At 29.1% G+C, this 63,597-nt stretch overlaps 4 protein-coding genes across 6 annotated transcripts; 3 read left to right on the top strand and 1 right to left on the bottom strand.

Annotated features, from left to right (window-relative positions):
• Positions 1-3,682: 3,682 nt before the first annotated feature.
• LOC111614635 (pre-mRNA-splicing factor ISY1 homolog) lies at positions 3,683-9,303 on the top strand. Its single transcript, XM_023356003.1, has 4 exons — positions 3,683-3,692; positions 5,392-5,627; positions 7,542-7,628; positions 9,170-9,303. Exons 1-4 carry the CDS (start codon positions 3,683-3,685, stop codon positions 9,275-9,277), a joined length of 441 nt encoding a protein of 146 aa, XP_023211771.1. The 3' UTR covers positions 9,278-9,303.
• Positions 9,304-19,084: 9,781 nt separating this feature from the next.
• Positions 19,085-28,504, bottom strand: LOC111614633 (coiled-coil domain-containing protein 51-like). Its single transcript, XM_023356001.1, has 3 exons — positions 28,194-28,504; positions 24,616-24,762; positions 19,085-19,858 (listed from the first exon to the last, which is right to left on the bottom strand). The coding sequence occupies exons 1-3, from the start codon at positions 28,413-28,415 to the stop codon at positions 19,115-19,117; spliced, it is 1,113 nt and encodes a 370-aa protein (XP_023211769.1). The 5' UTR covers positions 28,416-28,504; the 3' UTR covers positions 19,085-19,114.
• An 84-nt stretch (positions 28,505-28,588) lies between these two features.
• On the top strand, positions 28,589-45,565 carry LOC111614632 (dol-P-Man:Man(7)GlcNAc(2)-PP-Dol alpha-1,6-mannosyltransferase-like). Of its 3 annotated transcripts, none has more exons than XM_023355998.1 (8): positions 28,589-28,687; positions 31,166-31,315; positions 31,775-31,907; positions 33,380-33,553; positions 35,212-35,406; positions 38,513-38,616; positions 41,004-41,230; positions 45,313-45,564. In XM_023355998.1, the coding sequence occupies exons 2-8, from the start codon at positions 31,190-31,192 to the stop codon at positions 45,491-45,493; spliced, it is 1,140 nt and encodes a 379-aa protein (XP_023211766.1). In that variant the 5' UTR covers positions 28,589-28,687; positions 31,166-31,189; the 3' UTR covers positions 45,494-45,564. The 3 variants fall into 3 exon arrangements, with proteins under 3 accessions (XP_023211766.1, XP_023211768.1, XP_023211767.1); XM_023355999.1 differs by lacking the exon at positions 28,589-28,687 and adding an exon at positions 28,736-28,991 and having other exon boundaries at positions 45,313-45,565; XM_023356000.1 differs by lacking the exon at positions 31,166-31,315 and having other exon boundaries at positions 28,594-28,687.
• A 5,777-nt stretch (positions 45,566-51,342) lies between these two features.
• On the top strand, positions 51,343-59,753 carry LOC111614634 (fibrous sheath CABYR-binding protein-like). Its single transcript, XM_023356002.1, has 2 exons — positions 51,343-51,581; positions 58,556-59,753. The coding sequence occupies exons 1-2, from the start codon at positions 51,343-51,345 to the stop codon at positions 59,751-59,753; spliced, it is 1,437 nt and encodes a 478-aa protein (XP_023211770.1).
• Positions 59,754-63,597: the final 3,844 nt, after the last annotated feature.

The raw sequence follows: 63,597 nt of genomic DNA, 5'->3' as shown, positions 1-63,597 counted from the left end.
TTTGTTTGTAAGCTTAAAATAGATTCTTATTAATCATATATTATTAAAAATGCATTTCTAGATAAAATACAGAACTGGGAATGGTATTTGTGGTTTAGCCTAGTGACAAGTAAATTCAACTTACGTCGTTTTTTGACTTAAGTTGCTTCTCCTGGAACCAATTACTGACGTAAGGCGAGGCATACCTGTATTATACCAAGAATTAGCAAAAAAAATACTCAAATATTTTAATGAAAACAAACATTTTCTTCCATTTTCAAACAGACATCTTCAGGTTATAAAGATTGAATACAGTTGCTGGTTTTTGGTATAATAGTGTGTTTATTTGTACATAAAGCCAGTTTTCTAGTAATCACTATTTAATTCAACTTGATGATTAGAAGATTGTCAATTTATTTATAGAAAGTTGGACCAAAAATGCTGGATCATGAAGGCAAAGAGGTTCCAGGAAATAAAGGATATAAGTATGTATACTTACATTAAAATTAAAAAATTGATTTTAATATGTAAAATAGCTATTATTTAAAACATTCTAAAAAATTTTAATTTTTTAAAATTATTTCAATTAAATTCTTTATTAATTAATTAAAAGTAATAATACATTGAATTAAAATTTGACTGAATGTAAAGTATTCATCAACTACTTTAATAATATTTTTATATATATTTTAAATCTTCTGAAACCGTGTTGTCTTATTTCTTTGATTCACTAACACAAAGATTTCAGAAGATTTAAAACGAATTATTACATTGAAACAGCGAATTTCATCAAAGCAAAGATCACCAAAAGAGGCCAAAAGATCAAAGGAATCCATCAAGAAAAGTTACCAAGAACAACTCTCACATTGACTGAGGAGGGGCAGTGCCCGAAACGTGTTATTGTACTCATAACCGTATCAACTGAATAAAGATGGAATATTGCCAAGTGTTGAAATAGAAACACATTTTGTGTTAGTGAATCAAAAAAATCACCAAAAAAATATATTTTTTATTTGAATATAATTTTTATGTTTACCAAGAAGAAAATTAATTTTATGTCTTAAACCAGTGTTTTTCAACCTGTGGGTCGCGACCCCCCTGGGGGTCGCGAAGCCTTACACGGGGGGTCGCGGGTAGAAGAAAAAGACAAGTGTTTGTAGGTCCTACACTACATTAAAAAAACTACAATTTCAGCGAGAATTACGGCCCACCCCAGAAAATGATAGCGAAAAAAGTGTTGAGCTGATTTGCAAAAAGAAATAAAAAGTAGAAAAGTAGAAGCTGAAATTTGAGATCCTAAAAAAAAAGTCAACAGTTCACTGTGCCTAATGTTATAATTAAAGGAAGTTTCATACTTCATGTGTGTTAAATTATTGTCGATTCTTCTGAAATTTTCATTTTAATCAAGAATAATTTGTCTCAACAGAAAGAAAATTAAATACATAGTTTTTAAAATCACTGATATAGTTTTAATATGGACCTAGGGGGTCGCCAGAATTTTTTAACTTGTAAAGGGGTCGCGTATTCAAGAAGGTTGAAAAACACTGTCTTAAACAATATGATTAATTAAGTCCTGTGAAGTCAAACTTAGTTTTCTTTGTTCAATTTTTGCACTTTCTTCTTCCAAAAATACATTTTTATTATCAGTTGTACCCTGTTGAATAATAAATACATATTATACATCCCGACAATATAAAGTGATTAAAAGTCTCATCAGACTTGTGTTGCTTAATTCTTTAAACACAAAATTAGCTTAATCCGTTCAAGATGAAATTAGCTGATAGAAAAATTGTTTGATTGGTTTTCCTATATAAGTTCTTCTTGTAACTTCAAGGGTAAAAACAATTTAGTCTCCATGAACATAGAAAGAAATTTCAGAGCTTAGAATTAATAGTATTTGTCAATTTTTTGCATTCTATACCTGTACATACAAACTTTAAAGAATTTGAAAATAATTTTAATATGTATAAACTTTGTAGATTCTTTTTACTTAACATTTTTAAAAAAATCTGAGTAATAATGATTAATATATTTTTTCAAGAAATAACTGCATGAATAGTTATGGAGTTCTTCAGCAAATGTTTTATATTATTATTATATTGTTATAATAATAATGTTATTTTTTCTGAATTTCTTATGTGACCTGGATGTAAAATCCAACTGTTGACATCAGTGTGACCGGAGGGTTGGCACCTCTTTGTTGCCCTTGTCAGGATGACACCAGTGTGCCCTGTTCTACAGACACAGAAGCTGCAGTGGCTGTTTATTTTTGTTGAAACTGAATAATGCAGATGGTCACATGTGTGTCAGCTCATGGAGAAGGCAGATGAGACAGCATTATGGAAGAAGAGCACTCTGAGACAAGTTAACAAATACCTGTTTATTATATGTTATATGATCTACATACTGTCAGTAGTGAGACAGTTAGCTATTAGATACTAGCGACACTGAAGCATTTCTGAGAGAGGGAGAGTTTACATTAGATTATCCGCATTGTCATAAAAACCTGGAATTAGAAAAGAGCAGTTTGTAGATGAGTTGATCATTCTGATCATTAATACTTGAGAGTTTAAGCTAGGTTCACTAGGACAGTTCAAAGATAGGCATGGAATTTTCTATTCAGTACTGGAACAGGAATTTTCTCAATTTGGAGCCTAGGAAATGGTTTTGGTAGGAGTCAATGATATTTTGTTCAGAGGAGATGATATCCCTCTCTCTATTGGAGGAGACGGTGATTCATTATCAGCAGAGATGGAGCGAACTAATACTGTAATAAATATAATATATAATATAACTATAATAGTCAATCAATTAATGTGATGCAAGCATCATATTAATTGATTGACAAAACAAAAATCACATATATCATAAACATATCCATTCCAACTGCTCATAACATACAAAATACATACATGAGGAAAAGGTAAATATTCAGAACTCCCCACAAAATAAAGTGCTTTTGGAGGATGGATAAGGTACTGTACTTATCATGCTTAGTAATTTTTTCTTGCATAGGTGTCATACTATATAAACTATGCATAAGTCTGAAAATATTAGATCTTAACAGCACATATGTCACATTACAGAAAACACATAATAGATATTTCAATAGCTGTACCTTGATCTAGGTCTTAAATATAGTAGACACCAGTATCAACTGAGTATTGGACTTAAATTACCAAAACAATAATGATAGTAATAATAATAATAATTTGAAGTTGTACATTAAACATTAAATAACTGACAATAACAAACCTTTGTAAATCATCTCCTTATTTCCACTAAAAGGATGGTTTACTAAGATCAGTTATTGTCTTTTGTGAAATTATTTGAATGTTAGAAATTGGGATAAAAAGAAACTTTGATCAGCATTTAACTGATATTAAAAAAGCTCTATAAATAATAACCCTATAAAAACCTGACTTATTAAAGATAGCATCATTCAGGTATAAGTAAATATTTTAATTTTATTTATTATTTTATCACAGTAATAATTAATAACCTAAATAATTTTATAAGTGGTGAAACTGACTAGTTCAAATATACTCTAAATAAAAATGAAAAAATTACTTTTATGGGTAATCAAGAGTGAAAGAAACTATAAATACTTTTTATTTGTTCTTCACAAATAAAAGTTTTCTCACAAATGTAATTCAATATTGAATCTTATATGTTAGATATCACTTAAATTTTGACTATAGTAATGGGAAAAGGTAAATTAGTTTCAGAAGCATATTTGTAATGTCTTCATAAAGTTATAAGTTGTTTTGAACTTAAAAATAAATAATTGTTTTAAGATATGAAGTTAAAAACAAAACATTGATACAGGATGTATTTTCATTCATACTTAAGTTAATTTCTTAAAGGATTATTTATAATGACTTTTTTTAATTGTTAATTTAAATCAGGTAATTTTATGAATGGTCTTTTAATAAATAAACAACATACATATATATGAAGTCACTTTAATCGAAAAACTTTTTGGTTGACAGTCTCACAGCACTTCTGGTTAGAAAATTAAGACTTTATTGCACAAATTTAATGGGTGTTATACAATTGCATTTCAGGTTGTTGTAAATTTACAACCACTCCTCAGTGATGTTTCATAGAGAAATAACATAAAGTTTTCCACTTTCACATCTTTGTTTATATATATATATATACATATACATATGTTGCATTTGTGAAAACTTGAATATTGTACTTTGTGAAATATCATTGTGTGAATATATATGTATATATGTATGTATATATATACACTTATCACACAATGATATTTTCACAAAGTACAATATTTGAGTTTTCACAAATGCAACATATGTATATATATACAGTAGAGCATCGATTATCCGACCCCCGATTAACCGTCACCTCAGTTAACCGACCACGTTCTAGTCGGCAAATTCAAATGCCCGCTAGTGATGTGGCACTACAACATTTGTCTATGTCTTGGCTACTTTAATATTATTTTTACATGTTTTAGCTGGCAACACTGGCTTGACCATAAAGGGAGCCAGTATTTAAACGAGGTTTAATTTTCTAATTTTTAATGATACAATAGCAACGATTATTATTTTAAAAAATTTTTGTTAGTCGATGAAAATTCAATGCAAAGTAGGTTAATAGTGATATACTAATATACTAATTACATGGGATATAATAATATACTACACTAATAATGGATTTTTTCATACTTTTCGGTTATCTGACTTTTCAATTATCCGACCAATCCCAGTCCCCAATTGAGTCGGATAATTGATGCTCTACTGTATANTTATTTCATTTAAATTAAAAAAAATGAAATAAGTAAATAGAAATAATAAAATAACTAAATTCAAACTCAACTGAGATGATTTGAGATGCTAGTCATAGTCATTAGCAGTGAGAAGATTTAAGAAATCAATGTTTCATCATTAGTCTCATGACTAATAAAAATTGTAATTAACTTCAATAACCTCAATAGAAACATCTTCAATTATATACATAAAAGTATAAATAGTTACACTAATCTTAGAAACTTCATCCATAATACAAACAAAATTTATATATGCGTGAGCCCACGGATTTTTACGGGACTCTTAAAAAAATCCAAATTTTATTTCAAGTGTAAAGATCTTCGGAAAAAACCCAAAGAATTTGAACTAGATCAGATGCCACCGATTGTAATAGCAATTAGATGTGAAAGTTGACACTTAGGTGTGAAGAATGCACTGTCATTGTCAACAAAAATCAATCACATGTCAGTTTTCCCACGTGAATGATATAAAAGCTCGAATCCCCGGAAGCTCAAGGCAATCTCTCGGAAGTTATACTTGTAACTGTGTGTTTTGTCTTCACACGCTGGATCGACAGGACATACGACAGAACTTCTATATATTTTTTAATGAAAAATAATAACATTTTATAAACTAGCTCCACCACCCCCAAGGAAAACTCGAGCAGAATTAATGAAAGATGTTGATTATTCTTATTATGGAAGAAGAGATGATGATGATGGTATTCTCATACCATTGGAATATGAAGAAGAAAAGAAAGCAATTGCTGAAGCTGTTGAAGAATGGAAAAAACAAAAAAAGAACAAATTAGAAAATGATGTTAATGTTGAAAAACAGTTAGAAGATATTTATATAGTGGAACCAGAAGCAATGGTAACTTTTAAAGTATCTTAAAATATAAAATATTCATATTGTATTTTCTAGAGTATTTAACAGTTAGTTATGTAGCTTGTTACACACACACANTCATTGTCAACAAAAATCAATCACATGTCAGTTTTCCCACGTGAATGATATAAAAGCTCGAATCCCCGGAAGCTCAAGGCAATCTCTCGGAAGTTATACTTGTAACTGTGTGTTTTGTCTTCACACGCTGGATCGACAGGACATACGACAGAACTTCTATTGCCATTAAGGAACATATTCATCAAACGCATGATGGTTATATCCGCATTGAGGTATTTGCATTGTTTTAGAGCTTGAGAACTCTCTCTCTCTCAGACTAGCCATTAAAGCTATTAGTGCGTCCCTTTGGGGTATAATGAACTTATGTTATCCGCATTTATTCTTAGTTGTAGCTAACCGCATTTAACCTATATATTGTTATCGCCTTACGTATCCTAGCTTAGCCATTCAATAAATGTTTGTTATTTTGTTGAACCTGTTTCCTGTCATTTAAGGACACCTGCCAGCTTCCTCACCCCCTCCCCACTCGATTTGCCTTCCTAGCCATCCAACAGACTCCAAGATCGGGTTTTATCAACCTGTTGCAGAGTAAGTGGTCAATTGGGACATCTATTCAAATAAAATAAAAATAATAAAAATTAGCTAAGTAAAGGAAAACAAAATAAGAAACCTTTTAAACTAGTATGAATTCAATAAAATGTTATTGAGTATAAATTCTAAATAATGATACTTGATTAAAGTAAAAAACTACTCTGCAATCAAGTATCAATAGCAATAACAATTTGTTGTTTTCTACTCAATACTTCTGGCGAGTATTTGAATAATGAATATGGGTGTCTTTGTACAACACAGTACTTCTACATCATGGTTTCTCTCTAACACAGTTTTGGAAATCCTCTGTACAAAATTTCACAATTTTTAAGTATAAACTTTGTTATTTGATATTTTTTTTATTTGAGTAAGCACACATGTTGTCTCAAATTTCCCCAAGGATTTTAGAATATTGAAATTTTCAAGTTATTTTGTGCTTATTGTCAGGTTTACTTTAAATGAAAACTGCAATTTTTTTCTTCCTTGTCTCAACTTTCCTATCAATCAAGTGTCATCGTCATTGCTTTCAAACTTTAGCCCTGAAGACTGTCACTGAGTTTTCTTTTTATAGATTAACCTTTGTATTTAGTAAAATTTATTTAAACATTTTTAGGTAAGTGTTGTTAAACATTTTTTTAACCATAGATATTACCTATGAATGATTATTTCATTTATAAAAATGACAAATGAAATATAGTGGTATCTCAGTACTTGAACAATTTGGTATTCAAACACAAATTCTGGAAAAAGTAGCTTGGTACTTGAATGAACAAACATGACCCACTAGAACAAATTTTTGATTAATAACATATTTTTATGATAAAAATAAACAATATGAAAATATTGCTGATACTTTTGATCAAGATCAACAAAAAAGCTGAGATGACCAACAATACTTTTTAAAAAGAAAATGCCCTCGTTTCACTAAAATTAATATTAACATGTAATACAGTACTTTTAATTGTGATTGTTAATCAATTACTGATTGCTTTAATAAACATAAAAGAATACTATACTTCTGCAACATAACTCTATGTTTTGTATTAGTCTTTTGTTTTGTATAGCACAGATTCCCATAACATTGCACTTTTTTGGAATGTAACTGCTGTGTTATATGAGGGATATCTGTACTCAGTTATAAAATATTGAACACATGAATACTATCTGTTGATTTTTCAAAAAGTTTGCACATCATTAATTTTTGTTCAATTTCAGGAATATTAACTTTCAAATTTTAATTTCATATTATTTATAATTGAAGTTAAAAGATGATTAATTATGTATTTTTAGAGTGATGAAGATGATGACCAGTCTCTAAGTGAAATTGAATCTCAGTCTCGTTTCATTGCTCATGTTCCTATCCCATCACAGAAAGAGGTAAAATTATTAATAATAATAATTTTAATAGTATATTTCTTAGTTTGTTGAAAGTTTTTAATACATAGGACTTTGATCAGAATTCAAGTTAGTTCAGTTGCTATATTTAAAAAAATAATTTGAAATGGTTGTTATAATAACCATTTCAAATTGATCTTTAAATCTATCCTTTTTGAATTCAAAGTCTATGATTTGATACAGAATTTGAAAGTGAAATGAAGTTCAGTTTTTATTCTTCACAAATGTGTATGAAACTAAGTTCATAATTTATTAATTACATTCACTTAATATAACCCAACATACTATTAATATCAGGATATAACTTCTCATGGTCTTGTGTAATGGAATTTTTTGACTACAGATTTAATCATTTTGATCTAAAATTTATAACTTTGATATAAAAATTATTTGCTTAAAATTATATTAATTTTAAATTTTATTATAAAATAATGTGAGATGTTATAGTTACTGTCAGTTTTCTATTGATATTTTATTTTTCAAATTTTTATTTAATATTTTGTTCTCAGCAAAATTTTGCTGGGGATAACAATACTAATTATTAATTTAAAGTATTCTATATATATATTTAAAACTTACTGGTTATAGGACAAGGTTTTTATTCATTTTTCACTGCTTCAAAAACTTAGGTTGTCCTATATGCATGAGCAAAGGATTCTTAGTATTTTTGCAATAATTTTTGTGAATCATGTACAGTATTCGCATTTTTGACCAGATGTTTAAAAACAAATGTATTTTGTCTGGGTCATTTGAATCGTTCTTGTGTATTGTCAGGAGTAAAGATGAATAGCAATATGAAAAGCAAAGCTTTTGAACTGAATTCCAAATTTAAATTTCAAAGTCATACTGGAGCCTGATATAAGTTTTAATCCAGTCCACCATGAAAAAATGATTATTTGGAAATTAGAATTCAGAGAAACTCATAAGTATAATCATCAGAGAGTGGATTCAACTGTTAAGAATTGGCAAAAAAGGTTCCCAATTGTCCAGCTTTATATCAACAAATTATGTTGTTGATTTTACAAGAGTTTTCCTTAAAGTTTAAAATGCCAGTAATTTTACAGAACAATTTGTGCATTTACATGCATTTGATATTTTATTTGTGATTAATTAAACAAAATAAAATTAAAATTGTATTAATAAATCTAATTTTCTTTTATTTTGATCTTTAAAGTCTCACCTCGTCCTAATATGCGAGGTCATCTTATACGCGAGTAAATATGGTATGTCCAGCTTTATATCAACAAATTATGTTGTTGATTTTACAAGAGTTTTCCTTAAAGTTTAAAATGCCAGTAATTTTACAGAACAATTTGTGCATTTACATGCATTTGATATTTTATTTGTGATTAATTAAACAAAATAAAATTAAAATTGTATTAATAAATCTAATTTTCTTTTATTTTGATCTTTAAAGTCTCACCTCGTCCTAATATGCGAGGTCATCTTATACGCGAGTAAATATGGTATATTTAAATATTTTAATATGCTTACGTATAACTTAATTTATATTTAAATTTCAGATTGAGGCAGCACTTGTTTTAAGGAAAAAGACAGAATTGCTCCAGAAATATACTAGTGAAACATTACAAGAAGAAGCTGAAGAAGTGAAACAGTTACTTGGTATTTGATAGATATATTAGCATACAAAACATTATGAATAATTTTTAAAATGCATTGTAAATATACCTCATCAAGATAACATTGACCAAGACATTTTATATGAAATACATAATGAAAGCTGAAACTGATTCATTTTTATTAATGGAAAAAATATATTTTAAAATTTAAGAAGAAATAAAAAATTTAAAATGTGTCAAATGGTATTTTTTCATAATTTATTTTCTTATTTTCAAAATACAATTAATTAAAATTAAAATAATATAATGTTTTAGTATTTTATTTATCTCTGAAACTGAGTATCATGATAAAAATCCTTGATGAGTAATTTCTGAAATTCTCAGAAACCTGGGAAATTGCATAATTTTTCTGAGAATTCTCATGATGAAGGAATCTTCATACAGATAGTCAAGTTACAAATACCTGTTGTTATTTTTGGCAGTCAGATCTGGAGTTGAGTTCAAGAATGTGCTGTTAAAAGATATAATGACATTTAAATGTATTTACAAAACATATACCAATAATAAAATAAACAATGTGGATTAACAACAAGAGCAGAAGTTCATTATTTACTATTTTAAGATGGTGGAAGAAATTTAGCTCATTCAATATCAAGGATAAACATATAAGTAAAAAATTAAAACTTGGCTGATGGTATTTACATTTTTTAAAATATTACAAAAACAAGGATTTTTATATATTTGTGATATTTTTATATTTTTTAAAATGTAAATACTGTCAGCCAAGTTTTAATTTTTTACTTAAATGTATTATATCAGTAAAAACTACTAGAGGATGCCATTTCTAATTTGCATTTTAGTGTAGAGACAGACCCTCCAATAAAAGATTGTCTCCGTATATGAAAATTGTTTTGGACTATCACTGATGTGTTGAAACAATAGAAGAGGAAAACAAAACAAGCATATTTTTATATTTTTTAGGATAAACATAGATTCAGAATAAGTCAATTATCCCGTCTATCCATTGATATTGTTATAGTTTTTAAACTCATTAGTTGTAATTGATTATCAAAAGGAGTAATTTTTAATTTAATTACAAGTACTGTACATAAAATGTACTATGAGAACATATACCATTCTAGTGGATACTCACATTCTGTTAAAACTTTTTGTAGTGGCAGTTTTAATTCATTGTAGGAGATATTAATCAAGTCACATCATCTAGAATAATTATATATTTACGTGATATTATACTTTACATAAAAGTGGACTAAATTATAATACTTTCTTATTGTGATAAACATCAATTACACTATTTTTGAATTTTTCAACATGTTTATAAACGACATAATCAAATTATTAGATATATGTTAAGTCAGTGTATTTTATGAATCCAATATTTCATTAAAATAGATATGTAATATGTATACAATTTTTTAATGTAAAGTAAATTTTATTGTAAGTTTACAATGAAATATTCTAAACATATCTGATAGTAATAGACTACAGAATATATTCTCTATTTAAAGTTGTTATGATTCTGCATATTATGAACTGATTCAAAAATATATATAAAATTTCTTTAACATTTATATCATAGTCTTTTCATGTTTATGACTACTTTTATGTTTACTCAGCAAGTTCAAAAATTTTTAATCTGTAATTTTAATCTGTAAATTTTTATTGGCTGTAGTCAACAGAAGTGATAACATTTCCACATTCTTGGTACAAGACACTAGTTACTTTATCTGTCCAATACATTATGATAGCTTTTGTGAATTGCCGCTATGGCAAATTGTTAAACTGGTAGTAACAGTATTATATGCTAACAATATCATTAAAAATTACTTTTGAGTACTCTCACTTATAATGCCATAATGTCATAATTAAATTTTAAATGTAATAGTGTCATTGGCAATAAACATATTCTGTACAGGCATTTCAAAACTATATATCGAAATGTAAAGGCAGGTAGAGGAGATCTAAATAAGCAGATTTCATATAGGAATGTGGGTGCAGAAATGCAGTGAGAGGGCACTGTTGAGTTTGGCGGATGTAAGTGCTTTGCTGGCTAGAATTGTCATTCCCCACACAGATTTTGAGCAACATGCATCATTACACCTATGCAGAGCTTGCTGACATGCATTTCATGTATGAGGTTGTGTAAGGAAATGGAGCTGCTGCTCAAAGGATGTACATTTCCATGCACAACTCCTGATGAAGACGCTTGAATGTTCGATGATCTGGCAGATTTCTATTCAGAAATCGCTCCATGTATTGTACATCCTTTGAGCAGCAGATACCATTTCCTTGACCAGCCCCATACATGAAATGCATGTCAGCAAGCTCTGCATTGTTGTAACAATGCATTTTGCTCAAAATCCATGCAGGGAATGACAATTCAAACCAGCAAAGTGCTTTTATCTGCCGAACTCAACAGTGCCCTCTCGCTGCATTTCCTCATCCACATTCCTATACGAAATCTGCTTATTTAGGTCCCTTCTACCTGCCTTTACATTTCTGACATATAGTTTTGAAACGCCCTGTATAATAACTGATAACAAATCCAATTTATATTTAAATATGAATAAATTTATCTCATTAATTAATCATTAGCATCCAAAATCGAAAACAAAATTTACTAATTATAGAGATGCTTGGTTTGAGATTATCATTTTATTTTAAAATTAATAATAAATTAAATAAATTAAAATTAACAATAAAAAATAAAAGTAATTCCACGTGAGATTGGAATACTCCTTCAAAATTATTTTTAATTCTTCGAACATGGTTGACTGCTTGCATGCATCTTTGTTTATAAATTGGTTTGAAGTGCAATATGACTAAACAGTGTCATTGTATAGTATTAGAGTACAGTACATATGTATATATGTATATGTACTAAAATATCTAACCCAAATACACATTTCATTAAAAAATAATGCAGCTTTTGCAGTTTGTTTATTTATGTAGTAAATAAACAAACTGCAATTATTAATAAAAAGGCTCTTTATAATAAAAAAGCTACATTATTATTAGCAATAATAATAATGCAGCTTTTTATTTATGTAGCAAACTTAAGATATGGTACAGTACATAAAACTGTAAATACTACTAAACTAATTAGGAATTGCCAATTTACTAAATAAATTCTAAGCAGGATTAATAATGCATATCTCATGCTGTAGCTATAGCTTTTTTTCTCCAATAGTTCAATAGCTGAAAGATGAGCTTGAAGCTGTAGTCTAGTCAGGGAGGTCAAGGCAAATGCTTCATCATAAATTTTGTCCTCCTTATAAGCAGTAAGTAGGACAAAATTGTGTCTATTTTATGATATTCAAATATAAACATCTATTTTATCCCTTTGCTTCTCGAACTTCAAAACCTGGCTATCCCAATGTTTTTACATAATAGTTTGGACTACACATTAACTTGCGACATTTTCAATAAGATTGTGGGATCTTTTCTTCTTATAATCAAATTCATGTGACAACGAACATGGAGGAAGTTGATGTCAGTACAACTCTTCTAGACCAGGGATGAGCAACCCTCATCCCTTGTAAAATATGAATAAATATATATCAATTTCCCAGGTTAAGGAAGTGTGCAGCAAAAATTCAAATGTTATTTTCTACAACTTATGTATGTAAATAGTTTTTCCACGATAAATTTAGTAAAAATTAAAACAATAAACTGGCTAACAGACACATTGAAACTAATTTAAAGCTAGCAGTGCCTAATAGTTAACCAAATATTTCCGATATATTACATTTACATCAGTTCCAGAAGCTAAATAAGTATACCTATGCAAATTTATAATTATATATGAATAAATAATTGTGATTTACTGACATTTTTTTCCTCTTTTCTCTTGTATGCGGCCCACGTCAGTTCAAACGTTTTGAAATGTGGCCCTTACATAGAAAAAAGGTTGCCCATCCCCGTTCTAGACAATACATTTTGTATGCATATAGCTTTTTATTTCTTTATTTTTGACTCTGTCCTGTGGGTACTAAGAGAGCCTTTTTGCCATGTTCATAATGAGTTCTGCAAGCCAGATGTTCAGGGAATGAGTCCAATCTCAGAATGGACCACTCAAAAAATTTATGGGGTTTACACTGGATTTGATGCCTGATCCTGTAGAGCAGTATTTCTCAACCTGCATGGCATGAGAATGCCTCAGGTGTGTTGCAGAAATAGTAAATATTTTTTTAGAATTTTGAATGAGTTCTTTACAATTTCATTTATCTTTCATCTTTTTACAGCTGGGAGAAGGTATTCACTTAAATGCTGATTGTTGCAAAATTTTCAGCATTAGCATATACCTCACAAAAGTTGAGAACATCTATACATATGCCAGCATGCCAACTGTTTGGAGCTTCTAGAAATGATGCATCTTACCAGCTTAAAGACAAATACTAGCTCTTTACACATTGATTCAAATAGTTCTTTTTATTTTTATAGTATATTTGTAAGATTGTGAGTTTTTGTCTTGGTAACTTCTGTATTATCAAAAATTTTTTTTAAAATCAACTATGATGTATTTTAAATTTTAACATTTTTATTTTAAAAATTATGGGGTGTTGCAGGAATCTGATTAAATTCAAGATGTGTCACTAATCCAAAAAGGTTGAGAACCACTACTCTATAGCAGTAGTTTTTACCATCTCAGTCATATGGCTAGCATATGCATATGCTAGCCATATGACTGAGCCTATAGCCTACTTGCATATGGCTAGCATATGCAAATAGTATAACTAAAAAGTTATGGAATGCATTCTGGTTCCAATACATCATTGCATCTGTGATATTATATAGTGTTATTTTCAGCCTTGGAAACCATATTACACTCTCATTATTTATGGACTACAATTTGAAAAAATTGTAGACCTATAAATTCCTACTGTCGTTCGTCTATCTGTCCTTCCATAATCTCAAGAACTGAGTTAGATAGATGAAAGCCAAGACCAGATATGGAAAGATTAGGGGAGGAGACCCCGATTAACTATATACAAATTTCTGATGCAAACAAGAAGTCATGTTATTTCAATTCAAAAATTTTCCCCTGAAAGGAGTTAGATAGATGACTGGCATTATTCCATTGCTAATGGAAAAGTATGATGTACAGGGGCAAGACTACTAATTTAAGGTAGAGAGCATATATTTTAAATTAAATAAATTTAAAAAATGATTAAAAATTGCAGCCTGGCATTGTGACAATGTCACAATAAGTAATTGCTCAGTTTTTCATTTTGTTTATAAAACTACAATTTCTCAATTATATTTGGTTTACAATCAATTTGACATATGTTGGGTCTGGAATAGAAATACAGTGAAAACTGCTTAGGCGACCACCTGCATTTGACGGGCACCTGTCAAAACGAGCAAAAATTTCTGGCACGGAATAGTTTATACATAGTCTTCGTATAAGTATTAAACGACCATCCGTGTAACATGACCGCGGGCATCGATTTTTGGTCCGAAACAACATACAACACCTGTAATAAGCGACCACTTTCGCGAATGTATCTGGTCTAAACTATTGTAAGAACCCATCTCAACAACGTTTCCACCTCCTAATATAATGAATTAGTCTAAACTCTCGTTCGAACCCATCCCGGGCACTTCTCCCACCCTCGAAATTAGGTGCAGGTGTTAATAAATTAGTCTAGCAACAAAGGAAATTCATTTCAGTTTGTTGGAAAATGTCCGAAATGCAAAGTGCTGTCGTTAGAAGATCGTATTAAAGTTATCACAACAGCAATTAGCGGCGAAGTTTAACTGTGGGAAAACAAAATTTATTTTACCCTAGACCTACAGTATTTTCCTTGGGGGTGTAAAATATTGTACACGATACAATTAATCGGCTGATCTCATCGTTTGATAAAATCTATTTTTATTTATTTATTTTGAAGCTCATATACAGTACACGTGCGATAAATAGTTTCTGTATCAACCTACCTTATTTCCACGATATTTTTAGAAAAATAATATCCAAGTAATTTTCGCAGGCAAAATATTCAAAAAACAATAAACGCATTAATGCAAAAATCAGTTTTACAGGCAACCTTCCTTTTTCAATTCCGCAATGACAATCGCGGAATGTAATGAAATCGTATAATGAGAAAAAATAACAAAATCATTTTATTATTAATTAATAATTTTTCTTATTGTACTTAAGAAAATATTAAATATTAAAAAATACAGTATTTTTAAAGTTAAAATAAGATTAATGAATACCAAAACCAAAGTGATGTAGAGATACGACGCGCTTGTATATAGATGACATAATACTCGTAACTGTGGAGCAAACGAAAACAAGTTGAATTAATTAAGTCAGAAAAAAGAAAGTGTGCATTATAATCGAGAAAATGTGAGTACAGTACAGTATTGTATTAATCTTTAAAATATTGGCATTAAATCTCTTATAAAATCACGACAAACTCCTGTAAATCGAGTTATCCGATAAGAATAAAATACAATACCAATATAGTCCTATCGTTAAAAAAAATTCGCTTATTTTTACTCACCTTGAGTTTAGCTTTGTAGAAATGGCTAAAAAGTATGCAAAATACATATGGAAATACTGTATTACAGCACCACCTGTCTAAAAGACCACTTTTTGAAGGAACTGTGGGTGGTCGCCATAGAGAGGTTTTACTGTATTTTCTAAGTCATGAAATACTTATTTAAGAAAACTTAATGCAAGCCCATAGAGCAAAGCACACCACATGTATCTTATCCATGATGTATGTAATTGCATAGTTTGATCATTAGAGGAATAAATTTAATTATTACCTATACCAATTTTCTCTCATCTAGCTTCTACATCTAATAAACAAACGTTAAATGAAAAATAATGCTAGATAATAAAGTTCAGTTACATTTCTGGTTTTAAAGTTTGTCTTAACTTCATTTATCGTTTTGCTGTATTAATTTTAAATATATTATTTCCTGATAAGTTATAATGACTGAATAAGTAATATATTGGCCACCAAATCCTAGAAAATTAGCCAACTCTTCCAGATCATTTGATTGGTGAATTCATTTAAAAAAATCATTTAAGTCACTGATTCTTTACAAATCCCCAATTGTTTTCATTCATAAATTTTTTGATCTTGTATGATTTGAGTCAGTCACCAAAACAATAAGCCAAATCAAATGATTGAATGAATCAAACCATTGAAAAGAATCATTTTGCCCCCTACAGTTTATGAAAAAATACAAATTGGAAGTTGACCATCAGTTTATTTATTTGAATTCTTTACAAATAGGAACTGAACAAACAATTCTGAAATTGGTATTACTGGATATATTAGCCACATCAAAGTTTGTTTTAGCGTATAAGTGTTTTATTTTATTTGGTAAATAAAACAGAAATGTAGAAAAATTATAAATAGCTTCTAAACCACAGAATTTATCTCAGTCCAACTACTCATCATAACAATCAAATCCATGTAATAATCGGAAGTACACTAACACTAAAACAGGTTCAAGGAGTCCAACAAATTGTTTTTTGAAACATTTTAAAACAAAATCAATTCAAAGTATTGGAATCATGTCAGATTTGACCCTCCAAGTGTTTTGTTAAACTCCACGTTTTAAACCCCCTGAACCAAAGTAACAAACAGTAGAAAAATTTTGTGCATATTGGCATCTATTTCATTTAATATCTCAAGATGGGGTAAAGATTAAGAAACAAAATTTAGCATGATAGTTTGTATATAAGAGGCATCGATGCTATTAAATTTTGGTTGTGAAGAGATAGAGGGTAATCATGTGTCATATCTGGAGTGGGGTCAAACTTAATGAAGATTTTATTTGTTAGCATTTACAATTTTTTTTCTTTTATAAAACTCATCTGTATCCTCAAAATTAAGCCTTTTGCTATTTTATAACAATTAAAAAATATAAAACATTTTCATAACAAAATTTCATAATAGATGGCACCACACACAATTTAATTTATTTTTAAAATAAAATCTCATGACAGCCAAGAAAGTTAAGCAACTTGTTGCTAAACCTTTTGTAATTATAGTTACAATGAACTGTTAATGGATGAAACAGACAAAAAAACAATGTTTGAGATGATCCCTTGAAATTTAACATTGGTAAATGTCACATTTTCAACAGCCACTTTGCAGTTATGTAATGTATGCTGGTGTCAGTTATACAGTCTCTTTATTTCAGTTTTAGTAATTTATAGATATATGCTGGTATATGTTATCTGAAAAGATAACATATACCAGCATGTATCTATAAATTACTCAGCAATTAAAATGTATTTTAATTACAAACTGAAAAAACTCTGAAATATCCTAACAAATATTTTCTTCTTATTCAGTATTAAAGATAACAAGTTAGAAAGTCTAATGGTTGTGTTATCTCTTGAAAAGTTAAGCCCCTTTATATATAGAAGTTTTTCAGTGTTTGGACTGGTAAAAAAATTTATTAAATTCTCTAGCTTGCATATTGCTTTAAAAATTGATACCAGCATACATCATTAGATAGTAGTGTCTATTATCAATTTCCTTAATTATCTCTTTTAAACATATTATGTAAAAAGTTTAACATTTTATTTTGAAACAAAATGTTCATAAAGGTATATAAACTTTAAAGTAAATTTTTGATAAAACAGTAAAATCTACATTTGATAATTTAAAAAAATACAGTAGACCCCTATAAAATGGGTTCATATAATTTGGATTCGTATATAACGGCGAAAAAATTGTGACCATATTTGTATAAACATGCTAAAAGAGACTCCTATATAATGGTAAAACGTCATCGCCGACTTGTGTTACGACAGGATTGGTCGAATCTAGACCAATAGCGGATATTGCACAAACCGTTGAGTTTAAATGAGCATGGAAATACTGTATTATAGCACCACCTGTCTAAAAGACCACTTTTTGAAGGAACTGTGGGTGGTCGCCATAGAGAGGTTTTACTGTATTTTGTAAGTCATGAAATACTTATTTAAGAAAACTTAATGCAAGCCCATAGAGCAAAGCACACCACATGTATCTTATCCATGATGTATGTAATTGCATAGTTTGATCATTAGAGGAATAAATTTAATTATTACCTATACCAATTTTCTCTCATCTAGCTTCTACATCTAATAAACAAACGTTAAATGAAAAATAATGCTAGATAATAAAGTTCAGTTACATTTCTGGTTTTAAAGTTTGTCTTAACTTCATTTATCGTTTTGCTGTATTAATTTTAAATATATTATTTCCTGATAAGTTATAATGACTGAATAANTTAGTCTAGAATCGATTAATTTTATGGAAGAAAACCTTTCAAACAGCCGTAGTCCGTAAACTGCATACGTGTTAGGCTGCGATTAGCTCATGTATTTAAGGACTCGTAGAACATCAATTTCATAAAGAACGGAACTTATCTACCGTGTTATAGGGGTCGACTGTAATTCTTTCTGAAAAATGTGAATAATAATAACCATGAAATTGCTTTCTGAAGATTAAATCTAGGTTACTAAATTTCAAATTAAAATTAATCACAAAAATTGATTTCTATGTATCAAGCTTATTTATTTAATTATTAATCAGCTGTTTTATACAAAATTACAAATGTCTACGTCCTAACATAATAATAATAAACAATTCTTTTAATTAGTTTTTTTTTTAATAATTTGCAAATAAAAATTTTTATAATTTTCAAAACACATCATTTTGTCATAATATGATTAATTTTTCTAAATAATAATTCTGAATTATTGAAAATTAATAACAAAACTATTAATTATTTTAGTTAACACTTTTTTAAAAATATAATGATTTTAATAATACTAATTTTACAATTTTAATAAAATTTTAAAATATTTACAAAAATATTTATATTTATTTATTTACATAGTTTTATCTATGGATTTTTAAAATATTGAAAAATTATAGGTAGAGTTATTGCAAAGGCACCATATATAAATGCAACTGTTGCTAAAGAATTAATTTTCATTTTAAATTCCAAATTTTTTTCGGCATCTTTCAACAACCTCTCTACATCATTTCCAACATATATTGCTGGTATATCATTACTTTCATTATCTGTCTCAGGTTTTGAAGCTCTTAGTGAGTTCACTAAAACTTTTACTTCTTTCATTTCTTGTGCCATCATTTTTTCTTGTTTCTGAATCAGTGAAAGAATTTCATCAGTCTGTGTTTCCAACTTCTCATAAGGTAATTCTACATCTGTCATCATGGAAGAATTATTTATTTTTCCTTTCAGTTCGTGCAAATTTCCTTGCAAAATTAAAGATTTTTTCAAATCGCTAACAAAATCCACAACTTGGCGATGCTGTGTTTTCATAACATTAGTTAAATCATTAACTAGGAGATGTAACTTATTCTGATCAGATGCTTCGGAAACAAGTCCTCTCAATTCTTTCATTCTCATTCTGTTGTTAATGCTAGTTCCAATAATACCAATTACGGCACCACAAATAGAACCAATTATGGACCAATATTTTGTTCTTTCTGCTTGAGCTCTTTCTTTCTCATGACTGCTTCTAACAGCTAAAGAAAGAGCTGAAAAATATTCTCTTTCTGCTTTTTCTAAATTTTTAAATTCTTCCAAAAGGCCTTTTTCTTCTCTAATTATAGCATGTTCCTATTTAAAATGAAACATCAATATATTAATAAACAAACAATTTATCCTGTCATCACTAAATAACTTAATACTATTAGGCATTTCAAAATTATGTATATACACTTTAAAAATTTATATTTCATTAACAACATGTATAATTTTGTTTTCTTTATCACATATCACAAAGAATTTTTGTGAGAAATTTAAAAACTCTGAAGATAAGAGATAGACAATTTTTTACAATAGCATAAATTTGTGTAAATGTTTAAATGTCACCATCAGCACAAATACAAGTACAACATCTCTCACCAAAATGCATAAGATAATAGACAAAATTGTTTCTGCTTCCTGTCATATCATCCAATCCTGCTGTATTTCCTGCAACAGGATTGTTCAATAATACACTTCTTGCTTAATGTTGGATTAAATTTATAAGCACTATATCGGCTTTTCTTTGTTGCTAGGCTTATTACACTATCATTCAGTACAAGACCAGCTTTAGAAAATTACATTTTATTTCCAAGAGAATGCATTTCAGACATTTAGTCCCTCATCAACTCTTTATGATGTAAATATTTATGAAACATACAATACAGTAAGGACACCAATCGGTACAAAATCTGAGTACAAATTATTGATTTTTTGGTATTTGATTAAACAAAACATAAAGTAATATAAATAAGATAAGCAGTGAAAGGCAACGACGAAAAAGGTTTTTATTTCATTGTTTTAATGGTAAAACTGTTAGCTATGTTGTGTTTTTAAGTGTCCTTCATTGTGTATACTGTTTGCCTTTCACTGCTTATCTTATTTATATTACTTTATATATTGTACTGACATGTTTAATCAAATACTGGGAAATCAATAACCTGTACTCAGGTTTTGTACCAATTGTCGTCCTTATTGTACGTTTCATCATAGAGTTGTCGAGGGATTAAATGTCCAAAATGCGTTCTCTTGGAAATGAAATGTGATTTTCTACAGCTGGTCTTGTAATGAATGATAGTGTAATAAGCCTAGCAAAAAAGAAAAACCAATATAGCGCTTATAAATTTCATTTGTGACTAAATCACAACCATTGGCATAAACATAATCACAGACTACTTTATGATGCTTGAGGTGCAAAATCTTGTTGAAAAAAGTTAAATATATTGCTGGACTTCATTGGCATTGTCATACTTCCATCATCATTTTATAATTGTCTTTCTTACTTCAAAACTTAATTGAGAATTAAAAATAAAACAAAGACAATTACTTTATTGTGAAAATTATATTTTAAAATGTGATAAAATGTTGCAACACTTTTGACAAAATTAAATATAAACTTTGTCAATGAAATGCTTTAATCTTTAAACTATGAGCATTTCAGATCATTTAGTTGAAGTGTTTTAAAAAATGTTGAATATAATATAATATAATAATTTTTTTGTACTGCCTGTAGTGTGAATTTTGAAAATGCAGAAATTACGAATAACAATGACACAAATTTTAAATTACCAATTGCCACTGAATTTCTTTTTGCAACAAAATATAGTATTTCATTCTTACCATTGTCCACTGCAGGTGAAACAATAAATTCCTCAAGATCTAAATAAGCAAAACAAGTTAATATCTAAATAAGCAGATCAATTATCATTTATGTTTCCTTTTGATATTAAAAGTTGTTTATTTATTAGTTTAAGTACTGTTTCCTCATTTACAAGTTTCTGTAAATTTGAAATTTCACATCTTTATGTCAATTGACAGTATTGCATATGTGAGGTAGCAAAAATCCCTATAATCAAACTAGACTTTAATATTAATATTGTTCGAGTTACGCAACAATTGTTGTTCGTAGCTACCTGAGAAAGTCTCCCGTTACATTTTCTCGAAGGCAACATGATGCTTTCTCATGATCTTTTAACCTCTGGACGGCCGATATCGTCCGTGAATATCGCCAAAGACAGCCAAAAAAAAGTCAGTCGTCATCTGTCCCTCCGAAAAAAAGTCATAACCAATTACTCCTGGAATATCGTCCAGAAAAGTCATAACCAATTACTCCTGGAATATCGTCGACTAGTGCCATTTTGGATAACTTCTGCCATCATTGTGCTAGTGGATATTATAGTGGAACTAATCACCATCGCAACTATTATCACCCAACAAGAGCTCCATCGGGAAACCACCTTTTATCACCAGGTATTTATGCAACTTGTGCTCATTATGTGAACTCTCTCTCTCCGCGACCAACTTTAGAACCTCTGTATCTTATCCAAGTTATTTTAAATTAAATCCTAGTTAATTGTTAAGTGTAGTTCGAGTCTCTTCCACATGCTGTCTCTCGATCGGCTGACATTACGAATCCGTCTGTCCACTTACAGGACCGCTCGCGTGATGGTGTGACATAGTAATTGCTATCTCGGCTTCCGTGTTCTGATAAACATGGTGGTGTCAATCCTGACAGGGCACTAAAGAGGTGCCGACCCGAAAGGTCACACATAAATTCACATAAAGATGTGGAATTTCCAATTCACCCATAATGTGCTTTATTTCTGAACAGAAAGTTCTAAAATTTTTATACAGTAGTAACTTTATTTTGCTTTTTAGAGAATTTTTTACTCTGTAATTTTATAAGTTTTGATGTTCTATTATATGTTCAATATTTAATTTTTAAATTTTCAATTATTGTATGTAAAATTTTATTGAAAAATATAAATTACACAAATTTGAAAAAATGAAATACAGTATTGTATAATAAAGTCACAACTGATATTTTGTTTTTATATCAATAGTATTTGTCTTTAAATGTCATTGTTAAAGAAACAATAATGCTAAAAGGGCATTCATGGTATCAATGTTTATGTAAACGTCATTTAATATGGTATAACAATGAATATAATTCAGTATTGCAAAACTAAGCTTATTTTATATCAGAGACACTTGCTGATGAAAAATTAGAGGATAGAGATTCCATCACATGTAAAATTTGTTTAGTATAACCCAGAATTTTTAGTACTCAGTTATATCATGCTACTGGATATATCGCACTTTTACTTTGTCTCCCAACAAGTAACGAGGGCTACTGTAATATAATTACAATTTGATGGTCTTTTGAACTACAGCAAGCTGAGTGAATAATGTCCAATAGATGGGTCTACTATGAAGTTAAGCTTAAGCAGTTATCAGCTATGCTGAAGAACATGTATACAGATATTTCATGTATACTGGTATATGTATCTGGAAAACTTCATGTTTACCTGAGCATGTGAAATCTCTTAAAAAATTGATTTTAAGTAATTTTGATTGTGATTTTGTGTTAGCTATCAGATCCTCTACACTTGATAATGGAGTCATAAATACAGTCAAACCTGTCTAAAACATAACCTGTATAGTGAAAGCCTGTCACTAACAGAAAATTTCTTCAGTCCCTTGAATTTTTTTGAAAAAAGTAAATGTCAATTAACCTATATATAGCAGAACCTGTCCAACATGGAAACAGAAAGAAAAATTGGGTTCTATAACAGAAAAATTGGTATCTTTATTTGATTTAACACAAATTTAACAAGAAGTTTACAAACCTAGCATGTATAAATTGTAAAAAAGTCAAAAATACACATGCCCAATACAGAAAATATGACTACTGTATTACAGTAATTTTATTGGGATTTGAATGGAAAGTTTTTGCATATTTTTATTAACAGCTATTTTTACTTATAATTATATCACACATTAATTTGTGAAATTTAACATATTATTCATGATGTGAGATTGTATTCTTTGTTTTGAAGCATATTTTAAATTTTTTTACATCACATTTCATTTGAATAAAATCAAGTTGAAATGTCTGCAGATAAAATGCACGTTGGGCATATTATGCATTATTTTTAAGTTTCATAAAGCATATCACACTATACAAACAATAAAAAATACTCATACTGTGTATGGAGAAGATGCTTCTAAACTCCAAATGTTTCAAATGTGATTTTGAAAGTTTCGTTCAGGAAATTTTGAACTAAAGGATACAAAACATGTGGGAAAAATTGTTAAAGATTGATGAATAAATAACTTGTGAATTTGCAACAAATTGTAGTGTATTACAGACATGTATTGTTGAAACACTGTCCACTTGAAATGGTTGTAAAATATGATGATTGTGTTTTGCAAAAAACGCAGTTTGTTTTTTTTCCACTTATGAAAAATACGAACTGAATCGAGTATAATTTTGTCTGATGAAGGTAGGCAGCTGTAAGGTTTCATTTTATTTTTAAATTGGTTACTCATTTGTATCTTTAATTTTTTCATTCATTCATAAAAAAGTTAAGTTAAAATAAAAATATTTGTTATTAACTGAAAATTTGTTCTAGTGGGTGGTGACTGTTTGGTTGAGTACCAAGATACCACTGTATTTGATTAATGCCATTTTGATATACATGCTAACATCAAGAAATTTATTAATTGCAAGAATCAAGAGATACCTATAGTAGGTAACCTGTATATAGTGGAAACCTGTCTACTATAACTGAACTATATACTGAAACTATGGAAGAGTTGTCTCCTTGGGGTTCTATTATAGACAGGTTTGACTGTAAATACATTTAGAGTTGTAAACACCATGAAGCAGTATGAATTTGACAATGATTTTCAAAAATGCACTTATGTTATTTGAATATATTAACTTCAAAAAACTGTATGCTTGGTGTTAGTGTATGCATTACATTTTCAAGCTAACTTTTTCAGGTTTCAATGTCTTAAAAATCAGGTTATATTAAAATCAAGAAAGCATAGTAAAATAAACAAACCTGCGTTATAAGGTTTAAATAATTATCTTCTCCTCTAGAAGTTTTGTTTAATTCATTATGTATATCTTTTAATTTCAGCTGAATTTGTTGAATAAATTGTTGTTTTTCTCTTCTTTTCTCTTGTGTTTCCATAAATTTTTCTTCTGCCTATATTAAAATGTTATGATAATATAAATTTTTTATATCAACTACAATACATATTTTTAAATATTTAACTTTTTATTTCTTTTAATCAATAATAAAATTTATTTAATTCAGCAATAAAAGATAATTTGTTTGAATGTATTAACTTCAAAAATTATTGACAGAGGAAATGGTGGTAAATGGGAACAAACTGACTTTGCTTCAGAGTAATAAGGAAAACAGATATATTCAATATGTTACAAAACAAAATAAATTTTTATTGATGAAATTTTCTCATAGATCATATCCAATAATTTTACAATATACNTTCCCAATTTTCAAACCGTGTTAGAGCGAATCCGTGCTATAGAAGTGCCGTGTTATACGGGGGTTACCTGTACTAAGTATATTATGTTCCAAAAATAGAATCTCTATTTAAAAACCTGACAAAGGCTTATCAGTCAGGCTGAATACATTTAGTTTAATTAAAATTAATTGCTGGAAAAGTATATAAGGTGCGTTCAGTGTTTTTATATTATTTGGTTGTCAGACTTAGCAAGTAAACATATAAATTAAAATACACTTATATAACTTTGTTTAATGCTTGTTATCATCAAAGTTTTATCATCATTATCTTTAAGTAATAGCATCTTTAAGCTTTTCATATATTCAGCCTCAACACGTAATTGACAATGTACAACTATTATCAATCTTAATTAGCACTTTAAATGTTGCTCATTTTTAATTATTTGCTCAAAGTGCAAAATCAAGTGTTTTTCTCTCATTTTTGTTCATGCACTTTTCAATCATATCCATTGTGGATTTGGCCAGGTCCATGATGGGGATGATCAGGTGGTGAGGACAAGAATTGATGTATTTGGAACAGACCACCACCCAAAATATTCCTGGGATTGCTCAGCCAGATTTCATCTTGAAACCCAGAGCAATAGGCTGATGCCTTAACTGCCCCAGCCATCTGTTATTTATCATCAATATAAGTCATGTTCTATGATTATAACACTTACGTGTTGTGGCGTTACAGGAGTGGAGTCTTGGAGAATGAACGAGTTCATTCTCCAAGACTCCACTCCTGTAACGCTACAACACCTAAGTGTTATAATCATAGAATAACTTCGTTGGCGTGAAGTGTCATTGTATACTATATCATGGATAAGTCATGTTTGATCAAGTTATCATCAGCATAAGCAATAACAGAACTTTGATTATATTAAGCCAGAATGACACTATTACTACCAAGTAGTCTTACCACCCATCCAGTTTTCACCCGGACAGTCCGGGAATTGACTCACTGTCCGGGTGAACTGTTAATTTTGTCTGAGAATTTCGTAGAAATTGTGAAATTATGAGGAAACAAAGTTCTTGCAAATATTTTTACAAATTTACACTATTTTAATAGCAAAAGAACTCACACTCACTGAAACTCATCTGTTTGTTCATCTGCTTACGCCAACGTGTGGCACACAACCTGTTGACTTTTTTTCTTTTTGCATGTATGATCGTACACGTCTACGGGCTAAGTTACCTGTACCTGTTCTTTCTTAATTTAGATTACTTACGTTACTCCTATGCAAGTCCCTAGACCCTAACTGTAACTGATTTAGAACCGGCAAGCATGTTATTCTTTGCATTGTAAAATGACATTGTGCATGTGTCAGGAACTTCTGTTCGAACTAACCTGACCTGCCATCCAGATCAGCAATTTTGAAAAGGTGACAACACTACTACCAAGTGGATCATCAGCCTACTTTTTAAGAATTTTTTGGAAATCATCAGGCATTTTTATTGAAACTGAAAGTATTTATATTTTTTTCATAATTTTTCATTATCACCACCACACAAGTTTTCCATCCAAGGTTATAGAAAAGTATTCACAAACACTAGATTTAACCCAAGAGATAGGATGTTAACATTAATGCTTCTATTAAGAGCTTAATATAAAGTAAATAATAAAAAACAGAAGTCAGAGATGGAGTTGGTCCTGACTCTGACTCCTCTAGCAATAAGTTTTCTTCTGACTCAGACTCCACAGCCTTGGTTCTTACCTACAACATTCTATCTAAAAGGTAACATGAGAACTCTGAATGAAGGATTTGCCACTCCCTAGAATTGTAGACTTCCCTGTTTGAGCAAAAAAGTCAACAAAACCATATCTACATGCAACATTTTGTGAGATATTCACCTCCAAAGGTCAGTTTTTAGTATGAACCTGTACTATTGCCTATTGCAGTGGTCACTGTCGCTCACACCTCAGCACCTTCATGGGTGCTGAGGTGTGAGAGACAGTGCAAACAACCTTCATTAGTGTTGCCACCTTTTGAAAATCACTGACCCGGACGGCATGTCAGATTTGTTCGAACAGAAGTTCCTGATGCATACACAATGTCATTTTACAATGCGAAGAATAACGTGCATAACGGTTCTAAATCAGTTACAGTTAGGGACTAGGGCAGGGGTGGCCAACAGTTTTTTCCCCCGGGCCGAATTGGAAAGAAAACTTTTTCCACGGGCTGAACCAGAGGCTGCCCTAGGAAGATTTTGAAGTGGTGCAAGATCTCCTTGTGGTATCACCCCGTAGAGATTAAATTGTAGATAGAGATTACAGATACATTTTTCACATTATCATGCTTTATCAACATTCTACGCTGTACTTACGAGATTTGTAATGGAGGGTTAACTCTAAATGCGCAGTGAGTTGTTGACCTAAATTCATTAGACAGGCCTTATGTTGGCCATGCCTGGACTAGGGACTTGCGTAGGAGTAACGTAAGTAGCCTAAATTAAGAATGAATGGGTACAGATAAGTTAGCTATATTTGAGACGTACAAGCAAAATAAAAAGCAGATCATACAATCAAGAAAAAAAAGGTGTTGTGCGCCATACGTTGGCGTAAACAGACTAACATGGCAGAATTGCAGATGAGTTTCAGTGAGTGTGAGTTCTTTTGCTGTTAAAATAATGTAAATTTGTAAAAATATTTGCAAGAACTTCATTTCATTGTAATTTCACAATTTCTACGAAATTCCCAGACAAAATTAATAGTTCACCCGGACAATGAGTCAATCCCCAGACTGCCCGGGTGAAAACCGGACGGGTGGTAACACTAGACTTCACACCTTCCAAAAACTATATAACATCAAATATTTCATGAACAGCAAGTGAGCTACTCAAAGCTGGCAAAGTTACTTGGGCTAAATAGTTACATGCGATAGTCTTAGCAGAGCGACATGACTCCCCATCACATACGTCCAGAAAGTAGTCTGATTTTGGGGGTTTTATCTTTCGAAGTGTCACATATAGAGATATGATACTTTTGACTTTTTTGCTCCTTTAAGTACAGTCTACAGCTCTGGTAAGATCCCAACCGTCTCATTCAGAGATGTAATTGTGCTTGCTTCATACACAATCAATCCAGAAGAATATATTAAAAACCAAACCTGAATAACTTTCAATTGCGTTTCTTTCATTTCACTCAGTCCAATAAAATCTTCGTAACTTTTCATCCATTTGTTAATTTTCTCTTTTATTAAAGATTCATTGAAAAGTCCAACACTTGTACTGGACGTCGTCTGAAATTTGAATCGAGAATTTTCCCAAGAATTAATACATTTTCTTATTTTGATACCATCCACATGCCCACGCTTCCACAAAGTCGCCATTTTTGTTTATCAGCTGTTTGATATATTCCGTTTCGTAATTATTAAATAATTATTTAGCGTAAAAATAAATCGGAAATCGTTTTCCGTTTTAACGATCAACTCATTATTTAATTTATATTTGAAAGCAAAATAATGAAAATAAAATTACATTATAGACACATCTGTTTTTATATATAACATTTCGTCTATGCGTATGCTTAGTGACGAGGAAGATGTCACAAAAATCATATTTTAATGCCAGTTTATTCGGCCAATACTTTTAGGATATTTCGGTACAAGTGTATATTTTTATATTTAGTAATTATTATATTCTAACGTGGCAAATAATTTATATTAAATGCTGAATCCTATTAAATTATATAGTAAAATATAACCGAAAATAAATCGCTAGTGATGCAAGTTTAACACGTGGCTTCGTGATTTGAAATTGACACGATTTCGATGTATATTTCAACACGTTAGAGCATCAAAAGACTTAAATTTAAATGTTATATTATTACAAATTGTATAAAGTATCAGCTGATGATTAATTCATGCTTGTTCCTTTAATTTATACAGTATATTACTATGATTCGGGTATTAAATACTAACGAAATTGATAATTCTAGTAAAAAAAATTATTTTATCAATCTTGAATTAGATTAACAAATTTCTTAATCCCTTTTGTTGTTGAAAGACAGAAAATATATGTTTAGATTATTGAATGTTCCGGTTTTGTTAATTAATATATGCACATAAGAATAACATCAATATATTTATCACTTCATAATATTGATTAATATAGGAAATTTGCAATGATATACTTGATTTGAGGCAGAATTTTTGATTGATTCTATCAATTGAGATGAACGAATTTCTTCATAAAAATACAATTTTTTGAGTGATTTAAATACTGTATATATTATAACATCTCTATCTTTTGTAGTTGACCAGAAAAAATCTCAGAATCTGCATTCGGTATAACATTGCATCAGATAATACTGATGATTGATAACAAAATTGATAGAATTATTTTCGAAACATGAAAAGTGTTGTGATTATTTCTAAAGAAGAAAAATCAGATTTGTTTTGATATTTCTGTTTATTTCAGTTTTAATAATAAAATTAGTTACATATAACACCAAATCTGATATTTGTCAGATGGGCGTTAAGGGGGTTTAATAATTAATAATTAAATGATATGGCTGAATTCTTTATCGGATTATAGTATTGCTTGATTGGTTTGGAAGCAAAGATTGGATGGAGGACCAAGTATCATAACTACTAATGTGTTTGCATGGTATACAAAAGTTGAGGATTGGTTTGAATCATGCTTTGGGCTGATCTTTTCTTCCAGAATGTTCTAAATTAAATTTATTCATTTGTAATGATTAAATTTAACAAGATATCTATTTTTATTAAGTTTTAGCTACCTATTTCTATTTCAAATTACTTAGTATTTTAATAATTAATTAGCCATATTAGAGCTTGATAAAGAATCTGGCTGTATCATTTTAAAATTAGTTTAACATTATCTGATTTTATTATTAAAGACTGACTTTGAATATTTACTTATATAGATGACAATATTTTTTGGAAATTTTATTTATATATTTGTGCTTGTGTGCAGACAAATACTGCATAGTTACCAAAAGCAAATGTTAAGCTTTAAGCCATATTTTATCTGCCTAAAATTTTTGTGAGATAAAAAGTATTTTCATACATAATTATAAAGTGTATTTTTTATATGACAATATATTAATACTAAAATAAAAGACTATTATAAGATTTATTACTTGAAATAATAATTTTATAATAATTAATTTTAATATTAATATAAATATTTTATACTGTAAAAATGTGCAGGTTATTTTAGAACAGTGATTTTCAACCAGTGTGAAAATTTTTGTAGGTTGTTAAATAAATCTTTTTTGAAAGAAGCTCAAGGAACAATAACTGTACATGTCAAAATTCAAATTGATTATACAAGTTCTACTTGTCAAATTTTATGAGTTTTTTATTGTTACAATAAATAAATGTAAACATAATGTAGTAAAAAATATATATTCATAAGCTAAATTATGTGTGCATAATGCTGGGTTATTTCATTTAAAATGAAATTTTCTTTAAATAAAAAATGTAACTGTAATTGTCCATATTTAGTTCAAATTATTTTAACTTTGAAATAGTGGAACATTGGGCAGGTTTCTAATGGCAATTATCATGCCACTGTTAAATGCAAATTAAGATTTAATGTTAATTTCTTTTCTTATGTAAATGAAAATTATTAATTTAAATAACTATTGTTGTAGCCTGCTGCTATTTTAAGGAACAACAGTACTGTTTTATTTAATTTGCAAAAAATATAGGCATAAAGAATTAGGTTAATTGGCAAATAATATGGTAATAGAATGATTGCAAACATACTTTTTAAATTACATCATTTTTTCTCTGCATATTGTAATTTAAGTGTGCCGCAGAAATTTAATTATAGGTTCAAGTGTACCTTGAGATAAAAAAGGTTGAAAACCACTGATTTAGAATACCAGTTAAATTCTTAACTAAATTTTTTTATGTTACTAAAAATTTATCATTATATTAGATAAGACAATGTATTTTGACAACAAAATTCATTAAAAAATTGCTTAAGTTATTGCCATACTCTCCTACTCAAGTAATTTTTCAGAAAACATTTTGAATTTAATATACTTTGATTATTGTCTGAATATAATTTTCAAGACTTATTTTTTAAATATAACAAATGTTTTTAGGACATTCTATAAATATAATCCATAATGGAATGGATTTTGATAATTGCTGCTGCAATTCATCTTATTATTTGCCCATATACAAAAGTTGAAGAAAGTTTTAACTTACAAGCAATACATGATTTACTCTATCATGGTTCAAATATTTCTCAGGTAAGAAATATTTTTTAAACAGAGAAAACAAATAGAATCCTTGTCTTAAGTTTTATTCATTAGAAACTGAATACATTACATTTTCCTTAATTATATTTAATAGAAAAGAACACTGCTAAATTTATTTATAATCTTAAATGTATCAGTGCTTTTTCTCTTTTAAGTATGGCAATGCCAAGATTTGTGTATTGTGTCTAATTACATTTTATTTATTAGTCTTAATAAAAAGTTTACCAAAAAATTATATTTACTGAGATTATAACAGTTAACAATTAATATAAACAAGAAAATTATAAATATTGTCACTTTAATTATTCTGATAATGTAGATATAAGTAAATACATATTTTTATATGTAATCAAATATCATTTTGTAATATATATTGATCATTTTTAATTTTAAGTATGGAAAAATAAATGGCTAAATATTTTATTAATCAATTTTTTATTTTTAAAACAGTATGATCATTTGGAATTTCCAGGAGTAGTTCCAAGAACATTTTTAGGACCTATAGTCATTTCTATGTTCTCTGTGCCATTTGTAACTATTGTCAATACTTTTGGTTTAAGTAAATTCATAATTCAATATATAGGTAAGATTTAAATTCAGTTTACAATTGAAAATAAGAAATACAGATTATCCATAATTAAATAATATTTATTGAAATATTTCTGGATAAAACTATTACAATGTTTTTAGAATCATTAATTTTATAAATCTGACTATGATAAAAAAATTAACATTAACTTCAAAAATTACCAGTTAATGAAGAAAAATATTATATTCAATAAAATCACAAAAAAAATTACAGAAATACGTTATATATTATGGAATAAAATTATTAATGTGAAAGTTTAATCACATATTATGACAAGTATTGATCTTAATATTGACATACACTTCATGAGTAAATTATTAAAAAATTATATTACACAATTTTTTATTAATTATTAACTGTTTTTGCTAACTGTATGATGATAAAATTATATTCTCCTAATAATTTATTTCATGTTTAAAGACAATAAAATAACAAATATAAAATTTACAATGAAAATTAAATAAATTTTCTGATAAGTTGTGCTAAGAAAGTATAATTTACTGTAAGATAAAAAAACAGTCTTATAGTTGTGATATATGTAATGAGAGCAATAAAAAGGATTAAGTTTTTAAAAATAGTAAAAATTAGAGTAAAATAGTAAATTTAAAACTAAGATTTTTGTCTTTGTTGGTTTTTTTTTAATTACTTTCTTCTGATGAAATTAAAATTATTGTGAAAGAATTAAAGTGAATAGTTGACTGATTTCTAACTGAGAAAACTGGTATATAATTTTAAATGAAAACTGAATAACTGCATTAGAAATATAATTTAGATATTATGTATGAAATTGTTAGTTAATTTTCACTTTTAAGTATAAATAATTATTATAAATGTTTTAAATTTATTGTTAACTGTTAAAAGACAAATATATGTAATTTCAAATCAACTTATTTTTTATTCTGAAAATGTTTTTGGGATTATAGCATTTTATTGGTCAGAAATGATTACATCAATCATCTGTAAAAGAAATTTTAAAAATATGATGAGAAAATTTTTAGTTTTTGAATTTAAATGTTCAAATAAAAGAGTATTGGAAAAGATTTACAAAAGAAAAGTTTATTGCAAATAAAGTATTTACAGAAAACAGTGAAAAAATTAAATGAGAAGAAGAAAAAATATTGTGAAAAATATAAAATACAGCAGTTACATAAAATGCGAAAAGTTATGTTATCTGTAAAGATATTAAAAATGATATTATTTAGGTGAAATAACTGTTTTTAATTCAAGACCAACAATTGAAAGATATTTGCTTAAGTATTATATATAACATATTATGAAGGAAATTNTATAATGATAAATATATATATATATATATATATATATATATATATTGTATATAATTCTGAAAATATTTACAGAATGATAAGTTGACTCAAAATAACTGATTTCTATAGATATAAATTTTTAACATTAATGATCAATAAATATCATTGTTATATTTTAATATTAAATGTTGTTTCTTTTAGTTCGTGCTATTTTGGGATCTTTTGTGATATTTGCATTTTACCTGTATCGATGTTCTTTAGAAAAACAGTTTGGAAATGTCTTAACAACATGGTTGGTGCTTATTACTGCTTCACAATTTCATTTTATGTTTTATTTATCAAGAACTCTTCCAAATACATTTGCACTAATTTTAGGTAATTATTTCATTTTTACTTTGTTTCATAAATACAATAGACTATGCTTATTGTATACACAGATATTGTTGTCTGTCATTTAATGTTCTGTTTTGGGACATGTTGATTCTGATAAGTTAAAATATACTTCAAAAGCTTCATTTATTGTAATCAGATTTCAGTTTATTATTATTATAAATAAGCATTTTAAGCTGTTGTCTGTAATCAGCTTCAAAATGTGACTGATAACATACATAGTATAATCATTATCAGTTTTAACCAGGGCTTTAATTTTTATTTGTTCCCAATACAGAAGCTTAAATTGCTGGCATTTCTTACTTAATTATATGCTAGCTGTGTTTAAGGGCAGAAACAGACAAACTACACTGGATGAATTACAGGTTAATTAATAATAATAACTATAATTAACAAAATTTTAACTTTTCAATTGTTTTAACATGTATTTTTAACTTCAGAGCCAATAAACCCAAATTGTATTAATTCATCAGCATTTTTTAATAATTAAATTTGAATTCTATCATAATCAGTGCTTCAGCATATGACATATATTAAAGTGTTGTCTCAAGTTTATCTTTCTTGATTAGAATTGCTTCTGCTAATGTTGTGCTGTAGAAGTCATAATTAGCTTATGTTTTTAAAAACTAGAAATGAATTCTTACCATCTACATAATTTTTGGTTTTAATGTCTGTAATTTGATTACTTCTATTGTCTTTCAGTAGTTCAATGTACAGATGCTAAAAGTCTCTTTCTATAAAATGTAGAGACTTTCATAATCACCTCTTTCTAAAAGATAACTGTTTGATCTTTTTATATTCAAGGTTACTTCTTTCTATTTTAATCAATGACAGTTTCATAATAATGAGTATTTATCTTTTGTTCATAAGCCTTTTTTCACTCCTTGTCTATTGCATATTTAAAGGTCTTAAATTTGAGTTTATCTTCTTGGCTTTTGATATTTTTCAATTTGCATCTTTTTTTCTACTTTATATAATATTTCATTATTAATCCATGTTTTTTTTATGAATTTAGGTTTTTCTCTGCTGCCAAATTATATTTTTGATTTTCTTCATTTGTCATATGTTGAGTCATGGGTATGCAGTTGTCTTAATAAGGAAAGTTTTGGTGTTCATTTGGTGGAAAATTAGCATTTCTTTAGACTTTAATGACACTAACATCAAACTTGTTTTGCTGATTTTACCTGCTTCTTCCACTTTAATATGCTTTTTGTTATTACTATATTCTGAATGGAGCTTACATCTGCTCCTGAGTACATCAGAGCTTTCTTTATTTGGTTCTTATATTTCTAGCATACCAAAACATAGTCTAGTTGATATTTTTTAGATTCAGTATTTTTGAGCTAAAGTAAGGTATGATTAAAAGGATTAAATTGAAAACAAAATATATGTTTAATAATAACATTTATTCAAAATTATCCTTTACTCTTTAGAACATATTTCCTTAAAAATGTCCTAAAGAATAATGAAAACATGACTTCTGACAGAAAGTTTGTATGAAAAATTTATTGTTTAACAGATCTTAATTTCAAATTGTTCATGTACTTAGCTAATTTATATATTTTTGTGCTTTAGTTTTCATGAATCAAAATATTTTTGTATATTAAATTAATTATTTTATTCTCTTATTTGTTTAATTTCAGTTTTATTAGCATATCATTTTTGGTTAAGACAAAAACATCAACAACTAATTTTTACAACAGCTGTGGTTGTAATAGTCTTCCGTGCTGAGTTAGCCATATTATTGGGATTTATTATTCTCATTGAGTTAATCTCAAAAAGACTTGTCATAATAGATGTTTTAAAATGGGGCATTCCAAGTGGATTACTTATTTTAGGTATGTAATTGAAAAATTTTAAATAAGTTTAATATTTAACAATATAGATAAATAAATTTTATTTGAAAGAGAATTTTATTTTATTAAATTATGTAAATTTAAAAATTTAGAACTTTTTTACTAAAATATATTTGCAATCATAGCCAAATCAATACCTCTGGAGGAAAAAATTTTAACATAGATATATGTTAATATTTGACTTTGAACCCTGTAAAAGATTAAAATATATAAACACTCTTTTGTTTATTATTGTTTTAAACGTATCTACTTGTATTTCTAACAAATATAAACTGTTTGTTGAATAATATATTGTCTAACAGTCTATACTTGTTGGACCTTGTTAACAAGATTAAAAATTGAAAATATTTTATTTTAATTGATTTTTTTTTTTTCACAACAAATAATGCACCCAAAATTTTTTCACAGTTATTACTATTATTATTAAATAATTTAATGTTTAGTTCTTTTCAAATATAAATGCAACTAAACAAAAACATCACAATTACTGTAGTTTAATGCATTTTTTATGGAATGCTAATTTGCATATATTCTTGGATGCCATACAAACAAAACCAAAAAACTAAAATTCTGTTTCACCCATTGTCATAATCTTTATCAGATGGTAGAAAATAATCAATAGAATGAAAATAAACCATTACCAAGCCAAAAATGAGTGGATTTTTTCAAATGGTGTAATAAAAAAGGCTAAAAAAATTATTTTTGTGTTTGTTTACATTAAAGTCAAATTAGCTAAAATCAAACCTATATCAACAAATCCTTACTCATTATATATCAGATTTAATGGAAAAAATGATTTTTAACATAGACTAATAATAATAACCATAAAGTTATTCATTTTCAAATGCATGCAGTTTTTAAAAAAGATCAGTCCACAGATTCATAGCAAGAAAAAAATCAATCCCTAACATATTAACACAACAGAGCAAAATGACAACTTGCATTTTAAGAATTTGGAATGATTGAAAATGCTTGAAATGTTATTGCTGTACATCAATATGATGGAAAGATAAAATATTATTTTTGATCATAAAATAATCAATGAAAATAATTCCCTCTATAAATATCAATTCAAAACCTGATTTATAGTTTAAGCCAAATGACTGCTGAATTATCAGGCTATAATATAGATATATCTATGTAATTAAATAATTTGTTTAATTTAGCTGCTTACCTCAAGACAAATTAATTAAATATTAATTAATTATGTAACCATATTATAGCCAAATCATTTGACTATAATTTCCTCTGTTAACCAAACAATGGACATTTAAATTATGTACATCTTTTATTGACAGATGAAAAATTTTTTCTAATTTGTTATATTTATATAATATGAAAATATTTGAATATTTTAATGTATGATAATCGTTTTTTTTTCAAATAAATTATTTAAACTTTTTAAGAACTTTTGATATAGATACAATGTAATTTATTCAAAGCTTTAAACCTAATTCTAAATATAAACTACATTGTATAAAATGGTTATTAGATGCCTATAAAATCTTGTGCAGTGCAAAACCATGTTATATGAGACTAAATACCAGTAAGAGAAAGAGGTTATATTCAAAAGCTAACACAAGTCTGCCAAATTCACAGAAATAAAAAGATCATGCAACAATAATAGTTATAATTTTCATTTCAGTTTTCTTTATAGTCCAAATTGTTGTTTCTAATAAATTGAAACTTTTTGTAGTATATGATACATTATCTCCTTTTTAAAAATGATCCAAAATTTATATGTTTGATCTTAGAGAAATAAAGTCACTTTTGAGTATCGCATTATTACTTACATTAGACATAATTTAGGAATGTAATTCAATTCATAACTAAAATTACTTTAATACATTTCTTAATAAAAAAAAGTTTAGTGATCTAGGAAGAAGCAAATCTTATATTGTTGTGACGAAGTTTCATCTTCAGTGCTTTCATGTGTTTGTGAGGACTCAAATATCTCAGCATGTGCCTCTAACAACATGATGGACAGATTATAAATGTCTTTTGAACCTCACTTTGTGGATGCTTTGCATGCAAATAATTCTCAAACAAATAAAGTTGGGGCAAAAGTGATGTTTCTATTGTATTTTTGTGTAAATTCTAGGTTTAATTAGTATATGGCATGACCCTTTCCCATTTGAAAATTGCAAGCTACAATTTAAGTTGGGTGCCACAAATGCCATCTTTACCAAAACAAGGAGACTCTTACCATTATTATCTTGACATATGGAAAGTCAGTTTTGTCAACATTACTGCAGATAAAAGGGTGTTTCCAGACTTGCCTTGCTGTATATTCAATACAATGGAACCTCGCTTAACGAGCACCTCTCATAACGAGTAATTCACATAATAAGCAAAACAAATTGTAAAAAAATGACTCAACAAGTGATGTTGCACATAATGAGTGACAAGAAGAAAAGCAGTCCCAAATTGTGCACATGCTACAACAGTCTGTGTTTAGCACTCGTTCCACTTGCATCTTAATGTCACTTGTGATCACACATTTTTCCAAACTTGTGTTCAGACTTATTACATATAAACATCAACAACCATAGCCCATTATATAATAAACACGCCAAATGATATGCCAAATTCTTGGGCTATGTAAAGGCTATAATTAAATATTATAAATTAATTAATTTGACTAGATGTAGGCAGTTATGCTGTCATCTTATATTAAATTTAATGACCAATTCCAAATTAAATTAAAATTTTTTCCCCTACAAATTGAATTCGCATTCCAGGTTGGTTCATTCCTTGCTAGAAGAAAAGATGATGATGATTTACACTCCTTAATGTATATTGTATAATTTTCTTTGAATAAACATTATACATAAAATATTTGAGTATTTTTTTTGGCATGGAATGCATTATCGTATTTTACATTAATTTATATGGGGAAAATTGTTTCGCTTAACGAGTGTTTTGCACTACCAGTAAGATTCTGGAACAAATTATGCTCATTATGCAAGGTTCCACTGTATATGTATATAATTTACTAATTGAAGTTAGAAATAATTATAAAAAATTGATTTTAATATATTCGAATTGTTAATTTGACTCTTAATAAATTTTACATTGTGTGTTCTAGGTGTAACAATAATAGTTGATTCATATTATTGGCAAAGAATTGTATGGCCTGAAGGAGAAGTATTTTGGTTCAATACAATATTAAACAAAAGTTCACAATGGGGTGTATCCTTTTACTATGATATAAATGACTTATATTTTAGAAAAATACAATATTTCCAAGAAAAAAAAAATTAAACTTATTTCAAAAATTTTTTGTTTTTTACAGAGTTATTTAAAATGATTCATTCACACCCACAAATCCATTTTCAAATGACTATATTTTTGAATTTAACAAATAAGAAGTAAATAGTGATAAATGAACTAAAGGATAATCTGTCTGTGTTTTGTCTATCACCTTTCGGTACCCTATATTATTTCCCATAGTTACACAAGCAATGTTTAAAAAATGGTTCAAATTTCTCCCATACATACTATGGAGTCAGTGATGGCAAACATGCACCAGCATGTTTGCCATCACCGTTACTGTTACTTCATAATAGTAACAATGTAGTTTTTGAGCTCATCCAGAGTTGTGGGCAACAATGGCACATAAAAAGCATCCTTAATATACCCCAAAAGAAATTGCATGACATAAGATTCTTTAACCCAGCTGTATACTATGTGATCAGGTCCACTACAATTACTCCAACAGTCAAGGAGCTACTTTATTGAAAAAAATAGCAAACATTCAAATACCAATGAGGTGACATACCATCTTGTTGAAAACTCTGAGATTTTCTGTTTTATTTAGTATATATATAATTAATATATGATTAATAGATACAGAATTATCTTTATTTGAAATTGAATGAATCATTTTTAACAACTCTGTAAGCTAATAGAGTGAGTCTATAAAAACATCAAAATTTAATTTAGAAACAAATTATAATAGATCAACAATGCATATATACTCAGTATTGAATTTATACCTGCCATTACATAAGTCATTTTATATAAATTTTAGATATGCAGTAATTTATGTATAGGCATTTAACCTGAAAAAGTGAAATATCTTCAAAATGAATCATTGCAGAGTAAAATTTTTCAAATAAAATTTGTTTGTTATGAAAGCAGAAGGTTTATTTAATTTTTATTTTGAGCACATTTTTAAGGTTATATCAAGATCAACTTGTTATTTTCAAATGAAAACCAATATTTTTTATAGCAAATCTATACAAAATAACAAAACTTTTGCCTGAAAGATTTTTCTGTTTATTGCTTACTTTTGACAACATGTAAATTTTAAAAGAAGGCTAACATTTCTCTTTTCAAAGTAGAAATTAATACTTTTATTGCAATAAAAATTAAATTTTAATGAGTAAATTAACATAACAAGTTTTCAAAACAATGACCTTCAACCTTGATACATTTTTCAATATGTTCAAGAAAGATGGGTTACAAGCTAAAAGCATTTCTTTAGGCTAAAGTTATTTATTTCCTTTAGATTCAATTACCACTACAAAAAGTATAGGTTTTCATTTGAAAATAAGTTGATCTTTATATGACCTTAAAATTGTGCTCAAACTAAAAATTAAAAATAAATCTGTTAACCTTCTGCCTTCATAACAAACATTTTACTTTAAATATTTTCCTCTGCAATGCTTCATTTTGGAGATATTTTACTTTTTCAGGTTAAATGCCTCACCCTATATTTAACCTGCTGCTTCACTTATTGCTTAATACTTGATTCAAATTTCACAACTTAATTTTTGGAGGCACTATGTTATTTTAATTAATAATTAATTTTTTTATTTTTTTTTATCTACCATCTCACTCACTCTCTGTAAAGCTCCATAATGCTGTTGCTTATAACCAAATTACATATCTTTGATCCTAAATTGTCTAAGGGAAATTTAAAATTTTGGAATGGTTTAGTTTCGAAATTCAAATTTGAAAGTTTTACAGTTGATTTGAAAGTTACAGTTTTACATTTGATAGCCAATTAAAAACATACTTTCAATTTCCAATGGGCAGGAATCCAACAAAATCTGTTAGAAATCATTTGACTGTTGTTAATAAATAAGAAATAAAATTTTAAATTTAAATTATTAGTTTTTTATTATTATAAATGTAATTTCTGTTAAATTAATTTTTTTTCTACTTTTCATATTCTTTTTGGTGAATTAGACAAGAAAAGTTATAGCAAAATCTGAGAAATTGTTGCCATTTTAAAAAAGTACTCATAGCTTAATCCTACACGTTTAACAAACAACACCAGTCAATTTAAAGACCCTAAAATTACATAATATTTTTGTAAACACTTCCATTCCCTTGTAATGCATCATAATGGGACAGCCAGAGCAAGGCAAGGCAAGTGCCAAAACATGAATTTTATTAAAAACTACCATATTAGCAAAGTACTCTAAAGCAAAGTGAGGTATGCCTGTACTTATTTATTATTCACTGTCAATTATTATTCTTTAAGTACAATCTGTTTTAATAATTATTGTAAAAATCAAATTATGTTTTATAATAATTTATATAAAATAAATTTCTTTAATATAAAATAGACATCACCATGGTCATGGTATTTTTATTCTGCATTACCTCGTGCTTTGGGTTGTTCTTTTCTTTTAATTCCTTTGGGTTTTGTGATAGACAGAAGGATTAGAATTCTTATGTTCCCAGCAATAGGTTTTGTTTTACTTTTATCTTTTCTACCACATAAAGAACTTCGTTTCATCATGTATGTATTTCCACTAATGAATACAGCAGCTGCAAGGACTTGTTCATATTTGTAAGTGTACTGAAATATTCAATTTTTTAAATTTTATTTTTTAACATTAAATTTATTTTTAACATAATAATATTAGCTAAAATTTTATTAAATAGTTTATTATCATTTATAATGCTAATTTATTTATATAATATATCATAACCAAGGGATAATTTCTTGTAAAACAATAGTGCAATTTAAAGGAAATTTTAGCATGTTCTAGGATCTTCTCTTGGGCCCTTAGTCTTTAGTTTTTCGTGTTACAACTCCCAATGTGTTGAAGGTGTCACGTGGTACCATCTCACACTCTGACATCAAATTGATAGTCTCGAGTTATAACTCGCGTGTTTTCCCATCTCACCATGTGAGTTCCTACTCACTTTGAGTCAATCATGTGAGATCTCTACATGAAAGTGAAAGTGGCTGTTGGATATGCCATTCTGATCGCAATCAAAGCATTGGAAAACACTGAAAGACGTTGTTTAAGAAGGCAATGAATTTTTCAACCACGAGTAGATGCCATTTCTTTTTATGTCAAGTCAACACTAATAAAAAAAAATTTAATTCATAATTGATGAAATTATACATCAAATTTTTCCAAAAATAAAAAGAAGTATCTAATTCATCGAAAAAGAGAATTAAAATGATAGTAAATTATATGTATAAATTATTAAGAGCATAGACACTATATTAAGATTATTTATTAATCAGAAGTGTTATGTTCTGATTAATAAATAATCTTAATAGATAAAACAATTTAAGAAATAGATCAAGGAAGAAAACTATATGAAGAAAGGAATAAATTAAAATACTTTTTCAATTACACAATGGATTTTTTAGCTACAACACAGGCAATTAATTTTTCAATTAATTCTCTCCACAAATCAAATTGTCTTTTCCTTGTAAGTTCATTGTCAAATTTTCCACTGTTCATTTTCTTATTATTTTCTATATATGTTACTAATATTTCTTTTTGTTCTTTTCACTTACTTTTTAAAATAAAACATCAGAGGTTTCCATTTTGTTTCTGTATACTATATTGCTATAAGACAAAATTTTTAAGTGTAACATGTGTAAACTAATTCACATTGATTTGTTTACAACTAGTTACACTGAAGTTAATTGGTTGAATCATTATAGTCGCAAACCCAGATGCATTGTAAATAATCCCATCGTGCTTAACAACATGTGACCAAGTGGGTATGACGTATTTCCTCTTGCTTTTCGAGTTCACTCAATGGGTCTAACTTGAGACTACCAATTATGTGAGTCATAGTAACATGAGTGAGTTGAATGACGTCAATTTGAGTACAACATGAAAAGCTTGAGACTAAGGGCCTTGTATGAACATGCAGTGATATGGGCAGGCATGAAGACAAACAGGCCATCTTGCAACAGATTTTCTCACAGATGTTTCAATTACTGCTCCAGATTTCTTATGCTTGTACTTGGCCAAAACTGGTGTCCCAGCTGATCCCATAAATACTTGATGGGTGATCTTCAGGCTGGGCAGGCTGAGGAAGTGTGCCAAGGAGATATTCCTAGAAAAATCTAGCTGTGTGCAATCAAGCATTATCTTGCTGGAAAAATGGTGTTTACAGCCCTGCCATGAAAGGCAATACATGACTGTGGAGGATTTCCTGAATATACCAGTATGTTGTCAATGTCTTTCACACCACTACTACAGATGATTGAAGATATGAGATGACTTCCAGACCAGCATGCCAACAATGGGGGCAGTGTGCTGGTCATCAATAAAGGAGGAACTGAAGTGTTTATCAATGGACCTCTGTAACTGGATGCCTACAACTTGGAAGTCATCTATTCCTAAACAGAACCAGGATTTGTCACTAAATGTGATATACTACCAGTCCTTAGCAGTTTGTGCTTCTTTATCACAACCACACTGGGGTGCTAATGGAAACTATTTTGTGCATGCAAATTTGCCTCTGTTCTCCTGCCAATGATATTGGAATAGACAAGATTTTGTAACAAGGCTTCCACCTGTCAAGTGTCATTGTCCACCTTGGATGGTGGACAATGACACTTGCAGCTGTTTATGCTTGTTTCATGATCAGATAGTCATCTCTACTGGTAGGCTGAAGTGTATAGAGCCTGCTTTGCCATTTGTGAGTGTTCTCATGTATCCACAAGCTCAATGCATTCTCACAATTGGATCAAAATAGTCCAGATGACAGGCAGTTTGGTGAAACAGCCATCCTGCTCCCTCAATTTGATGTAGCCTTTCTCAAATTTTGTCTGCTGTATGTAATGTTTTTGACTATGTTGTACAGATATGGCATTTGAAAACCTACAAACAACAGATATACTGAAAATTGTGAACACAGTGAGAAGCCCCTGCAAACCTTTTTATCCTATAAAAAGGTTCTCAGTATACTGGGGTAGTTATTTTAAGACACCTTTGGTCATATTACATTTGTGGCCTGATTGCACAAACCAGGTAATCATTTAAATACCTGTATGAGACATAACTGTATGCAAAGTTTTACTGTAAGACTGTCTGATCTGGATTGTACCAACTCTTTATGAGCTCTATTTGAGTCCTGTTACAGAATTGTACTCTCTGTTATTGGCATACATGTCTTTAGCTAATGTAGTCCAAAGGTTCTCCATTGGATTAAGATCAGGACTTCTGGTTGGCCACTCTAATAGTTTCATATGGTAACAATCAAATCATGCTATTGTCAAACACAGCTAATGGATGGATGCAAAATCCTGCTGAAATGCCTAATTAAATTCCCAGTAACTTGACTGGTAACAATTATTCTCAAGTATATTTTGGTAGTTTTGTGCAGTCTTGTTCTGTCACAAAAGCAGTTGCTGATGTTCCATTGAATCCAAAGCAACTTCACACCATTACTGAGCCAGCACCTGTTGTCAGCTGAAAAATATGCACGTTTTCTGTTCTTAAATTATGCCAGTATGACAACCACCTATCAGGACTGATGTTTCTTCATCACTTTAAAGTACTTGAAACACAAGCATCTGTCCATTGCTTGTGTTTCTTTGTTAATGGTGGATTTTTTTTCTATCATTATTGCATATATGATGTGAGGACCAGCTTACTAGTCACCTGTGGATATGCTTCTAGAAATAATAATCTTAAATTCTTACTGTATTTTTCAGACAGATTTTACAATGATGCAATTTCAGGCACAGAACATCAAACTCTTAAGTTTCCATATTAAAACCACTTTATTTACTGAGATCTGTTTTATATATGTAACTATTACTGTAGTTATTTAATTTTCATAATCACATGAGTTATAACTCCTATGATTATGCAAATTAGATTGTTCTCAATAAATTGTTTTTATTTACTTGATATTAAGTAGTCTAGATATATATTTTTGACACAATAGCTTAGGCAGAATATTTTCAGTTTTTTGTCTTAAATTTTCAAAACTGAATAAACTTTTGGGTGAATATAATCTGAATGTTTTTAAATAGATTTATTTCACATTATAATTATCAGATTTTTTAATTTCATGTTATTTGATTTTAACAGATTCATCATCTGTCTATAAACTTGAGACACATTGTATAAGAATATATATTGGATTACAGTAGAGCGTCGATTTTCCAAAAGTCAATCATCCGAAGCGTCAATCATCCGAAAGATTTCCAGTCGGCAAATTTAAATTTTTGCCAGTGCTGTGGTGCTTCAATCTTTGGCTATGTCTTGGGCTACTCAAATATTTTACGTTTTTGATACTAAATTAACATCTGAAGTATAATTTTTTATTGTTTTTATATTTTTCAATATATTTATTTTGTTTGTACAAAATAAAAAAATAATTTTTAACTATACAATAGTCTTTGTTAGGCTTAACATCAACGAAAATCCAATGCGAAGCGACACGAAACGGAGAAAAATTTCAACATCGGATATGTTAAACTATTTTTTCGTACATAAATCGGTTATCCGAAATATCAGTTATACGAACAACCCCAGTCCCCAATTGATTCGGAAAATCGACGCTCTACTGTATTTGCATATCTAAAAAAATTAAAAACATATTTATGAATATTTAAAATAATGAAGTTTATTTGATTTTAATATAAAATATATCTTTCTTTAGGTGGCATCATAGATTAAAATCTCTCTTACATGTGTTCTTAATAATATGTACTTGTCTTCATTTAGTTGTAAATTTATTTACAACTGGTCTTATTTTGTACATATCATCATATAATTATCCAGGTGGTTTTGCAATATCTAGACTACATCAATTGGAAAACAGTTATGAAGGTAATATATAAAATTAAGCTACAAATTTATCGCTTGTCCCATAAGTAATGTCATTTTTCAATTTAATATATATTATCCATCAGAATTAATAACATTCAGCTACTCACTTAAAAGCTGTTTACTGCCTAAATAAGGCAGTGAACAGCTTTTAGGTGAATAGCTGAATGTTCAAAGTGAAAATTCAGATTGTTTTGAAAGAAAGATGAAAATACTTGGTTTTCAGGTTCTGTAAAAAGTTATTTTATTACTTGCTAGGATAATTTTTCAGATTCCTAGATAGGTGATAATCTGAAGATGCTGGATCAAGAGAATATGGAGGATGAACATTTTTTCATTTAAGCTCCAAGTTTTGTAGAAGTGATTTAGGTGTACATTGCTATGGTAGAATATGATTCTTTTCTAGTTAATCGATGAAGACTTTTTCTTTTAATGCAGTATTCATGGAATCTAGTTATTTGCATAGTTTTGGAGATTTGGATAGTGATTACATGGTTTTGTAGTAAAACTTTAGTGTATCATATAAACTTTATCCTATCATATACTGAGCAAAACATTTTAGAGTAAATATTTAGAATTTGGCTGTGGCTTAGCTGGTTCTACATGATTCCAATATTGGCTGGATTTAAAACTTTCATCATTGTCATTAAACAGTGCAAAAATAGATCTTGAAATTCATGAGTGAAGAGTTGTGCAAGTATTTAAATGTTTTCTTATATTGTCAGTTGACAATTCCTACAGCATTAGACTTTCTTAATTTAAATACTTTATCAAATTGTAAATATTAATAGATGGTGAAAGATTATGAATTGTGTTTGGATAAATTTTTCATCAGTTGTATAATAATCCTTTTAAAGTTCTGTTAATAACAGAACATTATCAATTGCAATAAGACATCTAGATCATGTATTTATCACGACATAATCTAGTAGTGCAGTTACACTCTCCAAAGCTTGATATTTGTAACTATCTTTGATATTTTTTCACATACAAACTATGTTTACCTTAAATTTCTTGAATATTTTATGCAATTTCAGTAGCACTATTGTATTTTCTTTTTTATATTCATAAAGTATATGACTAATATGCTTTTCTGATACTTCTTTGTTTATGCAGGATTCATCTTAAGCAAAAATATTTATTTTCACTATTCAATGTCTATTAAGAATATAAATATCTTATACAGTATATAATTCCATAAAACTTGACAACAATTGTTTTTCTTGTTTTTCAACAAGAGAACATGTTTAAGCTAATGGGAATATGAAAATAGCATTAGTTATGGGATGATCTGATATAAATAATTTTAATTGATTTTATATATATAAGATTCTTATTAAAAAATGAAAATCTTAAATTAATCTAATAGGAAATTAGTTTATTATTAGCTAAACATATTCAAACTGTTTTTGAAATTATTAATTATAATAAATATAAACATATTAATACAGTAGAACCTCGAAAACTCGGCCTAATGTGGACCGAAGGGTGGCCGAGTTTGTGAAAATGCCGGGTTATCGGGAATGGGGTTAAAAAAAATAAGTACGAGTGTTTCCTCAGAAAATACTGTACTGTACTTGTATGTATTGTTTACTTGAGAATATAACAGAGAATAAACTGCTCAAATACCCTTAAACAAAGGAAAAGTACGTCCTTTATGAAGGCATAGAGCCTACATGAAAATGAAAATTAATGAATACACTGTGTACAGTAATTTACCTGATAAGACAGACCTCAGAAAAATACTTTATGAGAGCTTTTATACTTTTATAAAGCTGTCTATAATGAAAATTAATAAACTAAGGATTTTTTTGCCCTGCCAGGGAGTGGCCGAGTTATCCGGAGTGCCGGGTTATCGAGAGCTGAGTTTTCGAGGTTCTACTGTATTAGTTTTTTAATTATTTGTTATTGAAGAAATTATCACTATTATAAAGCATGAAATTTCTCAATAAATTAGTATTTTTTATTAAATTGCTATTTTCTAAATTCAATTTTTCCTTTTAATAGTAATTTAGTTGGTTAAGTTGAGTTAATAATAAGGAAAAAGTATAAGTAATATATCCATTGATATACACACATCCAAAACTTAAGGATGGATGACATTTGTATATGAACACAGGGTAATACACAACAACATGTAAAATTGCAAATCAAAGCAATAAAAATAAGTCTTTGGTGAAAAAAAATACATACAGTATTCAACATAGGTGGAGAATGGATGGAAAGTGTTTATCCAGGCAAGAGACCTGTTAGTATGGAATGTGTCCTCCTGAAACTGCAATGCAGCATTCACAATGGCATGGCAGGCTCATCACCAAGACTTTTTCTGGCTGTCACCACTAGCCAATTGTGTTTTGGCCATAAGTTTTGGACATGTCTGTAGTTACTTTGTTTTATTGCTTTCAGGTAGCATGTTATACTATTGTAGATTACATATCACCGATTTTTTTATTATATACATCATATATTTTTGTAAACTAAAAGAAAATACAAATATTTTCAATTACATATTTCTTAGTTTTGCAAGTAATTTTCATTACAATGATCCAATTTGTTTTACTTTTAACTTTGTGATAATTTACATTTTTTTATTTTAGTATAAGAATCCTTTTTACTGTTATTACAAATTATTCTAAGCAATCATCTCATCTTCAAAATGCATTGAAAATATCTGAATGTATTAGTGTGTTTGCTATTAAAAAGATTTTGTTGGAAAATTAACATGTTAATATATGTTGAATCATAAATATCATTAAGAATTTAATTTAATGCTCTAAATAGCCATCTAAATAAAATAATAATAATAATGGGAAATTTAAAATTTTGGAATGGTTTAGTTTCGAAATTCAAATTTGAAAGTTTTACAGTTGATTTGAAAGTTACAGTTTTACATTTGATAGCCAATTAAAAACATACTTTCAATTTCCAATGGGCAGGAATCCAACAAAATCTGTTAGAAATCATTTGACTGTTGTTAATAAATAAGAAATAAAATTTTAAATTTAAATTATTAGTTTTTTATTATTATAAATGTAATTTCTGTTAAATTAATTTTTTTTCTACTTTTCATATTCTTTTTGGTGAATTAGACAAGAAAAGTTATAGCAAAATCTGAGAAATTGTTGCCATTTTAAAAAAGTACTCATAGCTTAATCCTACACGTTTAACAAACAACACCAGTCAATTTAAAGACCCTAAAATTACATAATATTTTTGNAAATAAAATGGTCAGTAAAATGCTTTTCAGTTTAGAACATTTTTATAATTTTATCATCACTTTATTTTCTGATTTTTTTTCTAATTTAATCTTAAATGTACTTTTATCATTTTGTTATACAATAGATGAGAAACTCATCTTAAATAAAAGATAGATAAAAAATGTAAAATTCATAAAATATATTTTCTTTTAATTAATTATTCATTTTATTATATATACAATATGATGTTTTAACAAATGTAATGAACCAATGGATAAAAAGACAATTAAATGATATTTAATATTTTTATCTTAAACTCTATGGCAGTTTATGTTGCTTATCATTAAGCTTAACATTATTTTTTCACCATAGTTTTCTCTTCCACATCCTCAGTTTTATTTTTCTGGCAATTTTGTAGAATATAACCACACAAGTAAATAATGTCTAATATCATAAAATTTTAATTTTGTTTAATTTATGAGATTTATCAATAAAACTTGTTGTTCATTCATTTCAATGAAATATAATACAATACAATGAACGTTATTGCTAATTTATTATGTGAAGAGAAGGGAACAGTTAACAATTCAGGGATTGATCAAATGATCCAAATCCTAAACTGCAACCCTCTTCTTAATGTTATAAATTAAGAGAAATTAAGAATTGTAAATTATTATCAAATAGAATTTATTAAAACATAAACATGAAGGAATTATATATCGTGAAGCCTCTATACACAAAGAAAGCAATATATTTTCTTTTGTATATTGTATTTTTGGTATTTTTGTATTTACAATACATTTACAAAGAGCTGCTTTTAATTATTTGAAAACTATTATTTGATAGAAAAATATTAAGATATTTTAAAAATAAGGTATCGATCTAAATGATTATAGAAACTATATTGTTTTCAACAACAATAAATAATTTATTTAATAGCTGTTTTATATGAAAAAGTATTTCAAGATTGCAAATGCAATATTAAAATTTATTAGAAAATATTCTCCTAAAGAATAAATATTCAAGATTTGGTGGACAAATTGCAGAGATGGTAAAAGCATCAGTCTATTGCTCTGAGAGCATTGAGATTGAATCAAGACAGGTAAAGAATGCCAGAAATTTTTCATGAGTGGTCTGTCCAGGTTAAAATAGGTTCCATCCCACATCATGTGGACAAGACCAAAATGAATATGACTAAAAAGCCCTCTTAATACCTACAGGGCAGAAAGAGTGAAAAATGAAAACAAAAATAAAATATTCGAGATAATACATTAAATTTGATATTTTAAAAACCTATAGAGTGAATAATATGAATAAATATTTAGATTGTGTGATTTATAGAAATTTTTTTCCTAAAGTTAAATTTGATCAGATGATTTTAATCATTTTTATATTAATAACAGAACAAATTTATAACAAAAACATCACAAAAAAATATTTCAAGCTGTAATAGTTCTACTGGTAGTAAAACATCTATACAATCCTACATATACATTTTATTTTAATATATGATTGAAAAATAAATCTTAAAATATTTTATGTTTTTGCTTTTTATTTGATAAGAGAATATTATTAATATTTAAATTTAATTTAGGTATAATAAGACAGAAGGTCTGACGCCAGGAGGTGCCGATATGCTGAAATTCACTCATCTTCTTCTCGATGCCCGTTCTGCATTTAGTAGTTCTTTCGTGTTATATGAAGAAACACACGAGATTGTAGAAGTGATTTCTGCATACAGTACTTTTTCAGTAAACTATCTAAGTTTTCCACCCATTAGAGTTCGGACTAAGTCAAACATCCTCATTCTGAGAAAAAAGAACATACCAACTCAAGTGATTATCGAAACCAAATCATTCGCAATATGAATAAACTCACATAAGGACATTTTCTAATACAGTCTTCAAATAGTAAATGTGTTTTTGAAATAATGTACCACAAATCAAATTGTATTTTCTACATCAGGTTAATATTATTAGAAAATCAAAATTATAATGTATTTTCTATCAGAATTTTTATTTCTTTAGATTTCAAAGAAAATATTGTAATGTAAATTTCTATTGAAGTATAAACATAATAAAATGTTTGAAAATAAAATAATCAGTAATAAAAATTTACTAGTTATATTAATTTTACTTTTTTCTTGTTTAAAAGGTGTGTTTAAATATGAAATATTGTAATTTGTTTGCATATTTTAAAATAACCTAAAAGTAAATACGAGTTTGATTAATAAAATAAATGAATTGTACAGTACATACATTTACAATGTATGTTCACAAGAGGTGCCCTCTTTTAATGTTTCTAAATTCTGATCAGTTATAAAAAGTTGAAATTAATAGTAAGATTAATTTACAATGAAGCTATATTGAAAGATTTAAAATAAAAATATTTTTAACATGTCTGTATCATCTGCATTCTCACTAAAGGAGCTGTACATTTCTACCTACATGTAGCTGCATTTTCTGTTTTGGTCATGTTACTTATAATGCATTTCTATGCATTTTAAGTTTGTATCTCAGACTATTTATTGTTGAACTAATTGATAAAATTGCTCTCGAGTTCAATGGTGTTTGAACGTTATCAAATAAAGTCTTCATTTGATTTAAATTTTATTATACACTGAACAATTACTGCATTAGGAACACCATGTCAGCACCATCTCAGAAATGGTAAAGGGATATCCTGTAATTGTTATGTCACAATTTGCTGGCCAGTCATGGGCAAATGAGGTAACTTTGAGCACAGGCAGATTGTTGGTCTACAGGATGAGTACCAGTATTTCTGAAACAGCTGCATTAGTTGGTTGTTCTCATACTACAGTGTCCAGGGTGTACCATGAGTGGAAGGATCATGTGCAAACATCCAGAATATCATACAGTGACCTGCCACATGTGGTTGATCCCAGGTGTGTGTCACATATCAAGACCGGTATCTGAACAAAAATGTGCCATGGCAGAACAGCTTATCCACCAGTACAACAGCTTATCCACCAGTACAACACAAGCTTATCAACCAGTACAAGGCAGATGTGTTTCAACAATAACCATGCCTGCATCAGCTGAGATTCAATAGCCATCAACCTGCACAGGTGACTCTGTTTACCATGCTTCATTACAAACATCTTGCATGGGTGAGAGAAAGCCATATTGGACCTAGGACTTGTGGAAGAAGATCGTCTACAGCAGTGGTTCTTAAGAACCATTGGTCTAGAGCAGTGATTCCCAACCTGTGGTATGCATACCCCTAGGGGTACAGAAAAAAGTTAGTTATTATGGCAGAAAAAATAATATATTATGTATCACAAACTAATAGTATTAACAAATTATTAGGTAAAATATGTTCCTTGCAACAATCACAACTTTATTATACATTTTTTCATTTACTTTTTTTTCTTTAATTTAAAGTTACGATATGTAAAATTTACAATACGGGTACTCACTAAATTTCTTAAATGAGGGGTACAATCTAGAGATATGACATGTCACGGGGTATGCTAATGAAAAAAGGTTGGGAACCACTGGTCTAGAGAGATTAGTCTTGTTTCATACTGAACCACACTGATGGTAGTGATATTATGATCTGGGGAGTGTTGTTCTCTTGGAAAGGCTAGGGCCATTGCTCGTCATTCCACAATGATGAACAATACAGGGACCTGTTAGATGATCATTCACACCCGTATCTCCAGGCTATGTTTCTTGACAAAGATGCCCTGTTTCAACATGATAACGCGCATGCACCAGGAGTGGCTCACTTGGGAATGGTTAGAGGAATATGACAATGAATTCTACACACTGCCTTAGTCACCAGACTGCAAGCCTATTAAACACAATTGGGATATACTGAAAAGTGTGGTGAGGTTGTCATACACTCCTCCGCAAAATATGCACGAACTGACAAAACTGCTCGAGTAAGCGTGGGTCGATTTAAGAGTAGAGGATGTTCGGCATCTTGTAAATTCGCTTGCAAGTAGTGATCACCCAGAAAGATGGACCCACCCATTATTGGACAGGTGTTCCTAATGTAATGATCGTTTAGTGTATTACAGTATTAGTTTGGGTTTTTAATGTTAGTTTTTCAAACCATTTTAAAAAAATTTAGCAACGAGGTCCCTTAACTTTCCCGGCAACAATTAAAACTGCGTGTGTTACGTTATCTGTTGTTATATTTTATTATTTTTAATAATTATAAAATGGCAAAAAACCTAATTTTGAGGGTAGGGCTGGTTTTATATAAAAATGGTAAGTGCTAATAACGAGTAAAATGGTCATTAAGTCCGATCCTACTGGAGATACACACGACCCCTTTTATCTCCCCATCCCTCGACGTTTAATTACCGAAATTTAACAGCATCAATCCCTTAAGGAGCAAGTCTCCTTGCTAAATTTCAGAAGTTTTTGACAAAAAGCACAGGAGTTGTTAAGCTCAAAGACAGTGAACAGAACGTGCCCGCACATACATACAAAACCGAATTTTTTGCATTTCTCGACGTTTCAAGGTGTCCTGAGCTCAAAATGTAAAAATCTTGGGAGAGGGGTCATTTTTTGACCGATCGCCATACTTTCTCTCTGTTATTTATAACAGCCGGGAAAGTAAAAATGTATACTGTAACTCGACTGGTTTATTCTATCAAGTTATTTTTAAAAATAATCAAAAAACGTTAATATTGGGAGTGGGATAATTTTCGAAATAAATAGATATATTTTTTAGTAAACTAAACATTTATACGAGTTTAAAAACTTTCATAATTTGGAAGCTTTTTGAGACTTTTTGGCCCTTATCCCTTAATTAATATCTCCCGAACCGATGATCCGACTTTCCTGAAAATTTCTAAAAGCATTTCCTACTAATAGACAAATTTTCCTGCAGAATTTTGAAATTTTCTACAAAAGACACAGGAGTTAAGCTTGAAAATGGGTTGAAAAAAAGCATGCCTCCACACTATCATCATTATATAAAGGGGAAAAAATCCCCATACTTTCCCTCTTTTATACCGTATAACAGTCGGGAAAGTAATATTAAATAACAAATGTTAGAAAATTATTATAAATTGAATTGCTCATTTATGAAAAAAATCTTTTTCAGTTCTATCATCGTAAATTTTTCGTTTACTTTGAAAAAGATTTTCAAAGTGTGTATTTTATATAAAGACTGGACATGAACGGCTCTTTCCATTCTTCCGATTTATAAGTATGGATTTTTATGTTTGTGAACAATTGATTCGTTTAAATTAACGAAAAATATTTTCATCGCTTAGAATTTTATTTACATTCTACTTCACAAAAGTTTTCGTGAATAATAGTAAGCTAAATTATCTCAAAACGTAGTCATAGATCTCTTCAAACTTTCATTTCTGAAAAAGAAATTATTAGTTTGCTTTTTATGTATATTGATATAAAAACAAAAAATTAATACGCTTACACATTATGTAGAAAGATAGCGAGAGGAATGCTGAAGGACTCGTGTTGAGGAGGATCCGGATCAAATTCTAAATCACTCAAATGCTTGAAAGCTAAAAATATAGAATAACATTTATTTAATACTGGGACCAAATTTCTGAGTCTAATATAGGACAAGTGTGGAAAGAGGAAAACAAAAATGCAATATTGTCGTCCAAAAGTCATAAAAAAACACCTACCATTGTAGTGGCCCAACTGCCTGTTTGCGAAAAAATGGTTGTCTATTAGCTTTCGTTCAAAATTCAGTTTAAAAAAATTAGATTTACTGTTTTATTTCTGTCTTTTTATGTCGTTGTTATCATAATAAACTATTAAAGTTAACATTTCGAAATACAACTTTATATATTTTGAAAGTTGTATGCCATATATTAAAAATTATTTATTGTGACATCCTCACAATAAATAATTTAAGGTCTACAATTTTTTCAAATTGCAGACCAATTAACTATACAGTTGCGGATCGGCCATTTGGTGGGCCCCAAACGCAATCTGCTTTTGAGGCCTCCTTGTTCTAAATATTGATACTAAGTAATACTATCAAATCAATTTATAACTTAATTAATAAAAAATATCCAGCAAGGAGTTACAAAAGTTTCAAAGTTAAAATTGCGTGTAGCGCCATCTGTTATGAGATTTTATATTATTAATTATTATCAAGTAAATTTTTATTAAGTTCCATCCCACTCGAGATATGACACATGACCACCTCCTTTATCTCCCTTTGACCACCAAAACTTAATAGCGTCAATCCTCCTAATACAAAAACCTCCCTGCAAAATTTCGGGAAATTTTGACAAAAGACACAAGAGATATTAATATTCGATGGTATAATTCTAATAATCGGCTAAAAATGCAGTGAATTTTGTTGTTTCGAATGGCTCCTTGCTGTTAATTGTAATAATCAGTATTCACGATAATATAGTGTTTATTGTATACTAGCAGGTTGACTGAGGAAAAATAAGCACAAACATTAAGATTATTACATTATTTCGTACTTCTACCCCTTATATTATATTATAATATTTGATTTATATAACTACAAAGGTTATCTTACATAAAGGTGTATCACACCAAGCAACCACTCTAAACATTTTAAAAATCATTTAAATTGTGTACAGTAAAGGAAAAAATATTTAAACGTATTATAAGTAAAATTTCTTTTAAAAATTTCATCAATACTCTTATAATTTTATATCAGACCTACTAATTTTTTAAATCCATTGTTAACTCTTTTTATTCTTTGGATATTATGAAGGTCCCTTTTTTTCCATATATCTATCGAGGGTTCGGCAAAGCATACAATGGCCACTAAGTGCTTAGTGCACTTAGTGGTCATTGGCACCATCCACGAAAAATTCCTGGGGAGTTGCTCGCTTGGATTCGATTCCGGCTTCCCTAGAGTGGTAGGATGATATCTTAACGACTCGATCATCTAGCTATTTAACTCTTAAATGACTTTGTTAGCTAGAATGATAAAGATTTTACGCATAAAAAATGGCTCACCAGTGGCAGAGTAGATTAAACTACTGAACACTAATAATTTGACACGAGTTCGCCCTCACCAACGGGTTGGCCACGTGGAATTTTCTTCATTTGTTTCACGTGTCTAACAGCCAGTTTTCCTTAGAAAGTCCACTGGGGAGGAATCCCCCTTGGCAGATTGCCCATGTGTTGCGTTGCCGAATCCCATTAAACTAAACCAAACCAAACGTGTATAATGTCATAATCTTCGTATTTATTTATTTATTACTTTATGTATACACACTTACTTATAGCCTTGTAGTAAAGGTATTAATTAATTAAACTTATATAGAAAGGATTCACGAAAATATCTCGCACAATTTTAATCTGAATCTTATAATTTACTATAACATATCTTAAACTTCTTATTGTTATATAATTTACATAAAAAATTTAATTATATATTTAATTTCTTCTGCAGAAAAGTTCATTATTAGAAATTAGAAATGAATTAAGCGTACTTTAGACGAAATAAAAATAGTTAGAAAGGAATTAAATGATTTAAGAACAGAAAAAGAAAATATGCAAAATAATGTCGCAGAACAGAAAAAATCAGTAAAATTTATGAACGAAATAACATTAAAACTTAAAGAAGAAGAGGAGAAATTAAATCAAAATAAAATTTCAAAAGAAATAATTCAATCAGAAATTTAAAAATGCGAGAATTATCAAATATAAAAAAAACATAATTTACATGAAATCAATGAAACTACAAGAAAAAATAATACAGTAATTTAATCCAACATTATTTGCAGATGTTATTATTAGGATTTCTAAGGGAACAATAGATCTATTTATAAAAATAAAGATGCAAAATGATGTCGCGGAAGAACGGAAAAAATCAGAAAAATTTATGAACGAAATAACATTAAAACTTAAAGAAGAAGAAGAGAAATTAAATCAAAATAAAATTTCAAAAGAAATAATTCAATCAGAAATTTAAAAATGCGAGAATTATCAAATATAAAAAAAACATAATTTACATGAAATCAATGAAACTACAAGAAAAAATAATACAGTAATTTAATTGAAGAAATAAATAATTTTAAAAATTCTTGGATTCCAATAACAAAACGTAATTAGATATAAATATTAAAGTCAAAATAGAGGACATGTCTTCATTTTGGATACTATACGAAAACCCTATTTATAATACTTTTATATGAACCATAGATATATCAAGTTGCCAGATAGAAAGAAAAATTGTTTCTTCCAGGCCCATCAGGTCCAAACGCACGAGAAACGGCCCTATCATGGCGCTTTCCACTATGATAGGGCCCTTTTCTCATAGCGCCATAAAAAATGAAATCATCAAGTTGTATTTTATATAATTTATATTGAATATATCTACAGTTTATATATTATTTGTGAAAATAATCCAAGTAGTAATTACAAATATTAAACTTAAAATATTTATATTTTTTAAAATATTTATATTTTTTAAAATATTCTATTCCTTTTCAAAATCTCTCTGTATTCAGACACGTCCGCGATGTTTTCTTTCTCAAAATCATTTGTCTATATTCGTAATTTTTTATCTGTTAAGACTAATGAAGATTAACGATTCGTAATTGTTTTGTATTATTGTCTCTTTATAGTTGTGGACTCGAAATTGGGAATTACGTATCACGATAACGCAATTTTTATAACTGATTGATTGTTTAGTGGGATAAGGCAAGAGAACATGAGAGCAATCTGCTGAAGGGGTTCCTTCCGGGAAGACTTTCTATGAGAAACTGTTCCTTGTTTTGGGAAGAAAACCCGGAAAAGTATACGCCACTGATGGGCTAATTTATATTAGGAATAATGATGAAACGATAAGTAAACGAAAAATATGGATAAGTTTTTGTGCTGCAATTTGAAAAAATTGTAGACCTGTAAATTCCCACTGTCGTCCGTCCGTTTGTCTGTCTTTTCTCAATTTCGAGAACAGAGTTAGATAGATTAAACATGAGACCAGATATGGAAACCTTAGGGGCAGGAGGTCCGATTAACTATATGCGAACTTCTGATGCAAACCGAAAGCCACATTATTCCAATCCAAAAAGTTTCCCTTGAAAGGTGTTAGACCGGCACGACTCTATTGTTAAAGAAAAAGTATAACGTACAGGAGCAAACACTACTAATAATTTGAGGTGGAGAGCATATATTTTAAATTAAAGAAATTTAAAATATGATTAAATTGTTGCCCGGCATTGTGGCATGTCACAATAAATAATTACTAGTTCATTTTTGACTCTTTCCATCCTTTGAGCAATAAAGGAGCCTTTTTTCCATACGGGCTTGATCGAGCACACAATGGACCCTCGACATAACTGGAACGGATTGTATGTACAGTACAGTACAGTACATGAAAAATTCTTGGGAAGTTATTGTTCGGATTTGATCCCAGATCTCCCAGAGCAATGGGCTGACTCCTTAATTGTCTTGGCCGTCTGGGTATAATAGGGGAATACCCCCTATTATACCTATTATACCCCTATTAATAGGTGGGTATAATGGAAAAAGTTATGACTTCACAACTTCTACATCTTTAAACTATTAAACTATTATTTATACACTATTATTTTTCTTCAATTATCTTCGTTTAAAAATATTAATATCAGGTAGTTATCGTTGGTCTTTTTAATTCTGATATTTCGTGCTTAGTTTATTTTTAACCTTCTCATCTAAATTATAAATATTTATTTTTAGTTTAAGAGGACTGTCTTAAACCAAACCAGATTGTAAGTTTGAATTAAGTCAAAAGAGAAATAAATTCAATAATTAAAATACTGACAAAGAATTATCGAAACAATATAATTTTTCGGGAGACATTGTTTTGCATTAAACATAGCTACAGCTTGGCTGCTTAAAAATACTTATTATTCAAAGAAATGGATGAAAAGAATAAAAACAAAAGGTGTGAGGATGAAAATGGAGTTTCTCGGCAAAGTGATAAGCCGATCTGTAATGTGGCAGCCCGAAATGTATGTAACCAGGCTAGAGATAGTAGTTCTTCCTTAACTACTTCTTCGTATGCAACTGAGAGTGGCACCCAGTCATCCAAAAGATTAAGCAGCCAACGTTCTTCTTTTGATATGCAAAATATTTGTGAAAATGAAACATCTAGCAGCGTTCCTATCGAAAAAAACATATCGCAAGATACATTAACAAATGCAACATGCATTGATTCTACAATAAGATCATCAAGTAAAATTCTTTCACCATGCGATAAAATGAAATCTGCATCATCTTCATATATGAAAGTTCCGTCTGATTCTGCTGATAAACCGCCAATTTGCGAAGATGTAAAGAGATCCGAATCTAATAAAAGTTATGATATTTCTCGGTCCTCGATGGGTTCTGAACTTTTAGAAAAATGTCTGGCTGGTTCTTCATTATCAAGTAAAATAATATCAGAAGAGACAGCGGATAGTAAAATATTCAGTTATGTAGAAGTATCAGATTCTTCGGTGATATCCGATTCAAGAACTTTTCAAATTCCATCATGTGTAGTTGATAAAACCCAAAATGTGACAACAAAAATGAAAACACCACCAAAGCTAGAATCACCATGTTATACTCCGCCAAAAGAAAAATCACTAATTCAAAAAGCAGAAACTCCATGCAGGACTCCCCCAAAGAGAGAATCACCTTGCTACACTCCTCCAAAAACAGAAACGTCATGCAGAACTCCTCCAAAGAGAGAATCACCTTGTCGCACACCCCTAAAAACAGAAACTCCATGTCGGACTCCTCGAAAGATAGATTCACCCTGCCGCACACCTCCAAGTAGGACTCCTTCAAAGGTAGATTCACCTTGCCGCACACCTCCAAAAACAGAAATACCATGCCGAACGCCTCCAAAGGTAGAAACACCATGCGGCACTCCTGAAGCAGTGGAAACACCATGCCATAGTATACAAAAGAGAGACTCGGGTTGCTACATTCCATCAAAAAAAGAAACACCATGTTCTACACAACAAAAACAAATATCTCAGCGTTCCCCTTCAGTTTCACCTTTCAGTTCAAGATCTGATTCAAAAGAAATATCGCCATGTGATGTTTCTGAAGAAGAAAGCAAACACTATATCGTTGATGAATCNATCCCTTCTTAGTGTACATTCTGTTGACGTACTCTATTAAAACGCAATCAAAAACGGAAAAAACTGCATCTAAAATGGTATAAATAGAAGCAGAGTTCTTTACGGTAACCTTTTCCGTAAGGCTTACCGTAAAGAACTGTCCATCCCCCATGTTTAACGGAATAATATATAGCCTATGTCCACCCTGAAGTTCCATTCTAAATATTGGTGAAAGAATTTTTGAAATCGGATGAGTAGTTTCGGAGATTACCTGCTGCATACAAACTAACATACATACATACAAACATTACCTCTATAATATAAGTATAGATATAAAACAATGATAACAATCTTATCATTGTTTTTCACATGTAGTAAAGAAATTTGTAATAAGATACATAAAATTAATATTTTATTATAATCGCATTAATTAATTCAAAGTACGTTAAAATATAAAAATAATTGTACTGTACAACATGTATATTAGAAAATACAAGGGAATCAGGCTATCACAGCTTCCATGGACGGCACGCCACTGATAGGTCCTATGGACTCCTATAGCACCTATTTCGCATATTTGAACCAGAAATAAAGTATTCTCCTATATAATAAGTTGTTATACATACGGTCACAGTAATTTCAAGTATATCTACAAGATTTACAATAAGGAACTCTCTATAAGGTAAAGATGCCTATTATGAGATAGGCGCCAAATATGAGATACCAAGGTTTTGGCCAAACTATTAACGGCAACTATTTGGCTCTAGTGTTTTCCGAAGCGTCCTGGCAATAGCTCCAAACGTGTGTCAGTGCACGCTGGCCAGAGGTGCTGTTAGATCGTGGGTGTGCAGATTTTCACAAAAGCACAAAACAAATTTTTTGACATTAAATGTTTACGAGGTATGTAACAACGTTATTATTACGCTAAATTCTTTTAATTTACATTCATTGTATCAATTATACGGTCAATTTCACGATATTAGTGCAGTACTTTTGTTTTCTTTGTCAGCAAAAAAAGTAGGCAGCCGTTTTGTAAAATTTGAATGTGTTCCCAATATGAGACACATGAGGGTTCCTAATATGAGATATCTCATTTCATATATGAAATGTTAGATGGCCCCAATTAAAAGGAAAACCTGGCACCACAGTGCCATGATACGAGCCGTAGATGCAGTACGGAGCAATCAAACAGGTTACTTAAAGGCATCAAAACAATTCGGTGTTCCTAAGGATACCCCAGAAAAGGCCGGATGGCCAAGAGGTCACGGTGACAGCCTACCGCTCTGGGGGACTCGGGATCGAATCTGGACGGGTCAAGACTGTCCAGAATCTGGGGTACCCCTAGTATCTCATAATAGGAGACCATTTACCTAAGACGTGATTTCGGACTTTTTTCATTTTATCTAATATAACTAAAAATGTATTATGCTTAGGACTAAATAGCAATTATATTGTTAAATATATTAAATTCCCTATTCAAAATTGTAATTTGTAAAGCTCCAAGTGTAATAGTTATTTTTTTATAGTCAAAAATAAAAATGGTATCTCATATTCGGCATCCTTACCTTACCTTTATCGTATTGTTCGAGAGTAATGTGGCCTGTTTTATTGATATCCATTTGGTTAAAAAACGAAACGATGTTTTTCTCAGTGAATAAAACAGGAATTAGACTTTTATCTTCTCTTCCCAAAATGAGTTTATGAACAAAATCCGCTAAAAATATCTGTGGATTTTCTGAAAAATAGAAATATATTTAAGGATTTTCATTTGATTTAATTTCACAGTCGAGTTCTTACCCGGTTGGTATATGATTAACTGAGATAAAAACATTTCAAATAACTTTTCAATTCTATGCTTTTTCAAATATTTTTCAATAACGGTTTTTCGATCAGATTCCATTTTATTTTTATTTTTTTTTCGAATTCGACTAGCAGTTCGTCGAAATATAAATACATGCGCGATAATGATATTCCATTGGATATTTCTCGAATCATCTTTTAATAAAGGATTAATTACTGTATATTTATTTGATTATGAATAATTATTATTCCTTGAAGGAAAAAATATAAATTAGAAAAATATTTTATATAGATTCTATCAATAAATTTTTTAAAAATCTCTTGGCATATAACGTGATTCAGCAATTATGTATAATACATTTTTTCCTTTTTTTGCTATTAGATAATTCTGAATTTAACAAAAATTAAATTTATTAAATGACATCTAAGCAAGAACTTAGCAAATTAGAAACAAATGACAATTAGCTCACTATAGTCAGATGTCATGACTAGACAGCGGACATCTAGGCCCTTAAAAGTGGCGTTTTAAGCGCTTAAAACAAGCTCTTAAATTCCGTCGTTTAGGCTTTATAAACAAAAAATAGGCGGTCAAAATTTGCACAATGAATAATTCACCTACTTATCAGGACGATGAATTATTTAACATATGTATTCCAAACAAAAATGCACGTATTCAGAATGATGCAAACACAAAAGTAGACAAACAATTATCTTTACATTTTTTATTCGATCTGTTTCCTATAGTTAGCTTCATAATATATTACAAGCACTTTTTCCAAATTTTCAATAGAAAAGTTGCAACATTTGTCACTGAGAATTAATTCATACGCAGAGAAAAAGCGTTCCACATCTGAAGATAATGGACAGTATTTCAACCTTGAAAGAAGAGGAACTGGGAATTCATTTTTGCTCTTCTTTCCTGCCAAAATATCAGCCACAACAAACAAGCACTTTAATCTAAGTCTCTTTTGAAGCACTCTTTCTTCACTTTTTTTGCAGCACTGCCTGGTGCATCACAAAGTTTCTGGTTTGATCTGTTGAGGCGATCAATTTGTTCATATATAGGTTTCCCACTACTTTCAACAGCAGTAATAGTATCTGCAATGAATGTGAAATAACACTTAATGTACACCAACTTGTTCTGAACATGTCATTCAAAATTTTCTTGGCTTTAGTTACACAAACTGCATTGTCCGCTAAAGTGGCCAGAAGTTTTTTGATATCGAAGAAATGTTCACTGTAGTAGTTAGTACAAAATCTTAGCGATGTATATGCTAAGGGAAAAATAGACATTTGCCTAAAATCCGCTGTCTAAAAATGACAAAGCATCTCTAACGTTATATTTATTAAATAAAAGCATTTATTTTAAAATATTTCGTATAGTTTTAATTTTATTACTATAAAATTGCGTCAGAGGGTGTAATTTATTTCCGTTATTATTGCATTCTAACTTTTTCTGCTTGGGATATGCATTAAATATAAGTAATCAATAATAATAAAAAAATGAATTTGTCTGATTGCATTTTCAGAAGAAAAATGAAACTTAAGCAGTTTAATTTAAGAATTAAAGTAAACCTTTGCGGAAAATGAAACGAAAAATTAGTAAAAACTTTTTAAAAATATGAAAACAAACTAAACTTTGTGTTTTAGGCAAAAATAGGCATCAACGTCAAAATAAGTATTTTTAGGCGTTATAAAATACCACTGTTTCGGTCAAATGTTCATGAAGTGTTCATACAAAATCTTAGCCATGTATATGCAAAGGGAAAAAATAGGAATTTGCCTAAAATCCACTGTCTAGTCATGACCATACTACTACATTACTCATCACTCATCCGCCAGGAATCATTCAATTAACCATAACTCGCTTATGGCCTATAGAATGAAACGGATGAGATGATTCAATCATCACATCAAACATTACCTTTATGCCACTTAAAATTTGAAATCTCATCCATTCTTATCAATGGGTATTACTTTCTGGACAACTCTCATATTTTCTTTACTTATGTACAGTATGGTTTATTGTTATTTTTGTTGTGTAAATTAAAAAATTACATAAAGTAAAATTTGTATG

The sequence above is a fragment of the Centruroides sculpturatus genome, unplaced genomic scaffold, assembly GCF_000671375.1.
Source record: "Centruroides sculpturatus isolate CEXI.00-Female unplaced genomic scaffold, Cexi_2.0 scaffold2192, whole genome shotgun sequence".
Classification (NCBI taxonomy): Eukaryota; Metazoa; Arthropoda; class Arachnida; order Scorpiones; family Buthidae; genus Centruroides; species Centruroides sculpturatus.
This window is presented reverse-complemented; position numbering and strand designations above follow the sequence as displayed.

What these genes read in the sequence shown, in the direction of transcription:
- LOC111614632 (XM_023355999.1), top strand. Translation starts at nt 31,190, where the DNA reads ATGGAATGGATTTTGATAATTGCTGCTGCAATTCATCTTATTATTTGC. An exon ending in ATTCATAATTCAATATATAG is followed by an intron (nt 31,908 to 33,379) that starts GTAAGATTTAAA and finishes TGTTTCTTTTAG; the next exon opens with TTCGTGCTATTTTGGGATCT. An exon ending in AAGTGGATTACTTATTTTAG is followed by an intron (nt 35,407 to 38,512) that starts GTATGTAATTGA and finishes TGTGTGTTCTAG; the next exon opens with GTGTAACAATAATAGTTGAT.
- LOC111614635 (XM_023356003.1), top strand. An exon ending in TAGTGGAACCAGAAGCAATG is followed by an intron (nt 5,628 to 7,541) that starts GTAACTTTTAAA and finishes ATGTATTTTTAG; the next exon opens with AGTGATGAAGATGATGACCA. An exon ending in CTATCCCATCACAGAAAGAG is followed by an intron (nt 7,629 to 9,169) that starts GTAAAATTATTA and finishes TTTAAATTTCAG; the next exon opens with ATTGAGGCAGCACTTGTTTT.
- LOC111614633 (XM_023356001.1), bottom strand. Translation starts at nt 28,415, where the DNA reads ATGGCGACTTTGTGGAAGCGTGGGCATGTGGATGGTATCAAAATAAGA. An exon ending in CGCAATTGAAAGTTATTCAG is followed by an intron (nt 24,763 to 28,193) that starts GTTTGGTTTTTA and finishes ATTTTAATATAG; the next exon opens with GCAGAAGAAAAATTTATGGA. An exon ending in ATTTAAACCTTATAACGCAG is followed by an intron (nt 19,859 to 24,615) that starts GTTTGTTTATTT and finishes CATTTTAAATAG; the next exon opens with GAACATGCTATAATTAGAGA.